Raw genomic sequence first — 72,089 nt, 5'->3', positions numbered from 1 at the left:
ATTACTATGAAGCATGATCCATCAATTAGGTCCTAGTACCCCAACGAATGCCAGCTAGATGTCTAATTGATATGCTAAGCCTTACCCATATCGGCCTTGTGTTTGAACGATATTTCTTGGGTTGTTGCTCCACGAATTGGTCCTGAATCAAGTTCACATGTTTAACCAATTTTATACTTGGGCAAAAACTATCCAACAAGGTAATAACCCTGAAATATTAAAGGACATCTAGAACCTAGACAAATGTTAAGAACATCCATAACCTATCATTATGCTTGGAACGTATCCACAAGCCCACCACAAGTACCAATATTATCAAAGCCATCTCTTTGCCCAAGCCCTAAGTTCCATGTTGCTACGTTTATCATTATAGTTGCATATGTCCATTAATCAATTATATGACACTTCCCAACATCCTGACAGCATGGCTAAGCAATTATACCCAAAAGACTTATATTAACTACCACTTATGCTTCAAGGAATATAAAGGAACAACTAGGTAAACCCTAACATAAGTGATTATCCATCAAGTTGACAGGCATTGCATGCAGTTTTGTAAAACAAAAGCATTTAAAAACATAGGTTCAAGATGATTAAGAACACTTGCCTTCTCCTTGCTGTTGCTCAGTGAACTCTAGCTCTTGATCTTGATGCTCCTCAAACCGATCCGGGGCCTTGACGTCTAATCGCACGATTACCGGCAAAGCACACAAACCAAACAAACTAAGAACAAAGCTCAAAACAAAGGAACAACAAGATAAAACCTATCTAGAAAGATAGAGTTCGGAGAAATGAATCTAACGGCATGAGAATTGCTTAAAACGGAGCACGATACAAAAGTTATGCTAAAACAAGTTTAAGGTTTATTTTATAAAAGAAAAGGACTAATTCGAGATTAACAAAAAGTTTTAGGGACTTATTTGTAAAATAGAGGGACCTAAATGTAATTATGGAAAAGTTCAGGGGCTAAAGTGTAAAAATATAGGGGATTTTTGCTAAAATAGAGAAGTTTAGGGGCCTAACTACAAAATTACCTTAATTCTAGAATTAATCAAATTATTTTTGTATTGGAAAATATGGATTTGCTGACTGGGCTTCACTAGGCATGACACGTAGGCAAATAGGGTGATGTGGCAGGGTTACGTGGCGGCTGATGTGGCATGGGGCACTGACTGGGTTAAGTGGCAACACGTGGTGGCTTGCGATTGACTACCGAAGGGGTATATGTATGATCTAATCTGGGTGGTTGGTTTCGGATCTGACAGCTTGGGAGAGATTAGGCAGCCGGAGGGAGGGGCGCACGGCAGAGCCGAGGCGGTACACGGCAGCAGACGGTCGAAGGGGTCGCCGAACCTCATCGCCGGCCACGGGGCATGACGGCGAGTGGTGGAACTTGAAGAGGAGAGCAAGGGGGTTCCATTTGGGCCTTACCGAGGGTAGAGGGGCACCGGAGGGGCGTCGGCAACAGTGGAGTCAGCAGAGAGGCTCGGGAAGCGCGGGAGCTCATCAAGACAGCGACTCCGGCAGTCGAGAGGTCCAACCGACAGTGGCAGGGGCTCTGGGAAGCAGCGGCGAAGCTTCTAGGCAGCTCGAATAGGGCGAGGTGGCACGAAAGCGATGGGGTGGCGATCTTAGACGGCGGTGGTGGCTATGGCGGCGGAGAGCTCGGGTTCCGGCAGCTAGGGCTCAAGATCTCGATCGCTTGGGTTGGAGATTGATCAAGGAGGGGGGGCATATATATAGGCAGGTCTGGGGCTCTCAGGAGTGCACGGGATCCCTAAGCGGTGGGGCTCGAGTTCGTCTCGGACACGGCGAGCGGAGGCAGCGTCCGAGAGGAGGAAGATGGGTGTGGGCATGGGGGTGAAGGTGGGAACCGGGCGGTGTGCGTCCAGGCGCTGCTGGCGCGGGAGCCGGCCAGGGGAAAGCGGGCTCGCGGTTGGTTTGGGATGAGGTGCGACCTATGCGGAGGAGGGAAGGGAGGAGAGGGGCATCGGGCTGGATATACGGGCCGGCTCGAGGTGGTTGGGCCGAAAGGAGGGAGGGGCAGCCTGAGAGAAGGGTTTAGGTTTTTTTTTTCTATTTCTATTTCTAACCTGTGGTTCAAACCTAAGCAAATCCAATTCAAACAAAAGCCAACAAGAATCAAATAAAACCCTAAAATGCCTATTCCAGCATGAATGCATTGAAACAAAATATATCCTAAGTCAAATTGGGATTTAATTTTAGAAAATAGGTTTTATCCTATTCTATTTGTTGAATCCTTATTTAATTCTAAGAATATTTTAAGAAATTGAGAAATTGAAAATCAAGGTGTTACACCTCCTCTCACTGTCATGTAGGGCCTAGGCTATTGTGGCCCATCTCCTACCTCCCGACATCCTCTCTCTCTCTCTCTCTCTCTCAATCTTGATCTCCTATCGAGCACCCAAGTAAGCATCTCGGGAACCCGCAGGACATGCCACAAAGCTTCTCCTTTGTTTCACCGTCGCCAGCGAAGCTTTCCAGCAAGGACCCTTCACAGAGCTGCTCCTACGCACTTTTGCTGTGCCCCCTCTTCTGGTCGCCTAAGTGGCAGCCATATACTCTGCCTTATCCGACATGGCACTACCGCCCGCCCAAGCTCAGCCATGTCAGCGAGGGTCCATGGTGGCCGGTTCACCATGGACTACTCACTGAAGGCCCTCTTCAGTCCATAATCCCATGAACATAGTCCATGAGCCATTATCGACTCCGGTGCACAACCCTGTGAACCCAATCCATAGAACAATCACCCTACTGACCATTGATAGGTCAAAGCTATATTTCCTCTGTTTCAACTCCAATTCCAATTATTCTAAAATCATTTAAAATCATCATCTATTCATATGTCCTAATTTGGTAATTTTTGGAGTTCATTTGTTGTTTCATTTGAATTAGTTTTGTTTAGTAGGTTTTGTCGTAAGTCATAATTAAACCCTAGGGATTTTTCTAATAACCTTTAGGATAATTAATTTGTTTAATCTTGTTTAGGATTTAGATGTTATCCTAGTAGATTTAATAATAATTTGTTTAGTATTTAATTGCATAGTAATTAAGCTTAACTACTAGATAATTAAGGTTGATAACTCAAATTAGGAAGTTTAACCCTAGTTTCTTAATAATATACTAACACATAGTGAACCCTAGTATGCCCTGCAACCCTGTTTACCTAGTAGGATCAAATCTAGTTAGTTATAATGATTTGATCAGGTTTTCTTTTAAGGTTCACATTGTAGTGTAAAAAAATAATTTGATCTGGTTTTCGCCAGATAACCAACACCTAGTTTTATACTTAAGATTCACATAGTAGTAGATAGTAGTAGAGTCTACCCTGTAGAATTGGATGCCTAAACTGTTTAGTTAGTCTCGGTGTTCCTTCTTTGTTTTGGTGTTTATTTGGTTTCTTTTGGCTTTGTGTTTGTTTGTTCCTTAGTTGTTCCTTTGTTTGACAGCGATAGATTGTGTAATCTAGAAGAAGCTCGAAGAAGCCATTGGAGTAAAAGGAACTAAAGGGCGAAACCTGTTCGAGGAAGGATTTGGACTATTGAAAAGGTCGACAAGAAGGATACCTTGATGAAGACTTTGGACAAGGCAAGTCCTAACTCATTGATCATGTTGAACCAATGATTTTGAAGAAATAATATGACAACCTTAAAAATGGATTATAATGCTTGCCTGCTATATTCTTTACTTTAAATACTTGCAGTAGTTAATTCCTAATTGTTAATGCATACCTTGATTATTGAAATGCCACATGCCATGCTAAACATAGGATAATCCAACATTAACTATAATAATGCTTGGATGTCACCTTGATACTAATATGCTTGGGATGGTTCGGAGACAACCCAATTACTTTTTTATTATCAATCTTGCTTTTACAAATGTGTGAAGTGTGGTGTGGAGTTTGATGGCGTGTGGTTAAAAATGATGGGTTTGGTGTTAATGAAAACTTGGTAAGAAAAACTTGTTTTGGTATGAGGTCGGGTGAGCGTGGTAGTCCTTTGGGGAGGGTGGGAACATTTCTCTGGGAGGATTGTTGTTTTGGAGATGCTTGCCCTGGTCACTTAAGAACCAAATAATTGTGCCATCATGCTAAGCCACCCTCGTACTACCACATGTCCCCGAAAATGATAAGGGGCTTGGACCTTCCTCTCTTCCAACCAAGTTGGGATTATTGCTCAGAGGGTTAAGAGCAATGGGAACTAGGAGAAGATCAAGTGCTCTGGGTGAGGCTTGAGTCCGGCTGGAGACTATAATCTTTGATAAAGGCCAAAATCTTGTGAAGGTCAAGAGCCCCTGGCGTGTCCCATGAGTAGACCCAACGAGGAAGGAGGAGTTGAGGAGCCTCGTTATGTCTCGCTCCTCCAAGTGCAATGGGTGGAGATCGAGCCTTGTGGGTAAAGTTGTACACCTTTGTAGAAAGTCAATTTATTTGAATATCTGTATCCATAGTCATGGACATGCGAAGTGTTGGCGATGCAATGATTAGCTTTGGGCGTGCGCGCACATGTATCCCTTGATATGTGAGTGAGCTATGTGAACTTGTGTTTTGAAAGCACATCGGTGTCGAGACATTGAACTAGTTGGGACTGGGAGTCCACTAGGTTAAACACATAGAAATTGTGGGGAAAGGATAGATTCCCCCAATGCCAACAACCCTTTTTAATATGATCAACTAGTTCCATTCAGCTGTTTTGAACTGCAGTTACACCTAAATTCACCTTGCATATAAACTTGCTTTCTGTTGAAACTATAGCCCTATGGCTTGACTCCTTGTTTACTCCCCTTATGCATATATCAAAACCTTAAATAGTGTTAGGGCTTGCTGAATATCTTCCGTACTCATTCTTACTACTTGCTGATAAAGAGTCGGAGCATGACTCCACCTAGGATGAAGATCAGTAGACAAGGTGGAGTCACCTCAAAGGGGATCCAAGGGCTACGTCAAGGGTCCCTCTGTCCCCCATGCTGTTTATCCTTATCATGGATGTGCTAAATGCACTAATCATCAAGGCAAGCGCAAAGGGGTTGTTACAGCCTCTGACCACTCACTCCACGGGAGACCGAGTGTCATTATATGTGGATGATGTCATCCTCTTCCTACGTCTTGTCCCTTGTGAACTGAGCTTAAACAAAGAAATACTTGCTCTTTTTGGGGATGCATCTGGTCTTAGAACCAATTTGTAGAAGTGCTCGACGACCCCTATCCATTGCCAAGAAATTGATCGGCAGGTCATCCAAGCAGCATTACCGTGTGCAGTAACGGATTTCCCATGCAATTATCTAGGACTTCCGCTCTCAATTAAGAAGCTAACTAAGGCTGACCTGACGCCATTGATTGACAAAGTGGTAGACAAGCTGCCTGGTTGGAAGGCTGCTCTTATGGATAACTTCAGAAGGTTGATACTGATTAATGTTGTCCTCACCACCATCCTCATATACCAATTGATTGCCATGTACCTCCCCAAGTGGGTAATTGAAGCAATTGACAAGAGGCGTAGGGCTTTTCTTTGGAAAGGGCAAGAGCAAGTCAATGGTGGGAACTGTCTCATGGCTTGGAGCAAGGTATGCATACCACTTGAGCTTGGTGGACTTGACATTCGTAATATGGAAATTCTTGGATGGGCGCTTCACATACGATGGTTATGGTTGAAGAAGACCAAGCCGGACCGTCCTTGGGCAGGACTTCAATTGCCAGTGCATGCCAATACTGCAGCTTTGTTTGCAATCTCAATGACCACTCAAGTTGGTAACGGCTATACGATGCTGTTTTGGACAGACCAGTGGCTCCATGGCCATTCCATTGCAAAAAATGTGCCATCCCTAATCACTATAGTTCTGAGACGTGTCTTGAAGCAACAGATAGTAGCACATGCCTTACAAACCCAACAGTGGGTGCGGGACATAAGGGGATGCCTATTTGTTGATGTTTTGGTAGAGTACTTGTAGCTGTGGGACACCATTGGAGGGATCACACCGCAACTGGAAATACAAGATTTACACAGATGGACATTGACAGCGGGAATTTCTCTTCCAAATCAGCCTACATAGCCTTATTCACTGGTGCTATTGGTTTCAAGCCATGGAAACATGTATGGAGAACCTGGGTGCCTCTATGGTGTAAATTTTTTATTTGGCTAGCGATTCGTAACCATTGCTGGATAGCTAACCGGTCGGTGAGGCGTGGCTTGTCGCATCCGACATTTTGTCCCTTGTGTGATCAAGATCACGAGACAGTGCAACATCTCCTCACCAATTGTGTCTTTGCTCACGAGGTGTGGTTTCAGCTGTTAGGGCATGTTGAACTGCAGAACTTCGCTCCTGAACCCCATCATCTAGTGTTTGAGGATTGGTGGCATCAAGCTCATCAAAGGATCGTTAAACAGTGAAGAAAATGATTCAACTCTCTCGTGATCCTTGGAGCTTAGTGGATATGGAAACATTGTAACGCTTGTGTTTTCAATGGAGCCTCACCACGAGTTCAAGGCGTTCTCCATGACATAGCTGATGAGGCTCGGTTATGGTGTTTAGCTAGGGCAAAAGAGCTGAGTACCTTGTGGCCGGGTTAGATCCTAGCTAGAGTGGTCGTTGTAATCTCAAAATGGGCGCATATGTTAATCTAGTACCAGGGGTATGTGAGTGTGTTGGTGCTCTATCTTTCGATAGACTTTGTGTATTGGGACTTATACTTTCTTTCTTTAATACAAAGATACATATCTCTATTAGGTGGTTAAGAAAAAAAGTAGACAAAGGCTGCCTCCACACCCAATTTGCCTATATGCGATGGACTATAATGTTCCTTCCGCTATTTAGTTTTCTCTTATGGCCTGTCGGTCACTATTGTAATATATTAATGTAAATCCTTTGTAAGACTTAATCTCTACGGAGATAATGTAATCGAATGCATGACTTTGGTATTATTCTGTTGTAATCTATGTGTACCAACTACCAATTCAGAGATTTATACAAGAGGCATAGGAAACCTAAAATCGGGGCCGACAACACTAATCACAAAAAATTAATAAACACAAAAATGATTTAGACATATAATTCGCAATTTTCAAACACATGTTGCCATGGGTTATCTTATTGATACTTTAATAATTACGGTAACATGTTGCTAATCTAGCCTTCTGATACTTTAATAATTACGGTTCCACCATCCACTTGCCTTTTAACCTATTGGAGAGGAGAACATCGCTTAGCCGACACTATCTCCGAATTTGCCGCACAAAACCCAAAAACAATCATTCCTAAGTCCCAAAAACCATGCCATACATTACATGCATCACTCCTATGTGCATCACCGAGGTTAAAACCCAACTTTACCGAGAAAAATCCTCTTGCTGGCCTAACAGTTAAACCACGACAAAACTTATTAGAAGAATCTGAACACAACCAACAATTGGTTCTCTGAAATCAACATAAATTTCCTCACACTAGCCTAGTTGTCACTATTTTACCAATATGACATTTAGCTTCCTGTTTCAACACTCTCTTAAAACTAGGCAGCATGTTCCATCTTTTTATGTCTTTATTTATGATTTATTCAACATAGAACAAAGAGAAATAATACCAGTTCTGCAACACACAGAAAAATATATAAAACTTTCTAGTTATGATAATTTCATTCGGCTATTAGAAACCCTAATTTGCACATGAATACGGATGTTTTGGGTGGATTTGAAATTCTTTTTTTTAAACAAGATCGGCAAGAGACCTGCCAGATTTGTATTAATTAGAGGGTTGCTCAGCGGGGGAAACAAAAGGACAAGGCCAAGCACAAACACAAGGAAAACAAAAGAAGGCGAGGAAAAAATAGCCGCACCCTAAAGAACCGGGGGACGAAAACGAAACAAAAAACTAATCTCGCCGCATGAAGCATCCTAAATGGTGCACCCCACGAAGGACCAAGTCTCCGCTGCATCAAAAATCTGATCCACAACAAAAGCCACCGGATTTTTTGTCTTCTCGAAAATGTGTCTATTCCTCTCTTTTTAGATTTCCCACGTAGCAAGGATGACAAGTGATTTGAGAGCTTTCTTGGAAGAGGTAATGGCGAAAGCTAGCGACGTCCACCATTCGTGAACCGAGTAGTATTGCGGCCATGCCACATATCGAAAGGCCAGCTGTTTGAGCTTGGAGCCAAGGATACGCCATACACGCCTGGAAAAGGATCACTCCGCGACAAGGTGGAAGCATGATTCGTTGATCTGCTCACAAAGGGGGCAAATGGGGTTGCAAGGCCACTTCCTGCAAGTAAGATGATCCGCAGTCCATAGCCTGTTCTGGACCGCTAGCCAGGTGAAGAATTTGTATTTCAACGGCACCCACGCCTTCCAGATTAACTGAATGTAGTTTGTTGGGATGGAGCCATTGAAGGTGAAGGAACCGAGGAAGCCGTATAAGGTCCCTACCTAGAACCATTCCAAGTGATGGCGTCCGGCTCCCCATAGCCAAATGAATTGGGTAATGTGATCTCGGGTAGCGTGTTGGAGATTGGCTATGTCAGCAACCCAAGGACGCATGAGCAGTGCGTCCTTCAGAGAACAGTGCTTCGCTCAATGGAAAAGAACAGTCCTTGAGAGAACAGTGCTTTGAAATTCTGGACAGCACAACTAAAACATGCATACCTCACAAATGACCCAACCAAAATTAACTTTCTAACACTCTACGGAAAGATTAGATAGTGACCTATTTTTTTGTGACAAGGATCAAAACCGGCCATTTACCCCATTTAATCTAACAGGTACCACGACAGTATTTAAACCGCAACTATTCTCACGAGAAGAGTCTCGCAAAGGTCACAACTTTCAATCTATCCAACCAAAATTCGTGTTTACGTACTCCATTGAAGCATAACAATGTAATCTACAAAGTTTTTTCTAGCACCTGAGTCACGAAAAGCTCATTAACACCCCTGAATTCCAGACTCAAGAATAAGCTTCAAATTAATTGAAACCCGGCCTCCAATTTCTAGTGAAGGCTATCCCTGATCATCAGATCCTTGCTCAAATCTAACAATTGCACAACAGGGTTCGATTTTGGTCATTACCTAGTGCATTCGATATCAACAACCCTTCTTTCTATCTTTGCTCTTCCCCTCCTTCCTCCTCATTCCTCAATTGCCAAGTAGCAGCAAATAGCAACAGGCCCTCCGTGTTGCCCCTCCTAGCAGGTGTTACTGCGCTCTTTAGCAGCGGTGACCTAAGGCAGCCAACGGCCTTCAGCAGCAGCAACCTGAGGTGGTGCAGGAGAATAGCGACGGCTCCATACTCTAGCGACCTTGTGGACAATGGCTGCGGAGGATGGCAGCTGCAACAGAAGAAAAGAGGGAGGGGAGATATTTTCTTTTTGATACACTTAGTAAGGTGCTCGTGCGTTGCAACGGCATTCTTATTTGAACGTATTTATACTGTTACAATAGCATGCTAAAAGAATTATCCTTTCGAAAAGCTCAATATACAAGGTGAGCACATAGGCTGATGATCAGTCACCCTACCTCATTGATCCCTTTTGAGATTTGTGCAGCTTTCATACAAGTATCCGTACCCCTTGTATTTCCCACACGACGGTGAATACATTGCCTGGACAACGTCATCTTCATCAACCTCAGGGATGCCTAGACGCCCGCGAGCGCTCCTGGAAGAGGTGCCTATCATGGAGTCCACCACCATGTCCTAAGTCTAGCGCCCGCAAGTGGAGTACGGCCCCATTACCGCCCGCAACTGGGCATCCCGCCGTCACCGTCATAGATGTGCAAAATCTCCATTTGATTTCCTAGACAGATGCAAGATCCAACGGACAAATTAAGTAAAAGATGGGCATAACATGAAAATATTACTATGTAATAATACTCCACTGATTCTCCTCGTTTAGCTGAATCCATGTAACAGTGACATTTACAACTATGTATAGAAACTGAAAAAAAATAAAGGATCATTAACACCTCATATTTCAAGGCTGGATATCTCACGACATCCATATTTCAGTTCATCCACTGTCTGATTACACATGCTACAATTTATCATTTACTAAAAGCTTCACTACAAATGAAACAAAATGCAAGCTTCATAACATAAATCAGTAAGGCCACTAATCAGAACATGACATGCAGCAACTCAACTGAAGGAAAATACTATTCAATTTTTCAATGCCAAGAAACTGCAGCAGCTAGCAAGCATACCAAAGGAACCATAAGTCCTCATCATCTCGACAACAAACAACATAACCGCCAAATGACAAAGACACATACATAATCCACAGTCAATTTCAAACAGCTTCACCCCACAAATCAAGGAATTGATCAGTAAAATTGTAACCGAAGCTCAATTCATGTTGTCTTCTCAGAATCTGAGTTCAATAATAACAACTGCTCGTACACTAATTGTATCGAGCGTGTAAGTAACAAATACGATTACACTAAGAACAATTCCTCGATAAACTAAAACCGGCCAAAGGTAAACAGATGATCATATCTGACAATGTTCAAAGGGTATCTAAACTATAAAAGAGCACTCGTTTAGCTCCAAGGCAGACTCTATTTGGGGAATTGAATTCCGCACCGTTAAACTCCGCGCAACCTGGTATCCTCCTCAACATCAAAAAAAGCCTGGGAAGGAAAGAGCCTATTTACTGTGATGGTGGAGGGTTGTTGCTGCCACCTCCCAACCCCATCTTCTCCCCCAAGATGCAAATATCAACTCACATTATGAGGATTGACCACCTAGAATCCACCATGTATCTTAGTGTTAGTGTGACAAACTAATATACAGGCAAGTGAGAAGTGATGAAGACAGATGACCCCTTCCTATGAAAAGGATGCGCTGCATAAAAGATACATTTCTTCACTATCACTATTTTGTTTGGGTATTTCTAAACACATAAACCTCGGACTTATCAGGACATTCTGGGATACACACCTAGGTCTAATAAACATCTGTTCCAGACACAACTACAGATGATGCACGTCCATTGTAACCTATTGGAAGATGAAACGTGAGTGAACCAAATGTGCATTGCAGGTTAGTTACACGAGGTCTCATCGTGCGTAGTGCTGAAAACTGAAATGCAGTAAGCAGCACCATGCAGCAAAGCATTGAGTATACTAACAACCCATGTTATGGATGTTAAGATTTTAGTCTTATCACAGCACATTCACAACACAGGACTTGCTTAGCTGGATCATATTTCACCCAAGCTAATTGCTTACACTACATTATAAAAGAACACGTCTCCTGCGATCTATACCCAAGCTCAACTGATTAACACATTTGTTTGCAAGCCAACACACTGTCAAAGAAAACAAATTACCAATTTGGATTAACTGGAGTCTGTGGCCCACGGAAGATAAACCCACAATTCCTTGCATGGTGCACAGAACACAAGAAGTCTGTGTAGGCTCCTACTGTCATCGGTAGAAGCATCTCTATATCTTATTGCAATCAGTGATGCAAAATGCTAAATAAGTAAAACTTTTTCTTGCTAGTGCACCCAACACTAACAATTATGACTACTGATTCATAATTTGAACATGTTGGTTGCTAGTTCTATTTGCTCTATTCGCCAATATCAATTGAACTTGATGACGAATCTACCTCGACACCTGCTGCCTGTTAATCAAAATTTCATGTAGATCTGCAATGACATATTTACAGGAAAAATTAGAGAATCACACATTATGGATCAAGTCCTGTGAATGACATGATTCCTCACCCTTTAGCTCCATCGCTTGGGCAATAGTAGGCTGGAAAACAAGATAGCTCTCATAGGTGGTCGTCATACCACCTGAGGATGGATTAAATTATATAAAATCGAAATGAATATTGATATAGATGAAAAATTTCAATTTAATATGAACTAGAATTCTATTTTATAGGTATTCCTGTTTTTCTTTAGAAATGTGGCAGCCAAGCAATGGAGCTCAGCCTCGGCCCTTCTTAAACCTGTAATCAATGATCCTTATGATATTTGTACCTGTAAAGACATGGTAAACAAGATGAGCCTTTAGAATCATCTCGGAAGATTGTTTCTTGCATGCTGGCAACGATTTAGATGGGCCACACGAATAAGAGATAACAATATGACAATCTGTTGTGTAGTGCAAAATTATTGACTGCAGTATTATCACGTTTCCACTTAATTCACGTGATCATTTTGCTACTAAACTTACAACACATGCTATCTGCAAATGTATAAAAGAATGAAATAGCACCAGTACTGGCACATTTCAACAGACACCATAGTGAAATCCTTATTCCTCGATTTGCAATTCTTACAACCAAGCAGCTCTTAACAGAATCCTTATTCCTTCGGGACAAGAAAAATTCAGGCAGGCTGTATAAAAAGCAATTACCAATTATAGGAGCCATTTTGCACCATTGCATAGCTGAAATATAGCTAGGGAGAATCTACCTGAACATGCCGTAAGATATCTTTCAGTTCAAAACGCAGATAACCAAGACGAGCACTGGGCAGTTCAAAACATAGGGAAATGTGCACGAAAATTGTAAGAACGAGAACGGCGAGAGGAGGTGAATAGATGCCTCAATAAATTTCTTTCGATATAGATGATATTTTCCTATTTCTCACCCAACGCACCTCAAAACTCTCAAACGGAAGCAAAAGAATTAGAGAGACAAAGTAATAAGATTAGTTACATGGCAACATGACTCCACAGATGGAATATGGATCATAAGTTTCATTCAAGACCATTCCATGTGTCTTTGTGCATAAAAACTCGCAACTTCCAAAGAAACTAAAGAAGATGTACACCGGACAAGGTTATCCTCCAAGATGGTAGTCTAGTGGAAAGAGAACTCAAGACCCACTCAAATACATGAGTATGTGAGTGTTTAAGCCACTAGTATCAAGAAAAATAACCCTACAAAAGTGAAAAACTGCAGCTTAAAGATATGAGCATATACTCGTATATGAGTTTTTATGCCTCTAGCAACAAGAAGAATGATCTCATAAGGTGTTGAAATTTCAGCCAAAAATCAAAACGAAAATCAAAACTGAAAACCGAAAAACTTGCAAACTTGCAAAGGAACCAATAGAGGGAAACTAGAGGAGGGGAATTCAAGCATATACAAAAATATAAACTTAATTACTTAAAGAGGTCAGCCCTATTTTAAACGGATTACAAAGATTTATCTCTCAAAACTCTCACCTATTACGTAAGCTAAGCACTCATCCTTCCCTCCTCTAAAATCCTAGCTCTAAGGCTCTCAAAGAGGTAGCACAAGGGGGCTCAAGTGGCTGGTTCAAAGCTCTCTCTAGCCCTGCCCCTCTATTTATAGGCATAGGAAACTTGGTCCTTAAGTTTCCTAGTTTTTTCCCAAAATACCCCTCTCTTGTAGTGCACTACTACCTACCACCGAGGGTATTTTGGTCTATGTTCTTCTCCATTCATCGGACGGTCGCGGCGCCTTCACGACTTAGCTTCGTCTCGACATAAGCTTCGCAATGGTGCCACTTACTCCTCCAGTCCTCTTACGGTTTTGAGGCCAAACCGCAAAACCTCCTGCACGCTTCTCAAAACGTGACTCACCGCCTTGCTTACACCTTAAGTAAGCGCTTCGATGTCGACGCGTGTACTCTGTCATGCGATCCTGACTACCGACAAGTCTCTCCCGCTCCTGATCCCTCGAGCCGTCTTGTCACTTTCACCGGCATCCCCTTCGCTTGATTTTGGCAACACACCGTCCCCGTCCGCCTTGAATGCTTTGCTTGACCTCTACGTGTTCATCTAGGATCACTCTTGACTCCGTTCGGCCTCCTTGATCGTCTGGCACCAAGTACTCCGCTTGGCCCCGATCATCCCGTCGTCGACCGCCAAGTTGCATCCATCACCTGCACACTATGAGACAAGCAAACACATATCTCCAACTCCAATTCCAATTAGTCCATAATCATTATGCTCAAATGAAATCTCAAATCAATTCAATTAACATCAAAGCTTATACAAAACTGAAGATCATCAAACCAAATAAATGACAATGTCAATCACTCATTACAAGAAAATCAAAGCACATTTCAACTTGATTTCTCATAAATGCACATATATATTCCTTCACATTTTGTGTACAGAAAGGGATTAGCCATGTTTCCTAAGAAACAGTATTTGAAGCTTTACAGTGTTAAGCAGCACTAAGTACAACAAACAAATTCAACCAAAGTGAGCTTCAGATGATATTGCTGAGCTCCCGTGCCTCCCTCAGTATGGCATTCATACTCTGAAGAAGCTGTGGTTGAAGAATTCTTGGAAGGACAGTCTTCTCACTAAAAGCATGTGTTAGATTGTTAACATAACCAGTGACAGACCTGGATTGGTGCATATATCAACAGAATCAGGATGCAAGCTGGACACCAAGGATTTCGAGAATGGAAGAGATGTGCTTCTGTTTATGCATTGAAGCAACTGAATAAAGAGAGTTGCCAATGAGGATTGCTGCTAATTCAGATAAAACAAACAAATTTGACAAGTGAAAAGTAGCCACCTGTACATTGCTTCTACCACGAAATGGTGGATAGCCATTCAAGAGCACAAACAGGATGGTGCCGATACTCCACATATCTACCTGTGCACAACAGATGCTCAGATTTCTCCTATTTGCAGTAGAAAAGAAAGTTAGTCATGTGAGAGCATTTGTCATCATACCTTTTCATTGTACTTCTGAAATAGCATGACTTCTGGGGCCATGTACAAACAAAAACCATAAGCTGTGTCTGCATACTCCCCAGGACGAAGAACCCTGTTAAAACAGCAAGTAACAACATATCTCATATTTGAATCTCTCCTTGTTGAAAACCCTAATTGCCTTATACTTTTACGACTATCACAATGTATCCACACCAGAAGTTCCACATTGTTGTCAATTTTTGCTATCATTGTTGATACACTTGATTTGATTAACATGTGTCAATTAGTAGATGCCTAATGTGGTTAGAATTGCACCTTGCGAGGCAAAAATCAGATATCTTGAGGATCGCATTGCTATTTGGAGAAGAGAGTAGGATGTTCTGCAACATTGGATAGCCACAACTATGTCCAGAAAAATAGGAGAAGTGGATCCGTGGAGGTGGAGGACGGCGGACGGCCCTCATAGCTGGACGGGGACGGGAGATTGGCATTGGGCGTTGGCGACGCACTGACCCCGCGTCACGCAGGACAGCGGACGGGGATGGACCGACGCGGAGACGCCCCATGAGGGCATGCGGCCACGCTTGACACTGACGGAGAGCTTCGTCCTCGGTGCCAGCGATAAACCTACCTCCTAGATCTAGATCCATTTTATGAGGCGACCTGGTGACGGCGGGTTGGCCCCTCGGCGGACGGCGGAGGGCCGACGACAGAGATGCTCAGATGCAGGTGCTACATGGTGCGTGCTGGGGGCCGAGGGAACATGCAGGGGCTAGGGTGTTGGCTGCTGGGGAGATGGTCAGATGTGTTTGGTTGCTCGGAGAAGGGGGGAGCAGAGGGATAGCCAGGGTGGTGTCGCTGGCATAGCTCGGGAAGGAGGAGGACGAGGTGGCAGCTCGGGAGTCTGGAGGGCAGAGGCGTGGGTGGGGTCGGGGAAGGGGAGTCGGAGGGAGAGCGGGGGAGGAGACGTGATTGCACAAGGGACTCACCTGTGGCCATCTCCAACGGTTTCCCTTCAGGGTCCAGAATCCCTTCACGATGGGATTTTCGTTTCCTTCAGCGCTCCAACGGTTTCCCTTCACGGTTCCCGTCACGAAGGGATTCCCAAGGTCATTCCCTCCAGGACGGGATTATCTCTCCTTTCGCGATTCCCCTTAAAGGGAAGCTGTTGGAGATGAGAGGAAATAAAGGGAATGAGAACGAGGAAGGGAATCAGGAAGGGAACGAAATGAAGAGAATATGGTTGGAGATGGTCTTAGACTATGCCCAAGGTTTCCCGTCGGGGCAAAAATCCCGTCGTGAAGGAATTTTCGTTCCCTTCAGTGCCCCAACGGTTTCCCTTCACGGTTTTTTTCATGAAGGAATTTCCAAAGTCATTCTCTTCAGGACAGAATTCTCTCTCCATTCCTGTCACAATTCCCCTCAAAGGGAAGCTGTTAGAGATGAGAGAAAATAAAGGAAATAGAAATGTGGAAGAGAATCGGGAAGAAAACAAAATAAAGGGAATATAGTTAAAGATGATCTTATGTGAGAGAGGATGAGGTGGACGAGAGACTCCGGAACTCAGGGTGGAACGGAATTTGTTAAAGATTTTTAAATAGTAGAAATAGAGATTTCGATCATCAAAATTCTCCTCCATGCTCGCCGAAAATCTCTCGCAGTCGTAGCAAAAAGTTTCCAGGCCACGCTGACTTGACTTGTTAGTGGGGCTCATAGTGGTAAAGACTTGTCATAGCGACGGATTGCGCGATTTATCTTATACCAATATAATAATGCATCCAACACGATAAAAATAGTTTTAACGAGTAATAAATGTTTACAACAAATAAACCACTATACTAGAAATCTTTCCATTATCTAAAAACTATACGAGAAATAATCAACGTTTTTTTAATTCCTGTACATTTTTCATCTCAATAAGGACGAAGCCTCCGTCGCGATGCTTGACCGTGTGGTGTCCGCTGCTGCCGGTCACGCCCCCAGATCCAGATAGGAAGCGATCGACCGGTGGCGTGAACGTCGCGATAAGCATCCTCGCAGGGAGGCTCGGCAATGGCGCCTCGAGCCGCAGCACGTTGACCGCCTGCCTGATGGAGGGCCTCATGGCACGAGAGCGCGGTGACCATCACGCGCTCCATCTCTTCACTGTCGAATTCGCCGTTCAACCTCGCGTCCGCAGCGTCAAGGATCAACCCACGGCCGTAAAATTCCCAGACCCATTGCATCAGGTGCATGGTGGCGTATTCTTCGGTGTCTTGTACCACCACGATTGGCCGCCGGCCGCACGCAATCTCGAGGACGACGACGCCGAAGCTGTAGACGTGGTGTGTGACTCCCCTTCGTGGTCGACGAGCCTCGCGAGCCCGAAGTCGCCGAGCTTGGCGTTGAAGGAGGCGTCAAGCATAACGTTGCTTGATATCGCGGTGCAGAACGCACTGCTCCCAGTCCTGATGTAGGTACAGAAGTGCACAACCGATTCCGAGCACGATCTCATGCCTAAACACTGTACTTATCACTGTAAATTGAAGCAAGGGACGATGGCAGATCAGGTAGAAAACAGAGCACGGGAGTAGTGTAGTACCTGAGCGGCCATGACAGTATGTTGTTCTTTTTGTGGATACGAGTGTCAAGGCTCCCGTTGGGCATGAACTCGTAGACAAGCAAGAGCTCGCCGCCACCATAGCACCAGCCGATGAGCTGCACGAGATTCCGATTCCTCAGACGGCTTATGATCTTCACCTCGGAAACGTACTCCTTCCTCCCCCTGCTTGGAGCTCTTGGACACCTTTTTTATGGCGACGTGAAGGTTCATATCAAGTACCCCTGGTAGACCGACCCGAAGCCTCCTTCGCCGAGCTTCTCCCCGTCGGAGAAGAAGCTGGTGGCGACTGCCAGTGCCAGGTCGTTACAGCGGAATCTCCTGGGCCCTATCCCATTCTTGAACTCTTCTTCCAACGGCTCGTCCTCAAACACATCTAGTTCATGCTCTCTTGCCTTCTGCCTGCGGCGGCGAAGCAGGAACCATACTGAGAGGCCGACGCAGATGACGAAGGTCACGGAACGGATAGAGACGCCGGCCACCAGCGCCACCGGCCGGGCTGGGGAAGGCGGTGGGGTAGACGGTGGCTGCAGATTCGTAGCGGGCGGCGGCAGCGGCGGCGCTGCTATTGCAGGCGGAATGGTGATGCCGAGGTCTTCCCCGATCTTGTACGCCACATAGCACTGTAGCCCTTGACGGTGCCGTAGGTGTTGTTCGGGCGCGAGCTCGACAGCTCCGCGACGAACTTCGTGAGGCACTTGGTGCACTCGCTGGCGTTCAGGTCCCTCGTGCACTGCGCCAGCCCGTACATCACCTGCGAGCTTCCCTGAGATTCTGTGTACGTCTCGCTCCCGTTCGCCAGCCGCAGCGGGGCGCTGGCGGCCTGCCCCGCGAGCCGGGTCATCAGCCTCCACCGCGTGGCGTTCATGATGGCCATGTCGTTAACGAAGGCGTCCCCACGGTGAGGTCGGCAACGGAGACGAAGGACTCGTTGGAGTATTGGAGGACGCAGGCGTTGTAGCAGGCACTACTATAAAACATCACATATATACCGATTCATCAGTGTCTATTCAATAGTAACCGATACTGTTGACGTATCAGTACTGATTCTTAAACTCTTACTCGTGAACAGCCACTGAGAAGTTGAGAACCAATACTGATAGACACTATCAGTACCGGTTCCATATACTTACCGATATTAATATGGCCCTACAGCATAAAGCTCACCTTCTCCCCTAAGCGCGATCAGAGCCACCGTAAATCTATCAGAACAATGTCGTTCATCATTTTTGCCATCTCTGCTATTGAAGGAATCAAGATTTGGACGAGTCAAGTACTCTAAGTTTAATATAATGTTTTATATTTCTTTTTTTAGATAAATTTACTTGGTAGATTACTCTAGGGTTGATGCCTGGTGCTTGTTCTATAGTTTTAGATTTAGAGATGCAATTGAGATCTAATTTATGAAAAGTTTGCGGATTTAGTTGATCATTGTTAGATATATATAGATGATCTACATTTAATTCTTAGTTAGATTTAGTTGCTATATTTCTCTAGATTTGAATTTAGATGGTCGTTCTTTGGTGTTAAACTTTGGAATTAGCAAGAGTTCCATTATGATATAAATTAAAAAAAGATCAATATTTTATCATTATAGATGATTTAAGGAGTAGATTAATAGTCACATGTAAATATATGTGGGTGCATATATTAAAATCTATGAATAATTGCAAATTTATCACTACTAGAACCGTTATTGCCATTAAAAAATTATAAAAAAACACTAGAACTATCATTCGATTGCCATCCTTGCAAAGAATAAAAAATCAGGGAGGTATTTGCAAAATGCCCCTAAAATCTAGCTCCAATTTTTTATATGTGGCTTGCGTATATTTTCAAAGTCTTGAATTTAAATAATAATCCAGTGGATTTTCTCTGTTTATTAATTAACGTAGTCAATTTAACACAATTGATATAATACTGTGTTGTAGGGATGCATGTCCACCCACGGGTCGCAATCGAATGCAGCAGCCTTTGGAAGGCGGGTCCCCCGGACCCGGCCCAAGTACCGGAAGGAGATGGGCTTTCAAATAGGGACCAATCAAGATGCGAGGTAATTCAATGAATTTGTTCTAGATTTTCAAATGTTTAATGATTATAAGTTAAATGTGTTTAATTATAATGATTTACCGATGAACCGGTCATGGATGTATAAGTATCGAGGGCCAGAGTTCTTTATTGGTGTTGAGGATTTTCTGAGGGCTGCGGCAGTGTATAATAAGTCAAAAAGGAAGCGTGAAGATTACTACATATGTTGTCCGTGTGTCGATTGCAAGAACGAGAAGCAATTTTCAAATATAGAGCAGATCCATGCACACTTGATTCAAATGGGTTTCAAGGCTGACTATATCCGTTGTACTAAGCATGGTGAACTTGAAGACGTTGGACGTGAAGGGCAACCAACAGTCGAAGAAGACATAAGCAATGATATGAAAGCTAACGAAGACTTCAATATATCAGTATTTGAAGATACTTTTGTCGAGAATGATGGAGGGGACACTTTTGTTGGTAATAATGAAGATGGATAAGAGCAAATGTTGCGCGATGGGGAGGGGGACTTCACCAATGAAAGAACATCAAAAGTTCCAGCGCATGGTAGAGGACTCTAAAACACCAGTTTACCCGGACTGTAAAGATGAGCACAGCAAGTTGCATGTAGTGCTGACACTGATGCAAATGAAGGCTAGCAATAGTTGGGCTGATAATGGCTTCAATGAATTGTTAGAATTCTTGAGGGAATTGCTTCCAAGGGGGAACGTATTGCCCGAAAATACGTACCATGCCAAGCAAGTTATCTACCTGTTGGGATTGGAAGTAGAGAAAATACATGCATGTGGAAACGACTGCATGTTGTTTCGCGGTGAGGATGCAGACTTGGAAACATGTCGCGTTTGCAATGTACCACGGTACAAGCGCAACGTTGATGATATCGAGAGCGATGGTGTGGGGGTGAAGAGAAAGCAGAAAAGACCCCCCGTTAAGGTTGTTTGGCATTTACCTATAATCCCCTATTTGAAGTTATTGTTTGCTAACAGGGCAAATGCTGAGTTGATGCGATGGCACGCTGAACAGCGCAAGAAAGATAGAATGCTTAGACACCCTGCTGATGGCATGCAATTGAGGAGATTCGATTCAAAATACAAGAATTCGGAGATGAAGTGAGGAATATAAGGTTTGGATTGAGTACGAATGGGATGAATCCTTTCGGTGACACGAGAAGTACTCATAGAACTTGGCCCATGATTCTCTATATCTACAACCTTCCACCTTGGATGTGCTTGAAGCGGAAGTACCTTATGATGCCTTTTCTAATTAGTGGGCTGAATCAACCAGGAAACGATATTGATGTGTACCTCAAACTATTGGTTGAAGATCTTCTTGTATTGTGGAAAGATGGCGTACGGGTATGGAATGAGTACATGCGTGAGAATTTCACCCTGCGCGTAATGCTGTTCGTAACGATCTCAGATTGGCCCGCTCTTGTTAACCTATCAGGGCAGAGTGTAAAAGGGTACAATGGATGTGTTCAGTGCTTGGAGGAAACAGGGGGGGTAGTGGTGGACGAACAATCGGAAAATGATCTTCATGGGTCACCGTAGGTTACTTCGTCCAAATCACCCATACCGCAAGAATAAAAGAGCTTTTGACGGGATAGTGGAGCATCGTCAAGTTCCGAAGATTCGCACTGAAGAACAGATATTTAAGATGTTAAAGACACTTAGAGTTGTACTTGGAAAGAGGCCAGGCAGTACAAAAATCCTAGCTGGACAACATGCTCCTATGTTGGAAAAAGTTATCAATGTTTTGGTTGCTGCCTTATTAGAAGTATCTTATGGTCCGACACGCAATCGACATCATGCACGTGGAGAAGAATGTGTTTGATAACTTGATTGGTACCTTATTAGACATATCCGGCAAAACAAAAGATACACTAAATGCACAGTTGGACCTGGAAGAAATGAACCTCAGGAAGAACCTATATTACATACAATTAGAGAACGGTAAAAACAAACTTCTCACAGCTTGCTACACTATGAGCAAGGAAGAGAAGATCCGCCTGTGTGGTTGCCAGCGTGATGTCAATGTTTCGACTGATTACTCCTCCAACATCAGGAGCTTAGTAAACATGAAAGATAAGAAGTTAGTTGGCATGATGTCTCATGATTGTAACGTGATGATGATACAGATACTTCCAGTTACAATTAGAGGCATTCTGTAGGATAAGGTCCTATGCTCGCGAACAACGGAACGCGCCGTCATCCGACTTCTACCGAATGACCTAAGTCGAACTCGTGTCTAGACATTGACAACACCTCAAGGCTACAAGGAATGTAAATACACAAGTATTCAAAGTAAAAGAATGCAATCGGCATAGGTTCTACCCATTGGTACCCGACACTGAGTCACCAAACATGCATACATACATAAGCTCATTTCATCAATTTTAGACTTATCCAATTACACAAGAGGGATCAATATGCTTAGTTGCTTGCCTTGCTGTTCAGGTGGCTGCCCAAAATCTCCTTCGCTCTCCTGAAACATCGGCTCAACATTCTCTAAAAAGAATAACACGTGCAATGCCACGAGTATGGATGAAATGCAACAATGCATGCTATAGGATGTGCAAAACATGTTAAAAGTGCAAACATGCGAGCTAGAACAAAATTGGGACTCAAACCAATTTGAAAAGTGGCTAAAAGTGCAAAACCTCCAGAGAAATCTCCAGAACCTCCGGACATATGCGGACTATCCCCAAAATTATGCGGAACAAATTTGGTTTAATGAAGCATTAATCGTTTAATGAAAGTAGCTTTTATGTATTTAGCGACCGTAATAAGGAGTAACTTTTTGAAAGTTCAGATCTGAGTGTCAGACCAGGCGATCATGCTTAAGTGACACCACATTTTTTTCTTGTTGGAAATCTAAACTATTAAGTTTGTGTATGTTTGATTTGGTTAAAATTCAAATTTAATGCACATTTCATACATGCAAGTACTCATTACTTTTTGTATGTACTTTGACACTACAAGTATTGTGCATCAATTTCACACAAAACCCGATTTCCGTTATATTGTGCACATTTCATGCAGGCAAGTATTCATTAATATTACAAATTTAAAATATACAAAATCAACTATGACACTAATATTGCAAATGTGAATTGGTTAGAATTCAAATTGGATTAAAAGGAGAAAATCAAATGAAGAGCTAAAAATCACAAAGGTAACCAAGAATAAGTGGTTAACGTTAATTTTCATCTAAAGAGAAAGAAAAACTAAGTTTAACATAATTGGTTTCACATGTTCTTTTATATGGATATTTCATAATTTCATTACGGAATTAACAAATTAATTCAATGAACATTTCATGTATGAAAGTATTTTTATCATGTAAGCGACAGTAATACAAACTCAACATATTTAGTTTCATATTTTTCTCAACCCTAATCATTTTTCTATGAATTTTTCAAGTTTTTAGTCGAATTTAACCATAGAAGAATATTTCAAGGGAAAAAATATTTATCAATGCCAGTTCTAAATAGTAACCGGCACTGATACTCAACATATTAGTGTTGAGAACCAACACTGATACGTGCATCAGTGCCGGTTTGAACTGTAACAACATGTATATCAATAAGTAACAAGTGCCCACATCACCATCTCCCACATCCCGAACCACAAATCATACTCAAAACTCTACGACCGGGTGCAAATGAAATAATAGCATGCTCATAACCGAGAGCGCGGCAGTTCAAACTGTTTATACACCCTGCAGTGGATACTCCTGCACCCACATGACTCGGGGACCAAACAGCTTGTGCCACCTGCTAAAGTGCACACAAGGGGTACCTGTGTCAACCTTTCCCAACCAGCTCCAACCGTGTGCGGCATACATCGCTCGGCGTGGCGGTACTAGAACTACTCCCAGAGTAAACTAGTACCACTTATAAGCCTACCCGCTCACACCGTCGATGTTCAGGCCCCATAATGCCACAGCTGTGAAGGTATTCGGCTCGCCTTACCATTAGATCGGCATGTGGTGAGTAAGGTAAGTGCTAAATCCAACTACCCATACGATCGACCTTAAACGATGCAAGCAGTCTACGGTATCCGGTCTTCCTCTACCGACCTACTCAGAGGAACTCCACATCCGGGCAGGACAAAACACCATCCTAGCATCGCCCACATCTCGTCTCATACTCACCACTTATACAACCATCTCAACCTCAACAAGTGTGTGTAACCATAAGAAGGTCCTATGCTCGCAAACAATGGAACGCGCCGTCGTTCGACTTCTACCGAATGACCTAAGCATCGCTAAGCATATAAGTCGAACTCGTGTCTAGACATTGACAACACCTCAAGGCTACAAGGAATGTAAATACACAAGTATTCAAAGTAGAAGAATGCAATCGGCATAGGTTCTACCCATTGGTACGCGACACTGAGTCACTAAACATGCATCCATACATAAGCATATTTCATCAATTTTAGACTTATCCAATTACACAAGAGGGATCAATATGCTTAGTGGTTTGCCTTGCTGTTCAGGTGGCTACCCAAAATCTCCTTCGCTCTCCTGGAACACTGGCTCGACGTTCTCTAAAAAGAATAATACGTGCAATGCCATGAGTATGGATGAAATGCAACAATGCATGACATAGGATGCCCAAAACATGTTAAAAGTGCAAATGTGCGAGCAAGAACAAAATTGGGACTCAAACCAATTTGAAAAGTGGTTGAAAGTGCAGAACCTCAGGAGAAATCTCCAGAACCTCCGGACATATGCGGACTATCCACAAAATTATGCGGAACATCTGGACATTTGCGCAACTCAGGCAAACTCCGGACTATCCGGACTTTTCTCCGGTTACTCCGGACTTGTGCGGACCCTATCTGGACACTCCGGACCAGGCTAAAAATGTGTTTTTCGATGATTCGCCGATCGATTCAACTCCAAACTTGAATCTATGCTACATACACCTGTGCATATACCATACCAAAGGTTTTAGACTGACTTTGCAGCTTAACCCTAAGAAAATCTTGAATACAATTCAAAATACTATTTTTCCAGAAAGTGCAAACCCTCCACACTTTGGTGCGGAACCTCCGCACATGTGCAGACTATCCGCACTTTTATGCGGAAACTCCGCACTTCCCAGAACTCTCCTGATTTGGGGAAAAACTTGCCAAATCAAAATGTGATATTTTCCAAACTAAAGAGGAACATATTTGGGATGGTTTATGGAGTCTAGAATTCATTCATCAACCTAGTAACTCGATTCCTAGCTCAAAACTCATCTAAATCTTCATTTTGGTCCAAAACCTCAAAAACTCATGAAATTTGCTAAAACTTGAAATCGATCAACCAAACCACGAATTCTTGCCATGGGGAGCCTAAGAGACATACTCAAGATGCTTGTGGAGTTGGGTGACCGTTGAGGAGTGGAGGAAATGGAGGGAAATCGAAGAACTCCGGTGTTCTTTGTGCTTCAACCAAGAACACCAAAAGACATCAAATTTGACTCGAATGTTTCGAGAAAATGAAAATGAATTGGATGGATGAGTAGCTTATGAGCTCTAGAATGCAATGGTACCACATGCATACCTTCAGTCCTTCTCTAGAGCTCGGATTTTGGAAGAAAATGGAGAGATGGAGTGAGAGCTTGAGTGGGAGGGGGAGCTGCAGCTGCTGCTGCACGTGTGGGAGTGAGGGAGCAGGTGGGAGAGAGAGAGAGAGAGGGTAGGTGGGCTACCCATTTGAGTAGTTGGAGGGTGGGGCCACATGTGGGGCCCACAGGTAAGTGAAAAGGGTCAATTTTTGCTGCGAATTTAATCCTTTTCTCTTCCGGATTTCTTTCCCTCATCCAAATGATTTCAACAAATTGCATTAGTATTCCGAATTATAATTATGCAAAATTAAACATAATACTTAAAAAGCATTATTATGCTTAATTGTGTGATTAAGAATTTGGGACGTGACAAACCTCCCCCCCCCCTCGTAAAAGGAATCTCGCCCCGAGATCCGGCACGAGTCGGGGAAGAGTGCGATGTATCCAATGCACATTTCCATTCAACAAGGCAATGAACACATACATGCGAAATGTTCCAACTGTGCAAAATTTACAACAGCTTTTCCAAGCCTTCAAAGAGCTCGAGATACTTGGAGCGGATCTTATCCTCACACTCCCAAGTTGCCTCGTCTTCCGAGTGGTTGCTCCATTGGACTTTGATGAATTTGATGGAACTTCGCCGCGTCTTGTGCTCGGCTTCACCCAAAAATCCTTATCGGTCTCTCACAATATAACAAATTCGGCTGCAACTCCTGAGGTGCAACATTAATGACCTCGGTTGGAACTCGGGAGGCATTTCTTCAGTTGCGACACGTGAAAGACGTTATGCACGACAGAGAGGGACGGAGGCAAGTCCAGTTGATATGCCACCTCTCCACGTCGAGCAACAATCTAGAATGGTCCCACGTATCGAGGCGCTAACTTGCCTCGGACTTGGAATCGACGAACACGCTTGAGCGGTGAAACCTTGAGATACACATGATCTCCAATTGCGAACTCGAGGTCTCGGCGGCGACGATCCGCATAGCTCTTTTGCCGGGATTGAGCTGTGAGAATACTCTTACGGATATTCAGAACATGATCTACCGCTTCCTTAACCAATCCGCACCTAGAAAAGACCATTCACCGGATTTGGACCACTTCAACGGCGTTCGGCATCTTCGGTCATAGAGAGCTTCAAACGGTGACATCTCGATGCTCGCTTGAAAGCTATTATTGTAGGAGAATTCCGCAAATGGCAAGCATAGGTCCCACCTCTTCCCATAAGTGAGAACACACACACAGAGCATATCTTCAAGAATCTGATTCACCCACCCAGTTTGATCGTCTATCTGAGGATGATATGTTGTGCTGTGAAAAAGCTCGGTTTCCAAAGCCTCTTGGAAGCTCCTCTAGAAATGAGAAGTGAACTGCGTGCCTCGATCGGAGAAAATCTTCTTCGGAATACCATGAAGGCAAACTATCCTAGTGAGGTACAACTCCGCATATTGCTTGGCCAAAAATGTGGTCTTGATGGGCAAGAAATGAGCGGACTTCGTCAATCGGTCCACAATCACCCATATAGAGTCATGCCCATTCAAGGTCTTTGGCAAGTCGGTAATAAAATCCATTCCAATTTCCTCCCACTTCTAGGAAGGAATGGGCAAAGGCTGAAGCGTACCGACTAGCTTGAGGTGCTCGGCCTTTACCCTTCGGCAGACATCACACTCGGAGACATACCGAGCGATTTCTCGCTTCATGCAAGTCCACCAAAATCTCGACTTGAGGTCTTGATACATTTTTGTGATTCCTGGATGAATAGAGAGCAATGAATCATGAGCCTCATCAAGAATCTTCTTCCTCAAAGCCTCAACCTTCGGAACCATGAGACGGTTCCCAAACCACAGAATGCCCTACTCATCTTCAGAAAAGCATAAGGCCTGACCGATCTTCATCTTATCTCTGATTCGGGCCATGCCTTTGTCATCCTTCTGAGCTGCCTTGATCTCATCCAAAAGAGTGGACTTGATCTCTAGGTTGGCAATGAATCCATCCGTGACCATCTTGAGCCCAAGCTAGTGGAACTCATCATAAAGTGTGGAATTTTCGGGCTCGACCCTAAGACAATGGCAATGAGCTTTCCGGCTCAAGGCATCGGCAACCACATTCGCCTTGCCGGGGTGGTAGTGCACCTCTAGCTCATAATCCTTGATCAGTTTGAGCCACCTTCGCTGCCTCATATTCAGATCCACCTGTGTGAAGATGTACTTGAGGTTTTTATGATCCGTGTAGATATGGCACAAGTTTCCCAGCAAGTAATGACGTCAAATCTTCAGAGCGTGCACGACAGTAGCAAGCTCTAAGTCATCCATCGGATAATTCTCCTCATGGCGCTTCAACTGATGTGAGGCATAAGCTACAACCCGGCCTTCTTGCATAAGAACGCAGCCGAGGCCCATGTGAGAAGCATCACAATAGACATCAAAGCCCTTGTCCACATCAGGCTGAGCGAGAATGGGAGCAGTCGTGAGCAGCTTCTTCAAGGTCTAAAAGGCAGACTCGCCCTCACTTGACCACTTGAACTGGTTGCCCTGCTTCAACAATTCGGCCATTGGCTTGGCAAATTTTGGAGAAGTTCTCGATGAACCGGTGGTAATAGCCCGCAATTCCGAGAAAACTCCGGATGTCAGTGACATTCTTGGGCTGCACCCAATTGAGCACATCCTGCACTTTGCTCGGGTCAACTGCAACACCATTCTCTGACAAAACATGACCTAGAAAAGCCACCTCCCTGAGCCAAAACTCGCATTTGCTGAACTTGGCATAAAGTTGATGGCCTCTGAATCGGCCAAGAACAATACGGAGGTGCTCTACATGCTCTGCATCAGTCTTGGAGTATATAAGAATGTCGTCAATGAAAACCATGACAAACTTATCCAATTCCTCCATGAACACCGTGTTCATCAAGTACACGAAGAATGCCTGCGCATTCGTCAATCCAAAGGACATGACGGTGAATTCATACAGGCCATAGCGAGTCGAGAAAGTCATCTTCGAAATATCCTCTAGTCGGACTTTGATCTGATGATAGCCTAGTCTTAAGTCAATCTTCGAGAAAACCCGGGCTCCAGTCAATTGATCAAATAGAATATCAATCCTAGAGAGAGGATATTTGTTCTTGATAGTGACCTCATTCAACGGACGGTAATCAACACACATCCGTAGGGTACCATCCTTCTTCTTCACAAAGAGTGCCCCAAGCATCCCCAAGGCGAGAAGCTCGGACGAATGAACCCCTTCTCCAGCAACTCCTTCAACTACTTCTTCAGTTCTGCTAATTCATTAGGTGGCATCCGATACGACCTTTTCGAGACTGGCGCCGTTCTGGGCATGAGATCAATAGAGAACTCGACTACTCGGTCAGGTGGCATTCCTGGTAACTCATCTGGAAAGACATCCGGGAATTTCCACACCACAGAAATACTCATCATGTCTACGGTAGGGACAGCCTTCAAGGCAAAGAGACAAGATTTGACACGCTCAAGCTTCAATTGAATTCGGGTGCCGGACGGACCACTTAGAGTAACTTTCCGCTGAGCACAATCCATAATAGCTTCATTTTTGGTGAGCCAGTTCATTCCCAAAATGACATCTATCCCCTTTGAGTCCATCACCAGTAAGTTTGCACCAAAATACGTCTCATTGATAATGACCGATGCTCTGGGCACACACTGACTCACTAGAATCTTGGCCCCAGGTGCATCGATGACATACGGTGAAGTGGTGGCACTGACTTTCAGTCCGTGCCGACAGGTATATCTCGTAGCTATGAAGGAGTGAGAGGCCCCAGAATCAAACAGAACCAATGCAGGATGACGACAGAATTGAAACTCATACTCAACGTACCCATGAGGACGGTATCACCCTCCTGAACCTCGTTGACGTTGGTGTGGCGTGCTCGGCCACGCATGGGGACGTGGGTCTCTTGAGAGGACTGTGGCGCAGACTAAGCCGATGGTGGCCTTGGGGCTGTCACCGTGGCTCCTGGCCTCGGGCAGGGGCAATCCCTAGCGTAGTGGCCAACACGATCGCAATTGTAGCACGGGCCACCGGGACCACCTGTCACGCTCACTTGGGAGCGGACAGGTTTTGTAGGTTATCCTTATGGAGCGGAGAAGGACGGACCCTGCACTAACCACATTGGTTGTAGATCAGTCGGTGCTAACATGTGAGATGGTGGAGGCTGACTCTCAGTGCGGGCACATTGAGAGCTCCCACCCATGGAAGGCGAGGGACCCCTCTTGTGCTTCTTCTCCTCCTGGTACTTCTTGAGCTTGAACTCTAGCGTGAGCGAGGTGCTCACAAGTTTGTTGAAATTGGCGAACTCATGCGCCAACAACCGGTCTTGCATCTTCGAATTGAGACCGTTAACGAAGCTGTATTATTTTGCTCATCGATGCTCACTTCATCTTGAGCATATTGTGCAAGGTGGTTGAACACCTGCACATATTCCATCACCGATCGGCCTCCCTGCTTGAGGTCCATGAACTCCCATCGCTTGATCTCCATAAGACCCTTGGGAATGTGGAAATCCTGGAATGCCTGGCGGAACTCCGCCCAAGACACCCGATGATTGGCGGGGTGCATGGCAAAGTAGTTGGACCACCACGCGCTCGCCGGACCTTGAAGCTGATGAGCGGCGAAGGGTGCCCTCTCATGGTCTTCGCATATAAGGAGGGCGAGCTTCTACTCGATCGTCTGGAGCCAGTGGTCGGCGTCTAGAGGATCCTCAGCCTGCGAGAAAATCGACCGCTAAGTCCTCAGGAAATCTGAGAAATCATCTCGGCACCCGGCTCCACATCCTCCATGAGGGGCCGTGTTGCGCACGAGAGCCCCAAGGATCGTCTGATTCATCTGGCGGTTCTGCTCAATTCGCATGAGCACTTCCGCCATGCTCGGTGGTGGAGGTGGCGGAAGCTTGTTCTCATTAGAACCCTCGGAAAGATCTCCCAAACTGTCACAAGTTCTCATCCTGTTATGACGATGAGAAGAAAGAGAGGCGAAGGTTAATTCCCGACATAGGTGAAAAATCGAACTCCATCTAATACTATTTTGCTATGCCGGATCTCGCTTACTTGGATCCGTATATTATATATTGATGAAAATGCATGTCCAAAGGCATGATGCAAAATAAGCAATGAAACATTAAAGGGTGTTCGCTTCTGAACTACACGTATCTTTCTCAAATGCATCTCACCCCATCAAGCATCATAACCACATATGTTATACTTAGGGGTATAATATAGCAGATTCATACATATTGACAGGAAAATTCATAAGCCCGCCCGCTCACAACGTCGATGTTCAGGCCCCACAAAGCCATAGCTGCGAAGGTATTCGGCTCACCTTACCATTAGATTGGCATGTGGTGAGTAAGGTAAGTGCTAAAGCCAACTACCCCGACGATCGGCCTTAAATGATGCAAGTGGTCTACGGTGTCTGGTCTTCCTCTACCGGCCTACCCAGGGGAACTTCACATCCGGGCAGGACAAAACACCATCCTAGCACCGCCCACATCTCGTCCCATACTCACCACTTATACAACCATCTCAACCTCAACAAGTGTATGTGACCATAAGAAGGTCCTATGCTCGCGAACAACGGAACACGCCGTCGTTCGACTTCTACCGAATGACCTAAGCATGGCTAACCATATAAGTCAAACTCGTGTCTAGACATTGACAACACCTCAAGGCTACAAGGAATGTAAATACACAAGTATTCAAAATAGAAGAATTCAATCGGCATAGGTTCTACCCATTGGTACCCGACACTGAGTCACTAAACATGCATACATACATAAGCACATTTCATCAATTTTAGACTTATCCAATTATACAAGAGGGATCAATATGCTTAGTTGCTGGCCTTGCTGTTCAGGTGGCTGCCCAAAATCTCCTTCGCTCTCCTAGAGCACCGGCTCAACGTTCTCTAAAAAGAATAACACGTGCAATGCCATGAGTATGGATGAAATGAAACAATGCATGTCATTGGATGCGCAAAACATGTTAAAAGTGCAAACATGCGAGCTAGAACAAAATTGGGACTCAAACCAATTTGAAAATGGCTGAAAGTGCGGAACCTCCGAAGAAATCTCCGGAACCTCCGGACATATGCGGACTATCCGCAAAATTATGCGGATCATCCGGATATTTGCGCAACTCAAGCAAATTCTGGACTATCCGAACTTTTCTCCGGATACTCCGGACATGTGCGACCCTCCGGACTTTTGTCCGAACACTCCGGACCTGGCTGAAAATGTGTTTTTCGATGATTCATCGATTGATTCAACTCCAAACTTGAATCTATGCTACATACACCTACACATATACCGTACCAAAGGTTCTAGACTAACTTTGCAGCTTAACTCTAAGAAAATCTTGAATACTATTCAAAATACCATTTTTCCAGAAAGTGCAGACCCTCCACACTTTGGTGCGGAACCTCCGCACATGTGCGTACTATCTGCACTTTTATGCGAATACTCCGCACTTCCTAGAACTCTCCTGATTTGGGGAAAAACTTGCCAAATCGAAATGTGATCTTTTCCAAACTAAAGTGAAACATGTTTGGGATGGTTTATGGAGTCTAGAATTCATTCATCAACCTAGTAACTCGATTCCTAGCTCAAAACTCATCTAAATCTTCATTTTGGTCCAAAACCTCAAAAACTCATGAACATTGCTAAAACTTAAAATCGATCAACCAAACCATGAATTCTTACCACAGGGAGCCTAAGAGACTTACTAAAGATGCTGGTGGAGTTGGGTGACTGTTGAGGAGTGGAGAAAATCGAGGGAAATCGAAGAACTCCGGTGTTCCTTGGGCTTCAACCAAGAACACCAAAAGACATCAAATCCGGCTCGAATCTTTCGAGAAAATAAAAATGAATTGGATGGATGAGTAGCTTATGAGCTCTAGAATGCAATGGTACTACATACATACCTTCAATCCTTCGGATTTTGGAAGAAAATGGAGAGAGGGAGTGAGAGCTTGAGTGGGAGAGGGAGCTGCAGCTGCTGCTGCACGTGTGGGAGTGAGGGAGCAGGTGGGAGAGAGAGAGAGAGAGAGGGTAGGTGGGCTACCCATTTGAGTAGTTGGAGGGTGGGGCCACATGTGGGGCCCATAGGTAAGTGAAAAGGGTCCATTTTCGCTGCGAATTCAGTCCTTTTTCTCTTCTAGATTTCTTTCCCTCATCCAAATGATTTCAACGAATTGCATTAGTATTCTGAATTATAATTACGTAAAATTAAACATAATACTTAAAAAATATGATTATGCTTAATTGCGTGATTAAGAATTTGGGACATGACAATCATCATGGAGGTCAATTCGGTCGGGGACGAGACCTAAAGTTGTTCTGGGGCCGTTCAAAACAGCAATCGGTTGTCTAGTGAGGAACCATGTTGCAATCACATATAGAAGCTGGAGAGGCAGACGAGATGACATGTGGGTGGTTCCCGATAATATCAAGGATCTTATGTGGGGCAAGTTGGTGGCAAAGTTTGAATACCCTGAAGGATGCAACATGGTCAAAGCGAAAAGTCGTGCCCTATCAACAATGGCTATCGCATTCAAGAATTTCAAGGGTAAGCCGTGGAGAAATTATTACTTGGTGGGCCGGACACCGAAATGGGATGATTATCCGATGGTGGAACTATTTTGGAACAATTTCGTAAAGCACAGGGGGACAGAGGAAGCTCAATGACTAAGTGAGGTAAACAAGGCCAACTCCCACAAGAACGTGTACCCCCACAGAACTGGCTCGCGTGGGTACGTGAGGAAATACAACGAGTGGGCAGAGATGGAAGAACAAGTAACCCATAGTGGTGCCATACCTCAGACAGCCGACTGGATTGAACGAGCGAAGCACTATCTGTACGCGAGAGGGGTGACTTTGTCAGCAGATGGCAGCCTAAACTTCAAAAGCAACAGAGAACAGGAAGTGACACAAAGAATTGCAGATGCCCACGCCCAGTCATCGCAAGGCTCTTTCAGGCCAGAAAGGGAGAAAGACCAACTAACCTTGGCTTTGGGAACCAAAGGGCACCCAGGATGCACCAGAGGCAAGGGTGTGGTGCCTTGGATAGGGGGATTCCTAGAAGTCGCCGAAAGTTGCAGGAGTCAGAAGAGAAGGAGAGAAGAACTGGAAGAACTGCTGGCTGTAGTATGATAAGAACTTGTACAAGAGCGTCAAATGACAGACGCAAAAATCAAAGAAGCACTTCAGCAAGTAAACAGGCAGCAGCAAGGTGAAGAAAATGTTGTGCGGCACGTTTGCGGGGTTTGCAGAAAAAGAATTGGCCCATTACCCCATGGATGACATCACAAAAAGCAAAGTGTGCAAGCTTGTCGTGTCCACCTTGAACATTACTACTACGGTGGCTATGGGGTAGGTCAACCAATGTGTGGAAGGAGCTCTCTTCAACGATCTTTCGATACCGTGGGGATATGCTAAGATCCACATGGACTCCGTGCTAAGGCCGTACCGTAAGATTGACATGGATTACCCTAGAGAGATGGGTTCCAAGAGGCTCGGATCAAATGTGGGTGGCTTCGTTCTGTGGCCCAAGCGCTACATAGTGGTTGAAGATGAGACCGATGAGTTGTCTGATGTGGAGTCGAACCCACGACACAGAATTTCTCTGACTCCTCCACGGTCACCGCCACCGTCACCTAGAATAGAGACAACTCCTCCCACTCCGAAGTTGCCACCAAGGGAGCCAACTCCTCCCTCTCAGAAGTCAGCACCAGTGCCACCAAGAGAGGCAACTCCTCCCCCTCCGAAGTTGACAATAGCTGCACAGTCTAAGAATTTGAGTTCATCTTAGAAGTCGGCTTCATTCCAGAAGCAAAGGGCACCTAAGAAGGCAGCACCTGAGAAGTTGCCTTATGAACAAACACCAGAAGAAATCAGAGTGATAGTGGATGCCAGTGTCAAGAAATTCTTTCAGAAGCCAGAGCCTGAGAAGAAAAAACTAATTTGTGCAGAAACACAGAAGTTTTTCTTGAAGATGGCCAAACCTGTTGAGCATAAGAGTAAATCAGACTATGCGTGCATCAAAAGCAAGAAATACTTGAAAGAGTCTTCTATCGAACAGATACGACAAGAACAGAATTTAGAAAGATTTCTTGAAGATGCTAAAATGACAAAAAAGTAATTTCTAGGCGAGTCCCTGGCACCAAAATCAGCCGAGAGATGGCAATTTAAGTTGGGCGAACTCTTGGTCGCGCCAAACGTGTGGGACAAATTGACCTTTAAACTTCGAAAATTACATACGTTGTACATGAAGGAGTCACGGGATGGTAGAGAAATGTTCGAGGCCAGATACAAGGATCGAGATTTCCTCCACGGGGACGGCTCTATTTATATATTATTTGAGAAAATGTATTGACTGTACCAGCAAGATGCCCTCGACATGTCTATCTTGAGTTGTTGGACTCTGTAAATGTCGTATACATATAATTTACAGTATATATTCATATATCATTGGATTGAATGTCTTAACTTATTCCTTATGTAGAACGGAGATATAAAGATGTAGGACAGAGGGCATCGACCATGTGGAATTCATCGACCCACATCATGTAAACCCGACAATGATGCAATCTGATCCAAAAGGAACCAAGCACTATGCATTGAAGCGTATTCTAGAACTACAATTGAAGAAATACATACTTTTGCCCTACCACTTTAGGTATGTGTTCCCTTCATGAATATTCTACTCTTTTTGAGCAATACATAGTTAGAAATTAAGATCAACTAACCTATGGTGACCTATGTGCATTTATCACTGGATCCTTCTTGTCATCCAGCCAGACATCAGCAAGATCGTTGTTTTCGACTCACAGAATAATCCAAAAGAAACCTACCAACTCGTCATTGACTTGCTATAAAGATAAAACCCGACCATTTCGTTATTGCTCTTATAATATTTGATTAGATTGAATCTAAATCTACTTACGGTAATAATCACACGCATGCAGAGTGTCCAACATTGGCCATTCGCGAAAGAATGGATTATTCGACATGACTTTCCTTGTAGGAAGCAGAGCCCAGGTAATAATTTATGTGATTTTTATATAATGTAATTCATGCATGGATTCAACGGAGACGCGTCGTACCACATGGTCAATGTTGAGGTATATGACATACATCTTGCTGACTAATTTTCATGTCCGACACTGTTCATAAGGATTGATTTCTTCAATTGTTGAAATTGCAGCTTCTCGCGCTGTCCAAAGATCGACTCATGGCTATTAAAATCGTCGCAGTTCAAGAACAATTTGTCGGGTTCATTAATGATCAAGTCATCAGTCCAACCGGCGAGTTCCATGAATTTGGCTCCTCTCTCGTTACCTTCATCCAACTAGAAAAAACAGAGTTCAAAACCTTCGATTAGCAAGAAACCTTAAACTCTTTTTCATTTTCTAATAAAATCTCACATGTATGCGATGTATATATACTGTAACGAGACTTGATGTTTTAGAAATGAAATTTATATGTGCTTATGTATATGCTACGATAAAACTCGACGTCTCGTAAATTAAATTTATATGTGAGTGTCCATAAATATACCGTATACTATTGCCAGCAACCGTCAAAATTTGAAAATGCCACGAAATTAGTGGCAATCACCACATTTTAAAAATAGCGGGAAATACCTATCAGTGCTGGTTGGTAAAACAAACTGGCAGTGATATGTGTACTGTTAATTCTGATTCGATCCACAAACCGGCATTGATAGTTATTTTCAGTGCCGATTTCATATCCTGTATTGGTAGTCATAAACTATCATTACTGAATAATCAGTATCAGATTAAAATCGATACCAATAAGATTTTAAAACTGATACTGTTTGTCTATTTTGCAGTAGCTAGGTCTCACCTCCCGGCTGAACGGGCAGATCGGATGCACTCCTGCGGCCAGTTACGGTCGGCGTAGCACACGGTGAGGCCAAATACTTTGTCGGGCAACTCGCCAGACGTGCCGTTGTCAAAGCCACGGTTGGCGATGGCTCCCGACGGGAGGTCGCCCGTGAGCTTTACTAGGTTCACCTGGTACGTAGTGGCTCGCGGTGGTGAAGTTGCCCGTGGTCGAGCAGTAGGGCCCTAATGGCACGTAGGGCTGGCCAATCACAAGTACTGCGGCCCCGGCGAACCACAAGACGACGGTGAGGAGGAGGAAGCGCTGTGGAGCCATAGCTAACGATGAAGGAACTGTGGCTTAGCTGGGTACATAGGTAGGCAGGTAGTACACTTCAATACCTGCGTTCCAACAGGTTTGAGCTGTTCAACACGGTGTCCAAGTCAACTTGAACGACGGGACGACAGTGACGGGAGTTCACTGTCATTTGCTTTATTTATGATAATTAGTTATAGATAGCATCTAGTTTTTATTGTTGTGATATATATATAGAGAAAAGAAGTTAGTGGGAGTAGAGATAAAGTTAATGTGGAGGGAAATCTTGTTTATATAGAGAGAAATCTTAAAAAGCTAGTTTTTAAATGAGAGAAAATAAAAAATAGCTCTAAGTATTATGAGTATAAAGAATTAAGAATAGAATTATTTGAAGAGTGTGTTTAGAGAAATAAAAAATAGCAATTAAAGAGAACTATTGGAGCTGCCTAAAGGAGCATGCAGGACTGCTTCTATGGTCGCATTGGCGCAGGAAAAAAAGCGATTCGCAAGTGCAAGGAAATTTCAAATTATTGAAAAAAACAGCAATGCCATCTTCTCTGAAAATTGGACGACAGCTACAGCACCAACTACCAAAGAGATGGGCATCCATGCCAACTGACCCCCTTTACCCTTTGCTTCTCCCCAAACCATATCATGAGCCCCCTTGTTGTCTTGCAATGCAATCCCAAGACAAGGTCAATGCCATCGTCCACACCAAGTGGTCTTCGATTTTAGTTCTCCGTTACCCTCTCGCTACCCGTTAGTATTAGCGCGGAGGAAGGAGGTCGTGGTTATGGACTCATGGCAACAGTGGTGACACATGTCCTCGCCATTGGCAGCCTCATGATGATTTCCTAGGTTATTTTCATGAACAGTAGGCGTGCTACAGTGTTCTGCTACGCTTAATGTACACCCTCTCATAGAATACTGTTCCTTTGACTGTTTATTCATGCCTTTTCTCCCTGCCGTCGGAGGAACCGGTTCCGAGATTTCCATGATCTTTGCTGTTATCTAGAAGTATAAGTTAGTTCTTATAATTTTTTACTTATTTGACAGCAATAAAGAAGTTTTGAAAAGAATTTTCTAATATGTGAAAAAGTTAGTCGAGTACGTTTCTGGGCGAAGCGGCCATATCACAAAAGAAAATGCTTGAAAAGGACTTCACAGAAAAAGGATCTAGAAAGTTGTACCAAAGGGTGTACGTTATAATGCTTAACGCGTAAGTCATAAACACATATTTCATATCTTGCATGAATTTGTTGGTTCCTAATTCCAGATTTCCAGTTCTAAATCTCCTCAATTCCAAAATCAATAAAGGGAAATGGGTTGTTCGGTCTGATAGAGGTTAAAATAGCATGCTCAGTGTGATGCGAAGTGTCTCCGCATCCGGTTTGTATCCTGCTTGATGATATGATCCTCTCACACCAATTTCATCAGTTCCTGAAGACATTGACATGTGATTAAACACTGTTGGTCCCTGAAGACTTAATTCATTAACGAATTTGCATTGGTGAGCGGTTTCTGCATGGCGTCAGTATTCAACTCGTCTTTCAATATTGTTATACGAGTAAAATACACCAGCTATCTTTAAACTTGTCGTACACAATCCATAAGCATTTAAAATGCAGTTTTAAGTCCCTAAACTTATTAGGTGTGCCATTTGAGGTCCAAATCTCCCTCATTAGCATGATTAGGCACCAAGATCAGAACGTTTAAGTGTGCCACATGGCATAGACACTACGTGAAATAAGGGTTTAAGTGACCCGTGATAACCGACATTAGTAATAGGTTACGCACCCATTATTCCAAACGTGTTATTGATGAATCATCATAAGTAATAGGACATGATCCGTCACTTATAAGATTATAGATGATGAATTATAACTGTAATTCGTCACTTATAATGTCATATATTACATGTCGTAATAGTGACTCGTCACTTATAATTTATGAATATTTTTCGTATTTTTGGATTAAAAAAAGCCAAAAAAATATTTTTCATCTGAGCCATCCTAATACAGGGTACCTCGCATATGCCCCATAAACCATGCCACTTTTCAAACTGTTTTTCAATCAAAGTTCCGTGGGCCTTGAACCCATAACCTCCTCTCGCACGTGTAGTAATAAGAGGGCGGTAAGACCTGGCCATACCACTATGCTATGCTTACCACCTTCTGAGAGAGCAGTTCTTTCAGAGGGCAGTAGACGTTTATTATTGTAAATTTTTTCATCTGAAGTATATTTATTTAATTATTTAAGTTAGAAAATATAAAAAAAAAAAAACTCTTCCTTTTGCGGAGGCAGGAGGAGGGGATGAAGGCCGGCCACCGGCGCTCGGAGACATGGCGAAAGCCCAATAAGCTCAGCCCGCTTGTTTTAACTCCCGCCAAAACCATGACCCGGTGTCCCAGAGTTGACCTTTCTTCCTGAGAAATTATGCTGAGCCTCCTCCGGGTTAGGTAGCAAAAATAGTAGTCCTGAACACGTTTTGTGTACGGTCATCAAAATTGTCCTTCAAGCAACACGAAAAAAATCTCCCGCAGCAAAAGTAGCCAGGTCACGCTTACTTTTTTTTTTTGCGAAAGGGGATTATATTAAATTATCAGCCCAGAACATCCAAAAACATAAAAGACCCTGGAGAAAAGTAAAATTACAGAAAAACCCCTGTGAATCCTTTTCATCTTCTCCGTTGACTCAGATTCCTTCCGTCGCACAGAAGCAAACCGAGCCCAATCCTCTTGCTCCATCGAAGGGAGCTCCAAACCTGGGTAAAGCCGCAACATCCAACGCCCTAGAACTTCCAAGACATATCTAAATCGATGAAAGCCAATCGGCTATCTCCCAGATGAAAGAAACAAAGGAAGCAACCACAGCACTGCCATATCCAATGCCATCGAAGATGGAGGCCCAGATCCCAACCTAGGCGTCGCCGAATCGGAACCCAGCGACCCCAGACGCACACACAAAAAAGGGGATCAACAAAATCCCCCTTCCTCCTTTCACAAACAATAAACTATCACACACATACCTCCCGAAACAGCTACCGGAGACACTAACAACCTCGCTGGACACACCACGGAGGACCGAAAGCCAGCAGGGAGCCTCCATTGACTACTCCATACAGGAAACTAGAACTACTAACCTACGGAGACCTAAAGCATCTAAAACTAAACCTAAGAATCACAACCTACCCTACCAACTATGTCAAACGCCGATCTAGCCGATCCCCTCCTCCTCCGGGGCTAGAGAAGCCATCGGAGGATAGGAGACGACGAGATCGGTGCTGATTCCAGAAATCACTTCTCGGGCACCACTCTCTACAAGTCACGCTTACTTGTCTAGCATGTGAGGCCCATAGTCGTGATGACTCATGTTAAGTCACAACTGGAATCCACAAATTTTCTTATGCAAAGAATTCTTCCAAGATAGAAATAATTTTAACACTACTGTAAAAAGACACAAGAGTGCCGGTTGAAAAGCGGCTTCAGTACCGGTTTTTCAACCGACACTCTTTACTAACTGAGTATCAATACCGGTTGAGGAACTGACACAAAACTCACTATCACTACTGGTTCGAGCTACGAACCAGCAGTGATAGGTGGATCACGAGCCAAAAAAAGAGCCGAGCCGGCTCGGCTGCCGGTATGCTAATGTGCTCCGCCACCGCATCACACGACTGCCACCAGAAGCAGCAGCAGCTCGGCCACGCACCGTCCATCCTCAATGAGCACCTGCTCTCCTCTCTCCTTTGCTCTGCTGCTCCTCCATCAACCTCTCCCGTACGAACATAAATCGACTAACCTCATCCATACGAATACAAGCATAAATCAACTCATCTCATCTATATACTCATCTCAAACACGAAAACACAATCAAAACAACTATCTCAACCATACACTAACAAAGAACAAATTAACTCAAATATAGATTACGGGATAGCACATAAACAAATGGCATGAGACTACGGGGCTGACGGTCTAAATTCATGGCTTCAATATTGAGACGCACTCGATGGCATAAACAAATGGCATAAACAAGCTGAGTATTGCAGCACTCGATTGCATAAAAACAAATGGCATAAACAACATCGCACTCGATGGCATAAACAAGCTGAGTATTGCAGCACTCGATTGCATAAACAAATGGCATAAACAACATCGCACTCGATGGCATAAAGAAATGCTTCAATATTGCAGCACCCAGGCTTGGAGCCCCCGGCTCCCGGCGCGCTCTGGCTCCGTCCGGGCTCCATGGCTGTGGAGGTAGGATGGGAAGTGAGAGGAAGAGAGAGGGAGAGAGGAAGAGAGAGGCTGAGAGATAAATGAGTGGTTGTGGTTGAATAGAGCCGACAGAGAGAGCGAAGAGATAAGGGAGAGAGCCGGCGGACGCGATCAAAGCCAAAACTGCAATAAAATAAATGAAATAAAATCTCGGGTCTAGAGTAATAACAGTGCCAGTTTTTATCTGAATGAATGGGTGGTAGTTTCGCTACGAACCGGCACTAATACCCTATCAGTGTCGATTCTGTAGTAGTGTAACAAGCAATAGAATGTTCAAAAGAAACAAACTGCTTTACAGAGTGCAAATATTCGCATAGAAAAAGTGTTATACACACCAGAAATCAACATTATTGGATCACGATCTGTACAAATGTCATCTCAACAAAGAAGAAGCCTCCGTACCAATGGTTGAATGAGTGGTGCCTGCGCTGCCGCTGCTGCCGGTCACACCCCCAGATTCAGACAGGAGGCGATTGACCGGTGGCAGGAACGTCGCGACGGGCATCTTCGCAGGGAGACTTGGCAATGGCGCCTCGAGCCGCAGCACGTTGACCGCCTGCCTGATGGAGGGCCTCATGGCACGATCAGGGTGCGCGCACCACAGCGCGGTGACCATCACTCGCTCCATCTCTTCACTGTCGAATTCGCCGTTCAGCCGCGAATCGGCTGCGTCAAGGATCCTTCCACGGCCGTAAAATTCCCAGACCCATTGCACCAGGTGCTTGATGGTGGGTTCTTCGGTTTCTCGAACATCCACGATTGGCCGCCTGCCACAAGCAATCTCGAGGACGACAACTCCGAAGCTGTACACGTCGGACGTGGTGCTGGCCGTCCCGGTGACCATGCATTCAGGATCCATGTACCCCATCGTGCCGGCGAGCGCCGTCGTGTGCGACTCTCGGTTGTGGTCGACAAGCCTCGCGAGTCCGAAGTCACCGAGCTTGGCGTTGAAGAAGGCGTCCAGCATAACGTTGCTCGGCTTGATGTCACGGTGCAGAACGCACTGCTCCCACTCCTGATGAAGGTACAGAAGTGCGGAGCCGATTCCGAGCACGATCTCATTCCTATGTACAGTCCATAACACTGTAAGTTGAAGCATTTATAATTCTAAAAATGTATCGCATATCAGCTAGAAAAATGAGGAGCACAAATAGAAGAAGAGCTAAAAAAAAGCATGTATATAGTAGTTTAGTACCTTAGCGGCCATGACAACATATTGTTCTGGTTGTGGATATGAGTGTCAAGGCTCCCGTTGGGCATGAGCTCGTAGACAAGCAAGAGCTCGCTGCCGCCATGGCACCAGCCGATGAGCTGCACGAGGTTTCGATGCCTCAGCCGGCTTATAATATTCACCTCAGAAATGTACTCCTTCCTCCCCTGGTGGGAGCTCTTGGACACTCTTTTTATGGCAACATGAAGGTTCAAATCCTTCAAGTACCCGTGGTACACCGACCCGAAGCCTCCTTCACCAAGTTTCTCCTCAGTAGAGAAGGAGCTGGTTGCGACGGCTAGCTCGCTGAAGAGGAATCGCCTCGGTCCTATCCCATCCGCGAACTCGTCTTCCAATGGCTCGTCTTGGAACACAGCTAGTTCGTGCTCTCTTGCCTTTCGCCTGCGGTGACGCAACAGGAACCAAACCATGATACCAGTGCAGATGATGAACGCCACGGAACCAACAGTCACGCCGGCCACCAGCGTCGCCGATGGGCCAGGGGGAGGCGATGGATCTATAACACATAAATTGTACATACCACCAGGGTTCAGGCTTTCAGATTTTTTAAAAAAAATCGGAGAACACCGGTAAGACCGATATTTCTGAAAATCGGAAATTTTCAGTCTGATTTCGGATCAAATTTGGGTCAAATTTGAATATTTTGGCCGGTAAACCAAATATTGGGGGTGGCCGATAGAACCGAAAATCGCCGATGTACGGTGTGGACATCTTATGATGTGCAAATTAGTGACCATAAAAAACTAGTTCAATGGATACTAACTTGGTGGCAGCAGAGTCGTCGACGGAGGCGGCAGTGGCGGCGCTGCTATTTCAGGCGGAATGGTTATGCCAAGGTCTTTCCCGATCTGGTACGCCAAATAGCAGCTGTAGCCCTTGACTGTGCCGTAGGTGTAGTTAGGTAGCAAGCGCGACAGCTCCGGGATGAAGTACGTGAGGCACCTGGTGCACTCGCTGGCATTCAGGTCCCTCGTGCACTGCGTCAGCCCGTAAATCACCTGCGAGTCGCCTCGCGAGTCCGTGTACCCCTTGCTATCATTGGCGAACCGCAGCGAGGAGCTGGCGGCCTCGGCCACGAGCCCGGTCATCAGACTCCACCGTGTGGCGTTCATGCTGGCCATATCGGTGACGAAGGAGTTGGGCGACAACACGTACCACGCCATGTCGAGGTCGGCGACGGACAGGAAGGACTCGTTGGAGTAGCGGAGGACGCAGGCGTCGTAGCAGGCCTTAACCTGCCGGCTTAACGGGCACACATGCTGCACCCCTGCGGCCGCGACTTGGAGGCAGCTCTGGCACTCGGCCCAGTTACGGTCGGCGTAACACATGGTGAGGCCGAATATAGTGTCAGGTGCGCTGCCGATCGTGCTGTCGAAGAAGCCGCGGTTGGCGATGGCCCGAGGCGGGAGGTCGCCCATGAGGTCCCCGAGGTTCACCTGGTACTGGCCGTAGATGGTGAAGTTGCCCGTGGTCGAGCATACTTTCGCCCCCGGAAGGTAGCGCTCGCCAACTACCACTACTGCTGTTCCGCAGAATAACAAGACGACAGCGAGGAGGAGGATGCGCCGCGGTGCCATGGTTAATGGCGACGGAGCAGTAGGATAGCTAGGTACTTATGTAGCACGTACGTACGTGTCTTAGCCTTTCATCGTTCCGTCATGGACTCAAGCTTAACTTCAACCTGGTGTCCTTCACTTCTTCTCTCCACTTAAACAACAACAGTGATAGGACTACGCTATCATTAGTTTTATATCATTCCTAATCATATTCTCTTCGTTCCGTTTCTTTCCTGATTCTCCTTTTCATCCTCGTTCATTTTATTTTTTTCATCTTTAATAATTTTCTTTCGAAAGAATTCGTGAAGGGAAAGAAGATAAATCCCGTATTGAAGGGAATAGTCCTGAAAATTCTTTCATGATAAGAACCGTAAAAAGAAACAAAACCCCTTTCTCATCTGAAAAAGACTCCCTTGGAATGGCCTTACCACTGCTTCGAAAGCCGCATTGGGGAAGGAAAAGTATAGATTTGCTAGTGCGAGGAAACTTACAAATGTTGAAAATAGCAGCGACGGCATCTTCTCTGAAAATTGACCGAGAGCTACGGCATTAATACGAAAGAGATGAACGTCTATGCCAATCTGGAACCAGGAACGGAGAAAGGACGTGCCAACTCCGGGGATAGATATCTCTTTTCAAGGCCTGGATTATTGTGAAAATTCAACTGAGGTGCCACAGGTTTGTTCTTCTTTCCCCACGACAAAAACAATTCAATACTGATTAAAACAGCTTTGCTGATTTTCAATCTAGCTAAAAGCTAATGTTAGAAGTTGATTGAGAAATAACAAATATATTCATGAACAGGGGACCCTGATTTTACATTGAAAATCCTTACGAAAAAAACCCATGGTGAAAGCCAATCCCCAATGGGCCAGTGACAAACTCCCTTCGACCCCACTCTATGTGCCTTTGCGATTCACCGAGGACACCCGTGCCTCACTCGTGGAGCGATGTTGGCTTTGTCAGCTCGAAGAGACCCACCACGAATGATGATGAAATTGTGGTCTTCGTCGAATTCTTCACGGCGGGGATGGAGCGTTACAAACTGAAAATCCAGTCATTGACCCCGAACACCTTTGTCCACCTTGCCGCCTTCGTCTGGGCCTGGAGAGCCGAAGGAGTAATCCCCTCCACGATCACTTTTTCTTCGTTGCACTATGCCCACTGCCAACCGAAGGGGGTGACGGTCAACGGCGTCAACCATGTGGTTTCCGTCGATAATTTTTCTTTTGTCCCATATGGAACTTCAAAGACCCCTGTGAAGGTTTATCTCAACCGGTGGAGCACCGATTGGACGGAGTACTAGTTCCACCACAAGATTTCGGAGGAGTGCCCCATTCAATCGGTCGCCGAAGAGATTCTTTATCTTCGGAGGCCACATGATTTATTGATGTCGACCATGGTCGAGAAGGTTAAGGTCCTGGCGATAGTTTCTCCTAAGATGGGGATACGTGACCTTGTTTAGGAGTTCTTGCACTGCCGAAGTCTAGCCCCCCAGCAACGAATGGATGCTCAGTGACATGCTAGCTCCTTTAGCCAAAGATGTCCTTCGTCACCCTGTTCTCAACTGCGGGGAATACGCCCGGTGATAATAGTTATTTAACAGTCTTTGATACATCGCCACATTTATGTACTTTTGTTTAACTTTTCGGGCAGCAGCCAACGTTGAAGTGGTGAAGGCGGCTATCATGGCCTTGATTGTTTTAGGAAACCTGGAGTTTCACAACTGAATGTGGGTCCGCCTCGATCTCTTGAAAGATTCGATTCTATCTCTTAGAGGTTTTTGGTACTATATATACGGAGCAGCACCCCTTATTGTAAACACAGATGAATAAAGAATAGATAACTTTTCTCCTACGCTTGTGTCTCTTTTTGCAATTGTTCCAGAGAGATCGCTAGACTACAACCGGTAGCAGCGGTTTCTCAACACGTTATCAGTATGAAGCTCTGCCGGAGATCAAGCTAGCAGAACAAATCTACCTACGACCGATCTGCACTGCATCAGTATCAACATCAAGCGGACAGGTCTTTGGCCTAGCCTATATGCCTACACGGCACGAATCATTCGCAAGGATTGAAAAGTACGATCTACTCGGTACGTATACTCGTTGCTGCTGTTTACTTGCGTCAAAATAGATCTGAATCGCATGAACAGTAGTAAATTTGCATGAATAGTAGCGAGTACCATATGAATCGTCGCTGTGTAGAATCGAATTATGAACCGTAACTAGCATGATGAACAGCAACAAAGCGAGTTGAATCTGTACAGCATCCCGGTGTGAATAGTAACATTACATGAACAAATCTGCACGGCAAAATCGTGGGGCCCGTAGCTGCCGACCACCACGCCGCTGGCCGGCAAACCAGCAGCTTTTCCCCTGCAAGAAACCGCGGTGGCTCGAAGGCCACCGCCACACATCATGAAGGAAAGAAAAGAAAACGGTGCCGCGCCGGCTGACTGCAACCAGTCTCTCGCCGTACGCCCGAAGGCGTCGGGTCGCCGCAGCCCGTGTAGAGACGTCGGGCTTCCCGCCTCCGTCGCTTGGCTGCGCCGGAAGCGCATCCACACCGGAGCATCGTCCGCGGCCGGCCCCGCCGCTCCCGCACGAGCGCCGCGCCGTCCGCCGTCGGCTCTGCCGTGCCGTGCTTCGACGCCGGCCCGTCTGACCTCCGCCCGAAGTGGCGCGCCGCTGCAGCCCGTCGGTCAACCACGCCGTCGGCTCCGCCACTCCCGCACGAGCGCTGCCGCACGCCGCGCCGCCGCCGGCTCCGCTGCTCCTACACGAGCGCCGCCCGAACCACGCCGCCGCCGCTAGCTTCCGCCGCTCCCGCCCCTGCATGTGTGCCGCTCGGACGTGCTGCCACCAGACTGAGAGGCGGCTAGGGTTTGGAAACCCTAGCCGCCCCCATATATAGAGCAGGTGGGTGGGCAATTGGGCCGGGCCGGCCCAAAGGATAAGCAGGCCGACCCAATAAGGTGAAAAACTAGAAAAAAAAGGGAGGGCGGAAAAATCAGAATTTTTGCGTTTAGGCCCCTGGTCATTCTGAAAATTATCCAGAGGCTTTGATTTTGCAAATTAGACCCTGTGGTTTCTGAAAAAATACGTAAATTCTAGAGCAGTCAGCACATGTAATTGATGCATACCGCACGCTCAGCAGACCATTATCAAGGGCATTATACTTGGTGAGTTCCTCCATTCGTGCTTCAAAAGTTTTAGTAGTGTGGAAGCGTGCAACCATACATCCTTAGATTGCACCTTTTTTTAATCTATTTGAAGTGATGATATGTGCCTGACCCTTCCCCACATCTACTTGGAAAGGAGGAAAAGAACTAAAAAACAGCGTTATACTGTCTGATCCTATAAGCATTTAACTCATCTCTTAAATAGCTTCTCAACTCTACTATTTGGCAGCTTCTACTCGAGGGCATACATGTTGATGAAGAAAAGACAATCAGTGATCCTGAACTTCTTATGGAGGTAATTTTTGCATGTTGGCTTACATGTTTTTCAGTAGGCCATAACAATCATTCTTTGTTTTCATATATCTTGTTCCGAATAATTGCAAACATATTCTAAATAAATCTGAATATATCATCCAAAAGAAAACTTGATCACGGGAAGAGAGACATCCCCCTGGCTTTGTTCTAAAGCTAGGGAGTACACCTAGCTAGCCAGGAAACTCGCTAAAACTAGTTCCAACCCGACCTGTGAGCACCCAGGTTTGATCTTGGGTGGGTGGCCCCTTAACTGGAGGCTTTACCAACCGAGCTATCGCTCGGTTCTCTATAGCATCCAACATAATCAAATTTTTATAAATCTGATTCCAATAACTGCAAGCAATATGTAGAATTGCAATGTTCTTTATAAATCAATAAAAAATCAATCTGGCTAAAGTGCTGCACATAATTTGCAGATGATGGAGATACCTGAAGCTGTTAATGATGCCAGTGACTCTCAAACCCTGGAGAAGATCCAGTCTCAGGTTCTTCTGATTTCTGAACATAATTACACGTCATAACCAGGGAGAATAATTATGTTACAATGATTTCTGGGCTTACACCTTGTTCGATACCTTTTTCAGATCAAGAGAAAGCTCGAAACCTGGTCCAATTCCTTCCAGGAAGCGTTCGACAAGAGGGATTTTGACCGTGCAGTGGAAGCTACACAACGAATGAAGTACTATGAACGTGCGATGGAAGAAACAGTGAAGAAACTCTGATCTTGATTTGGCCAAAGGTGGGGAGGCTTGAAAAATTTTCGTGCATTCCTGGCAGGTCCCTTGTCGTCCACAGAAGAGCATATATTGTGAAACGGTTTCATGTGAAGACTGGGACAGTGGGTCTTCTCACTCACACCTCGCACAACTCCAAATGCACCCACGTCTGCCACAAAGCTAAAAGAGTAGGTAGAGTTATCGTCAGTCTTTCATGCCTGCAATTTATATAGTGGCAGTAAAAAAAAGGAAATATAGCTATTTAAGTTACTGAGTCGAAGTGCATATGGATGCTGTTCTACTTATGTTTGTTGTGATAATTGGATAAATTGTACTAGATTGGTGAACTTTGATAAATGCTCCGATCAGCAAAAGCGGAGGTTGTACGGCTGCAAGTTGCAAAACACGACGAAGATGCCATCTGTAGGCATAATTCACATCCGCACATCTCACTGAAACATTTTGGTAGAAGTACCAAAAATGGTCTGAGTCTTGGGTGTTTTCAATGAGTTTTGTCTTTTGAATTACAAATGCACCACAGCTATTTGAACTAGATGCATTTACTCCCCTATTACACTAGTAAGTCCTGCAGCTGTTTATCTTGCTGTTGACATTTTGTTTTCCCCGAAGACTTCATAGTTGCTGTAATCATTGTTAGCCAACAGAAAATGCTCTTGTAACACCTTGAGATCACCATAAGCCCGGAGCGTTACTAACTTACCTAAAGGTCCACTGAGCAAAAACATTTCGACAGTATCTTCCACAAAAACGGATATAACGAAAGCAGACAAACACATTTAGTTATAAATAGATATTATCATCACACTAACATAATCTAACATCTTAGCAAATGACAAACATTCCTCGAATGAACTTTCACATTGGTGTGTTTTCCTCGGATGGTCCTGGCGATAGTTTCTCCTGAGATGGGGATACGTGACCTTGTTTAGGAGTTCTTGCACTGCCGAAGTCTAGCCCCCCAGCAACGAATGGATGCTCAGCGACATGCTAGCTCCTTTAGCCAAAGATGTCCTTCGTCACCCTGTTCTCGACTGCGGGGAATGCGCGCGGTGATAATAGTTATTTAACAGTCTTTGATACATCGCCACCTTTATGTACTTTTGTTTAACTTTTCGGGCAGCAGCCAACGTTGAAGTGGTGAAGGCGGCTACCATGGCCTTGATTGGCCCTTACACAAAGGCCAAGAACAATGAGATGGTGGAGAAGGTGAAGTTTCCATGGTTAAACCGCATGATGGACCTTTGTGGTATCAAGTACAGGCCCCGGTGGCCGCCTCCGGAGGTTGTGCAGCAAAAAAAGACAAAAGGCCTGGGGCCGGTGACTCCTCTTCCTTGGCCCAGAAGACCAAGCATGGCAGTGTTGGACCTTCGCCAAACCTAGCCCAGAAAGGTCGAGATGTGCCCAAGGTTTTGCTTACCGATCGGAGCTCAGTTACCAAGCTCCGGCGGTAATTGAAAAGAAACGGTTACCACGGTAACTGGGCGAAATTTTAAAAAAATTCGGATAAAATTTATTTGAAAAAAATTTGAAATTTGAAAAAAAATCGTAATTTTACCCACTCGGTAACCGTTCGAATTGGACCGGTTACGGAGCGGTTTGCTCAGTAAATCGAGCGGTTTGCTCAGTAATCGAGCACACGAACGATTTTGAGTGATTACCGAGTGGTATGGACGCGTTATCAATAATTGTGTAGGAGAATCATAAAAAAAACAAAAAATTCAGTAATAAATCATGGAAAAAATAGTATAGTACCATGATATGTTTTGTAACATCATATAAAATTTTGGCATGACTTTTGCTCTATTTTGGAAGTTTTGAAGGGAACAAAAAGATAGTAGTAGCAATTCGAGCACGAACATATAATTGTTGCTTTCAATATATATGTACATTACATATGCAGCACCTGAAATTAATAAATATATATCGAATTGTTCGTAGTAAAGCTAAAAACGCAATTACATCCTATCCTTCAGTACTTACCATGGTATCCACACCACGTGCGACCTACGAGATGGAAAAAATTAGTGCAATAACATGATATGGAAATAAAGTAGTTGCAAATTTGCATCACCTTTAGAACCACCAGCTTGGGAGGCGATTACATTCGGCCATATTGTACTCATCGGTGGATATTAGCATTAGCCGTCGTGTCGATAGCAACTCTGCCTTAAACTCAGCCCATATTTGCCCTATCCATGCAGAAGTGGTTGACCATTGTTCTTGCAAAATGGCATAAAACTTAAGGTCTTGCCACTCATAGACCCACTGAATAGGAGGCTCTAACTGAGCATCGGGGACAGGATAGTGGTACGGATATGATCCAGAACTACTCTCCATGCCATAGCTGCTGGAATAGCTTACACTATCTTGTGGTCCATCGTGGCCACCATGTATTATATGCATTGGTGAGGATGGGGGCACTGTGGTTCTGATCCTGTGTGGCATGTGAAACGGGAGGAACAACAGAGGATTGGCATGGAGGAACATCACCACCTTGACTATCATCATCACCACTGTCAGTCTTTGAGCTGCTGTCATTCGATTCTTGGTAAGTTAGGCTCTTTAGGTCACTATCCATGCTCTCATCGCTTTGCACTTGTCTTGTGCCCTTACCCTTAGTCTTCTTGCTCTTCTTTGTATGTGTCATTGCTTCTTTCTCTTTCCCGTGTGTGTCACCAACCACTGTAGCAGCACATTGTTGTAAGTTAGCAGCACAGGTGTGTTCGCTGTGTCTATCACCAGGTGAGTAGGCAGGGGTATGTCGTTATCTGTGTCCTCCTCATCAAGCTCAGGGGTTGCATTTGATCTCCCGATCTCCATCCAGTCCCAGAGAAGATTGTTATCCTCGTTCAATGTGAGCTCCATAAGCCGCTGAAATGGATCATCATAAACAGTTGACCTGATACCTGCATCCAAGTTGTTCTATATTCTCAGGTTGTAGTTGATATATACCAACTTATGAAGCTTCTTGTAGCTTAATCAGTTGCGAACTTTGGTGTGGATGAAAGCAAATGTACTCCAGTTCCTCTCACACCCACTAGATGAAGCGCACTGTGACACTATACGTCTGACAAGCATTGATAGTGTAGGTATAGACGAACCAAACATAGACCATCATTACGCTGCAAGTAGGTAAAGTGATATGAGGCTCGGAAAAGTAGCACCATACTCTGGCCATTCTAGCTTCCACTTGTCAAATATTTTCTTCAATGCATTTTCGTTCTCATCCAAATACTTACCATCTATATCCCGGCCAGTTGAAGATGGTACACCCTCGCCTGTTACAGAACCAATGATCAGACGTCAAAAAGAAAGAAGTATGACAACAATAAATTCATTACAAACTTAATCACTCACCCCATTTCTGTGTTTCTTTCACTGCAGCGACAAAGAATGCATCGTCCGCCCTTCTACCAGGAATGCCTGAAGTGTGGAAAAATTTGGACCATGCCACACCAATAGCTTCCTTCGCTTTCTTTCCCTTAGAACTCCATGATCCGGTGTCAATCCTCGGCTGCACAAGGGCTTTTGCTAAAGCAACATTGTAATCTCTGACACTTTGTGGTGGCTCTTTTGTTGAAGATGCTCTCCTAAGCATCCTCTTTAACACAGAGCCCCCTCTGTTACTATCACTACCACCTCCATACTCGTAGGACTCGCCTGCCCTCCTCCTGAACTCTTCCTCATCCCTCGATTGAGCCATGCCACGTTGCACCTGTTCCTCTTCCGTGTCCTCATTGTCGCTTGTCAAGTTTACCTGAACTCTAGCTGATTCTTGCCTCCGAACCCTCTCCTCAGCCTTTCCCTTCCTCTTATCTCTTGCCATATCCAACTCACGTCTGAAATAATCACGTACATCTGGAGGCACCCTATCACAATGTATAACATTCGATCCGCGCTCAGCCAAATATTCTTTCAACCTTGTGGCACCACCGCCTCTCTTTTCCTTATTGCAATAATTGCACCTAAAACCTGAGGCCAAATTGTCCCCATGCTGCTACACCACATCTTTATCTGTCATCGCTTAGTTTGCAATTTCTCTATTGAAAGAAGAAAACTCGATGGTTAGCCTACTAATAAATATCTCCATACATATTCAAATCGCTAGTCAACTCAATTGAATGAAAAATATCAATAATTAGCCAACTAATAAATCGATTTAAATTTTTACTTTAAATTCGATTACCGCTCGACTTTTAAAACCCGGTCGAAAAGGTCAATAACCGCTATTTTTGTCGGTAATCATCACATTTTTTTAACCGTGTTGCCGATACCGACCCCCACCCCAGGGCCCAGCCACAACATCACAAAAGCAGAACACTCACCATCCAAGGACCATGTGGCGCCGAGCTGGAGCCGGACCAATTCGCCTCCACCTCAACGCTGCCGCCTCCATTGGCCGTTGTGTACGGCGACCCTCGCTACCTCCTATCCCCACAGCCCCATCCTCCTCTGCCTCTTGCTCCTCCCCTTCCCGCTACAATCTTGGAACCATCCGGGATTCCATCAGGGCTCGCTCGCGGAGCCTGTCGAACCAGGCAAGCAGAGGAGGTGAGGGAGGCAGCGTGTGCCAAGGAGCTGCGGCGCGAGGGGCGCGTTCCTCTCGTGCGGGTCCTGCGGGAGCGTGCAGCCCATCTACACCGCCGTCGACTACTTCCAAATCTTTGGCCTGTGAGTAGCACCGCAAATCGCACGCGTTTAATTGCGTTGAGTGTGTGCAATTCGCTTCGAATTGTCTAGGCTCCTTTAATTGGGTCGAATGTGCGCAATTCCGCTCGAATTGTCTAATTGGCTATGTGTTTTGATTACGACTCTGAACTGCTAGCTAGGTTTCAAGATGAAATTGGTAAAAGTAGACATGGATTTTCAAAGTATAATTCCACGTCTCCAACATTCTTTCTTTTCTGAAGTTACAAGATGTTGAATAAACTAAAACAAAATGATCAGTTCCTATCAATATTGATCACGAAAAAGCGTCTCAATTGGCTGGTGTTTTTTATTGTTCCATTGGCAAGCTCCCTTTTACATACTTGTCTTGCCTCTCGGGACCACTCGTATGAAAATTAAGGACCATTCTCCTCTTATGAACAATGAGGAAAGAAGGTTATCGGCTGTTTCTAACTTTCTTACGATGGTGGGCAGATTGGAAATGGTGAATTCGGTCTTATCAGCCCTCCCAACCTATTCTTACCTTCTGGAGTCATTCAAAGTATAGTCAGAGCTAGAAGACAATGTCTTTGGCGTTGTTCTGATATTAACACTTCTAAGAAACCCCTGGTGGCCTGGGAAAATGTGTGTAGGCCAAAAAGAAATGGAGGATTTGGAGTGGTCAATCTACAGTTGCAGAACACGGCTCTGCTCTTGAAGCATCTGCACAAATTCTACAGTAACCTTTACCTCCCTTGGGTTTAGCTAATCCAGAATACATATTATGCCAATCACTCAATGCCCCATGTTACCAATGACAGGGGCTCATTTTTGTGGAGGTACATTGTTAAATTTACTGACCACTTTTGGGGTATTTCTCGATGCAGCCATGGCAAAGGATGATATGTGCTTCTTTGGTTGGATCTCTGATGATGACTTCTTAAGGATTAGTTGCCTAGGCTATTTTCCTTTGTCAAAAATGAACATGTCTCTGTGGCGGCTTTCAGAGAAGACATGTCAATTCACAGGCACTTTCATATTCCTCTTTCAGAACAGGCCTTCCAGGAGCTCACAGTGCTACACACAAAGCTAAACTAATTCTAGACTCACTTAGACCAAAACGATGAATGGCACTATATCTGGGGCAATAGAGCATACACAACAAAGAAATTCTACAACTTCCCTTTCAGAAACATCCAACCTCCACCCCCTTTCAGATGGCTCTAGAAGGCTTAATGTAGCAGGAAACTCAAGGTGTTTACATGGCTACTCTTAATGGACAGGCTAAACATAAGGAACATTATAAGAAAAGAAGCGACATAAGATTGAGGGCAACAACTACAATTGTGTCCTATGCTCTAGCAACATTGAAGAAACTGCCTTCAATCTCTTCTTCGCTTGCCTCTTTACGGTGAACTGCTGGTCCTCTATCCAATTGTATTGGGATCTCAATCTTCAATTCTTCATGATAATACAAAAGGCTGCAAATGACTCATAGAAGCCTTTCTTTATGGAGATCTTCATTATTGCTACCTAGAGCATTTGGAAGCAGAGAAACAATCTTATACTACTACAAAAACTATTTTTAAAGACATCCAGAGTGCCTTTCCACAGGCAGTTTATATGAAAAATCGCCTGAGTAGTCGGCGGCAGCCCTCTGCGGTTTCGGATCGCTTGTGAAAACAAATTTTCACAGACGGTTGTTTATGACAAGTGCCTCTGAAAATAGGATGATTACCACAAGCAGTTCCTTATGTGAACTATTTGTGTAAAAGGTCATTTCCAGAGACGATTTCTTATGTGAACCGCCTCTGAAAATAAGATGGTTACCACAGGCGGTTCACATAAGAAACTATATTTGATAATAGATCATTTTCAGAGGCGGTTCCTTATGTGATCCACCTCTGGAATCGGGATGATTAACACAGATGGTTTACATAAGGAACCATCTGTGATAATGGTCATTTTCAGAGGCGGTTCTTTATGTGAACCGCCTTTGAAAATGATCATCCATTTCTAGAGGATGAGGACAAACTTTATACAAAAATTATAGCTCTTGACGAGATCTACAACTTTGTAGTTGATTTTTTTTTTATTTGAAGTCATTATGTGTCCAAATAATTAGTTGAAGTTTCAGACATAAGAGATCAAAATAAGTGCATATGTTATTATTACTACAAGTCCTATTGATACAAGCAACTCGAGAACAAGGATAAGAAAAACAATACTACCAATTCCAACATCTCCAACAAGATCAACAAAAAGAAGATCAAAGACCCCCACTATCTTCTCAAGAAGAAGAAAGATTGATGATAAGGTAGTGACCTACAAGGTTAGCATGCAAGATAGGGGAGGGACCAACCATTTGGATGCTCAAGGATTTCATTGATAATATAAAGGACTCCAAGAAGATTTGGATTCCTAAAACGAATTTGAGTCCAAGGGATTCAGGAGGATTTGGAGACTTAGCTCACAGGAGTATTAGTGATAACAATAGCATATGCACTCCTTTTGATCTCTTATATTTAAAACTTCAAACAATTATTTGGACATCTAAATAACTTCAAATGAAAAAAATCAACTACATAGTTGTAGATCTAGTCGAGCGCTGTAATTTTCATATAAAGTTTGTCCACATCCGAGTTCGTATAAAAAAGTTATGAATTTTTTAAGATAATCTATCATTCATTATGTGAATCGTCTCTAGTAATGTATGATCATACCACAGACGATTCTTTATGTGAACCATCTATGAAAATAGATGATAGCTTATCTTAAAAATTCATTACTTTTTTATACAAAGTCAAATGAGGGCAAACTTTATTTGAAATTGTAGCCTGAGATCTACAACTTTGTAGTTAATTTTTTTTCATTTAAGTCATTTAGATGCCTAAATAATTGTTTAAAATTTAAGATAGATGATATTAAAAGAAATGCATATGCTACTAGTATCACTAGTAGTTCTCTGGTGGGGTGGTGAGAGGGTTCACACGAGCTCAGAGGTTTCGAGTTCGAGTTCCAAGAATTGCACACGCATGTATTTCATGCGAAAAATCATGAGACTTGCAACATCACGGCTGCGAGGGATGCCTGATCAGTCTAAATAATTTTTTTCTCTTTTTCAGGAAAAAAAATCAATTCGAGGACCGATTATCACATATGGTTTGCTTAAGGAATCGCCTGTGAAATAGATTTCTACAGGCGATCTCTTTTTACCACGGGTGGTTCACCTAAGGGACCGTCTATGGAAACCTATTTCTACAAGCTATTCCTTAAGTGAACCACCTTTGATAATAGGTTTCTACAGGCGGTCTCTTTTGCATATGTGGACATTTCCACAGGTCTCAACCAGAGACAGGTGGCTAAACGCCTCTAAAGATAGATTACCACTTGTCTCTGAAAATAGTTTTTATATTAATGTTATGTTATGAAATGTTAGCTCTTCTCTCCCTAGATAGAAGGATTATTTTAATTCTGAATTTTTTTTACATTTAAATAAGATTCAAGAGCCTATAAAATCATTGATGTCCCTTTGGGTCTCCTCTCTTGTATAGTTTTCTCTCCTCTTCTCTTTTGTTTTCTCCTCCTGTATAGTTTTCTTTGTGTTTTTCAATATATATATACACACACCACAGTGGGTTTTCCCCGCTGTTTTCCTTTCAACGATCACATCTGAATCATTCTGAAGATTCATGATAAGTGCTGCTGCATGGTCAGTATTGACTTCTTGTTGCACCTTGTAACACGGTTGTCCAGAAGTACCACCCGATGCCTCTCAATCCTATGTTTCTAGCTACATGGTGAAACAAGGGAACAAGGTTTATACACAAGAGGCACATTTATAATTGTTTTTCTCACTGTAATGCTTCTTGCACACCAAGCATGGAGTGAAGCAAGTGTTAATGCAATAGTGACATATATAGTGAAACATGGAGAGATGCAAGCGCTGATGTAATAGTGGCATATATATAATGCGATGTTTTCTTGATCATGCTATCGGATATTCTGAAGCACTCACTTTTATTTACTTTTCTTACCTACCATGTAGCTCGAAGGATGTGGACCAAGGCCTATAATAGTTCAAATATGAGATAGAAAGCGATACGTTGAACGTTTGGGGATATCTAGGGGATCTTAGTGTCTCCTTGTTTGGTGTCTGTTTCTGGTTTCTGGTTTCAGTAGCAGAGAAGTTCGAAATATAAACAAACAGAATTACTGAAAAGTGACTTCTGAAGAAATCAGAAGTTTACTTCTGAGAAAATGAACTAGAAACTGAAAACTAGTTAAGGGTAGCTTTTATAAGAAATGGTGTACTACGAAATAAAAAATTTATTGTAAAAACCAACAGCTAAAATTCAAAAATAACTTTTAAAAAAACCAAAAGCAGAAACCTAAACTAACTACCTCTATTTATTTTTGGAGAGCCTATTGAGATGAGATGGAGGATAGAGCATATTTAGACATGTGCAGGAAATGTCCTAATGAGACAGAACAGGAAAAATTAAAGCCGTTCACAAAATTATTATCATACATCTTGTTTCTGATAACTGCAAACAAATTGAACAATTGCAGTAAATCTGAAAAATCGATTTGGATAAATCTCATACACATAATTTGCAGATGACGAAGATACATGAACCTGTTCATGAGGCCAGTGATTCTCAAACCCTGGAAGAGATCGAGTCTCAGTTTCTTTTGAATATAGTCGCACACATGTCATCCAGGAAGCATGAGTATGCTTCAATGATTTATGGGCTCATGTTGTGTTTGATACCCATTTTTTCGCACTAAGACAGTTTCAAACCTGGTCTAATTCCTTCCAGGAAGAGTTTGACAAGAGGGATTATGAATGTGCAATGGAAGAAACCGTGAAGAAGGCTTGAATTGGTGCATTCCTAGCGACTCCAAGTCATTCGGTCGGCTTCACACGACATCCGACACGACTAAGGACAAAAAACTCATAGGAACGAGTGGTTGGCTCGCTGATGCGAGCGTACGCGTCGGGAGTTCGACGCCTGGCTGCCGTACTCATCTCAGCGTCCGACCGTTCAGAGTTTATCCCTGATTTCCTACCGAAAAAAATGGGACTAAATTCTAGTGTTTGGATAGACCTTTAGTCTCATGGTCACATGTGGTAGGAGAATTATCTCTCCCTACCTTTTAAAAAAGAGCAAATATTGTCAAACATTTTCATGGGAAGACTGCGACAGTGGGTCTTCTCACTTACATCTTCCACAACTCCAAATGAACCCAGGGCTGCCGACGGAGCTGAACAAGTTGGGGGAAGACTTACTCCCAGTCATACGCAGTGCCTTTTATGGATGTGTGCATCCGTAGTTGGTGTAGAGGCTTGGAGTAGTACCTCCATTTTCTTAAATATGCAGTTCCTTCTCAGCTAACTATAGAGTCAACGGGCAGCGGCCAGATTGAGAAGGATATACATGTTTTTTAATTACTGACCGGATAAATTATGCATTTGGATGCTGTGACACATTGGTTTGTCGAGAAAATTGGATGAATAAGACTACAATACCCCCAATACTTAGAAAGATGCCGCTCTAATAAGAAAATGATCTAAGGTGTCCCTGCTTCTGCATGTTGCCAGCACTTGCTGATGATGTAATTCGATATTACATCTCAAGAAAACATTCTGGTAGACCTCAAGTACCAGGGGATGAACATACGGTGTTGGTTGTGGATGGATTGTGGTGTTTCGATTACGAATGCACCGCAGCTGGTCATGTGAACCAGATGCATTGACTTCCCTATTACACTCTCAGTTCTGCTGCTTTTTGCCTCTTTGATCTTTCGTTTTGCACAAAGGTGTAATGGATGCTACAATCGTCGCCAGACTGCAGAAAATTCTAAGCTTTGGAAAACCCAATAAACAAGCAGAACTACACAAGATTCGTTATCGTGTATACTGTTCTTTCTACAAACTAAGCATTGACCTTGGAGAAATACGTATCTCATATACTCCACATTGGTTTATTACACTAAACAAGTTAGTCCAGCAATATCTAATTGAGATGAGGCGGCCGTGGTGGCAAAAGTGAGGGGATGGGGAGGTGTTCACTGGGACTCTGCTGCGACATTTTGTTTTCAATGGGAGGTGCAGAGAACATGAACTACAAGGATCCAACGTAGCGTATCAATGCTAGAAACACTTGGAAATAGTTGGTCATGAAATAGTTTTTAACTGCTAGCTACAATAGATATACTTGACGTATATTAAGATATCAGTGAAATACTTTCTCACCGTGAAAGGCTAAAAGCAGAGACTAGAACCAAAGTGCCTTCCAAATGTCTCCCAGTTCTACAGACTAACAAATAAGGAATGCCTACCTTGCACAATGGTATAGGACAGAGGACACATAGCTTTGATTTCTAATAAGATCAGCGTGCGCAATGTCACTAATAAGATCAGCGTGCGCAATGTCACGCTAGAGTTGGAGAAGAAAGGCACGGGAGCGGCGACTTCGGGTTATGAGAGACGACGAGAGCAGCGGCACCTTCGATGGAGAAAAAAACGAATCGTTTTTTTTTATAATGATATGGTTGGTAAATATATGTTATAATCTGTTAGAAGTAGCTTTTTCTTGGATTGTAGATTATGGTACAATCTGATCTCAGATTGTGAATTATGGATTATAGAATCGTTATATTTATTTTAGATTCCGATTTTAGAAACTAAAATTTATAATCAGAATAAAAACAAACATGTTCTTTTTAAAGATGTCACTTTTTTTACTGGTTAGGTGGTTAGACTTGTCAGTCGTAACACTCAAATCGTCCTGCAGCTTTTCTACATAAAAGAACGAGTGTCGTGAGTGTTGGCTGACTTGCATGTGGCGAGATATTGCACTGAATCAGAAACCATGGCATTCTCATTGATCTACTTCGGCTGGCTTTGGAAATAAATGGGTGGGAATAATGAACTCATATATTGAGGGCATGAGTGACTTGAAACGGCATCCATATTTTTTTAAAAAAAAAAGTTGAGATGTTTTACGACCCATGATAATAACAAAGCCGTCAGTTCATTGCAAAATCAAACGGACCACGGTTAAACATATCTATGAAGAGGCACATAAATTGTAGCGATAAAGGAGTCATTTTGGTGGAGAGATAATCTCAAATTGTTTGATTTACACAAAGTGTTTGCACAATAATGTTCAACTGGGAACAGAAATAATTACTTTCTTTAATTTTAAAGGATATTTGGGACGGAAATCTCTTGTAGCTGCACAAACTGGAGCTTTTCACTGTTCAAGCTTATGAGCAACATCTTAAGCTAATGAACTGGTCAATGAGTGCTCCTTGTCATATTAAGAGGATTATATTTGGTGCTATATCTGGAACAAGCACGCACCTTTTTTCTGTTGGCTTTGGAAGAGTTGTTGGTAGAAAAAGCAAGCAGTTTCCTTCTGACTTCTTCTGTAGGAGAGACTAAATACATCGTGGACGAAAGGTTTTGGTTTTAAGGAGAGAGTGAGGGATCCAGTCGAGCTAGGTCTCCATTGAAGCACCACACATCGTGAAGCACCACAAATCCTCGACACATGTGAATTAATATTCCAAAATATCCCTCTATTACCATATGTTTGCAATGGAAAACCCCCTCTATTAAAAAAAAACTTTTGAACATTCAAAAGTTTTCCAGAACACACGTTTGTCACGAATGTGTTGTTTGAGATTATAGTGAAGTGGCTTGAATGGCAAATGGGCCTTGAGCTCAAAGTGCAGTGGCGAGCTTCAAGTTGTCACGAGGTATATGATGTCGCTTTGTTATCTATACTCATATAAAATAAATAAGTTATGATAGATCCGAACGACCTTTATCATATATATTATGATCAAATAGTCTATGATCAAAGTTGGTTCTCGTCTTCTTCCCTCTCAATTGAATAGAAATTTCAAATCAATTGGAAACTTGTAATTAATAGACGCTATCAATATTAAAAAGTATTAATACACCATTATTTCCTTCTATCTGTATCTAATAACTAGAATCAATCTATATATTCTATAATAATTAGATATATGATGCAAAAGTTATGTATGAGTTTTTGATATCTACATCCACGAGTCTTGAACACACAGCTTAAATTCATACTTAGATACCACTAATTATAGAACGTAATCAAATTCCTTGATACCCTCCCCGATAGAACAACGATCACCTCCCATATCTTACACGATCGCATCCAACTTTAAGCCTGCTTTACCATGCCGCGTGTGAGAGGATAGCTTGACCTCAAGCACTTTCCTTTCTTTTCTACGCCATTTCTTTTTTCGTGTAAAAAATAGATATGTTTTCGCTATCTTAAGTCGAAAAATTTTAGAGATGCATCATTAGCCTTTTATTTTTTAATTCTTTTTCCTATGAAAATTTTTGACCCTCTTCGTAATATTATTGATTTTACATATGTGCACAAACGTGCGTGGTTGCTAATCTTTCAAAGTTGTCAAATATATTTTTTTCTATACGTATCTATTATTAAAATGTTGCATGGTCAATATTGTTTTCGAACTGCAGCTAAAACCACAGTTGTACAAAAGTTAGCCTCGGCAACTCCTCCTAAGACGTTCCAATGAAGCGAAATATCCCATGCCGCTTCAGTGGAACGTTCTGCTTTGCTCCACCAGTACACAGAGAGAGAGAGAGAGAGAACGAGCGCTATTTGTCTCTACGCCTCAACTTGTGATTCGTTCAAACAGAGAGGGCACACACACGAGCAGCTGTTGCCCCAGGAGCCTGTGTAGGAGGAGCGTTGAGAGGAGAGGATGTCCTGTTCGCTGAGCTGCTCAGATGCCGTGTGCTGCTGCTTGCTGGTTGTTGAGAAGGGGACTGGAGGAGGGCATGACTGCTCTGGTGCTGCGTGCTGTGTGTGTTGCTGCGCTAATGCAAAATTTTAACCAACAGCCATATAACGTATTGACTTGCATGAACACTACGAACGTGCAAACATATATGCATATTCAAACACCTTTCAACCACTTTTGAAAGATTGAGTGAATTAAATAGTTATTTTGGGCATCCATGTTATATCGGCAAATTTCTCTATAGCATGCTTAACTTTCTGATTTCCCTTTTTTTGTGGTCCTACCTTTTTGTGTGTATTAAATAAATAATAAGATATAGAATGTAATAGTTTTTTTGAAGTTAAAGAACACTATCTAGTGTTATGGACAACCATAGCAAACTCATGCTTAAAACTTTAGACCAAGAGTCAAAATAAGGGTCATTTCCTTGGAAAATCCTACAGAAGAAGTCAGAAGGAAACTGCTTGCTTTTTCTACCAACAACTCTTCCAAAGCCAACAGAAAAAAGGTGCGTGCTTGTTCCAGATATAACACCAAATATAATCCTCTTAATATGACAAGGAGCACTCATTGACCAGTTCATTAGCTTAAGATGTTGCTCATAAGCTTGAACAGTGAAAAGCTCCAGTTTGTGCAGCTACAAGAGATTTCCGTCCCAAATATCCTTTGAAATTAAAGAAAGTAATTATTTCTGTTCCCAGTTGAACATTATTGTGCAAACACTTTGTGTAAATCAAACAATTTGAGATTATCTCTCCACCAAAATGACTCCTTTATCGCTACAATTTATGTGCCTCTTCATAGATATGTTTAACCGTGGTCCGTTTGATTTTGCAATGAATATACATTTGATTATATTATAATTAGAAAAAAGAGGTAACATATTTGCTCTTGCCTCAATTTAAGGGCACGGACCATATCACGATGGGTTCAAAACGGATCAGACTAGGCTATCTACAAATTAGCCCTGCTGTTCTAGCAACTCACATACACGGTCGGTGATACATGGTCTGATGGTCCACTATTGGTTTCATACTGCAGCTAAAACCACAGTTGTACAAAAGTAGCTCCTGGTGCCTCTAAATCCTATGTTTCCTGCTATATGTTGAAAAAATGTACCTGGGGAACAAGGATACACAAGAGGCGCATATATCACTATATTCTTTTCTCAGTGTAATGCTTCTTGCACAAGAAACTTGGAATGAAGCAAGCCTTGATGCAACAGTGGTATATATAGCGCAAAGTTTTGTCGATCATGTGATCGGATATCCTAAAGAGAGCGGATTTTACGACCATAGGGCCAAATGTCCACCCTGTTATCTGCCGTTAGATCATCAGTGGAGGGCTGCGATCGCGGCAGTCTAATCAAGGTTGTCTAGTCCTTATGCATTGTGATTGGTGGTCAGCTTTTTCAGCTGAGAGAGAGAAACCACATGAGCACCATTCTTCAACCTGGGTCCTGTGCATTGTGCGGTTTGCTGGGACCCTGATAATACGACGCACTAAGAGCATTTTCAATTGAACTCCCTTTCCACCCTATTTTATATTTAAGGGAAAAATGATGAAAACCGATCTCTAATCGACCCCCTATACGATCTTTTTTTAAGCTCTTAAATCTCCTCCCTCACCCCCTATATCTAGGGGCTTCTCATCCAACCCCTCATCTGGCCCCTCACCCGCGCCGCCGCGCCCGCGCACGGCCCCTCCCGCGCCGCCGCACTGCCCCACACCTACCCGCCCACGCTTCCCCGCACCCGCTCGTCTGTCCACGCTGCGTCATCGCCCCCTCACCCGCCTGCTCGTGCCGTGGAGGCGTAGAGAGAGGGAGCTCGAGGAGAGGGAGGTCGGGGAGAGAGAAGGAGCGGGGAGAGAGGGAGCTCTGGTCGGCGTCGGGAGAGAGGCTCTAGAGAGAGGGAGAGAGGGGAGAGAGTTATCAGATATTAATAAAATAGTGTGATTCGAATATAGAGGGTCAAATATGAGGGGTCGGTTGGAACACGCTGAGAAGTAAGGGATAAAATCTGGATGAGGAGCTCCTAAATAAGAGGAATAGGAGGTCAAATATGAGTAGTCGGTTGGAGATGCTCTAAGTAACTCACGCCCCTTTTCAACGGTCACCTTTTTTTTTCTTCCACGTCTTTTACATAATTGTAAGAAACATTTTTCATAATTTTTTCCAAACCTTTTTTTTAACTTTTGCAAAAAAAAAATTTGGCATAAAATTCAAACGAAAAGATTTCCAAAAAAGTTTTGACACAAAACTTTTGGGTAGCAAGTGGTGTGCGAGGGAGGGCTGCAGCGCGGCCGCGTAACCGAAATTTCGGTTTGCTGCAGTCTTGCAGAGAGATAGAGCGCACATCCGCACATGAGCACCATTTTAACCTCCACCTCAGTTAAAAAATTCCATATTGATTTGAATGTTCACACCTCAATTTGAATAATGACCAAGTCCATTCAAATTTCACAGCTCGATTTGAATAATATAACAGTCCATTTAAAATTCAGATCTTCATTTGAATAATATCCAAGTCCATTCGAACACACCTCCATTTGAATACTGTCCAAGTCCATTAAAAACTCACACCTCGAATTGAGCAATGTGCCAAGTCCATTCAGAATGCACACCTTGATTTGAATAATGTCCACCTCAGTTTAAAAATTTCCAACTAAAATTGAAAAAATTCCAACTCCATTCTAAACTTCCATATTGGTTTTCATAATTTGCCTCTTGATTTCCCGTCCATGATATCGGACGCTGCTCATGCCACCTTGCTTGGCAGCTATTTACGGGGTGTCCCTTATGTGCGGCCCAAGTTGGTCTAACATGAAGCCATGACAAATTTCGCGACAAGAGGATGCTGCGTGAGGAAAAAAGGACGTTCAGTGTTGGCGCTGTAGTACTAGTTTGCTTGATCTCGTTTTCCTGATCACCTCGAGAAGAACAAGCACACATGGAGATGCCAAAAACACATGGAGGAAAAGGACCTGGCTTGATAAGAAGGGTAAGATGACGAAAAATAGACAAAGCAAAACCATATTAGAAGCAAATAAATCAGATGTATGTTGTTCTTCTACATTGTGTCTTCATGTTCGTCTGTCTTGCATCTCGCATCGGTGCGATCCACTACGTTGGGCTTTTAGTGGCATGGATGTCTGGTGCTCTACTTATTAGAGCTACGTTGATGGTTTGTGTTATCGCCTATATGTTTTAGAACTTGCCTATGTGTCAGCGGTTGGAAGACTCCCATGTTCTACGTTGTTTCAGCTCTACTAGCATTTTCTCTCTTGGCTTTGTTTGTGTGTCCAGTTATGTGGCACTATAGCTCCGACCTGCTTGTCAGTTGAAAGCCAATCTGAGTGCAATCATATGTGTTCCATGTCAAAACCGCAACTAGTATGTGTTGGAATGTACGGAGCCTAAACAAGAAAGCAAGAAGAGACACAGTGCACGAGTGTCTCGCATCAATGAACTGCCACATCGCCGGTCTCCGAGAGGCAAAATTGAATACCATAGACCAAGCTCTTGCCTATTACGTGGGTGATTTTTGTCTGAGAAATTTTGCGTTCTTACCGGTTAACGAGACGTGCGGGGGAATTTTGTTGTTATGGAATGAGGCATGCATTGATATTTCAGACCTTCAACAAAAAGCACACTCCATCTCACCCAAAGCGATAGTCAAAGAAACTGACACATCCTTCATCCTAACCACAATATATGACCCATGACGTGATCGAGATACTCTGCCTTCCTTGACGAGATTCGAGATACTCTGCCGCCAACCGGGGAAAAGTGGCTCATCTTGGGAGACTTCAACCTCATTTACAGGGAACGTGATAAGAACAACACGAACCTAAACCGTCGGCACATAAATCAGTTTCGTGACACGCTCAACTTCTGTAGTCTGAAGGAGATCCATCTCCAAAATCGAAAGTTTACTTGGAGCAACAAGAGGCTGAACCCAACTCTGGTCAGACTAGACAGAGTTTTCTGCAATGCGGCGTGGGAACTCGCGTTTAATTCGCATGTCCTCCATGCGCTTGCATCCTCACTGTCCGACCATTGCCCTCTACTCCTCTCGAATCAACGCAATCTGCCTCGATCAAAGCACTTCAGGTTCGAGAATGTCTTGGAGTGATCCAAACCCCCACACAGAACTGATGCATAGGTTGCATCATAGGCTCATCACTATTGTGAAGAATTTGCGAGTGTGGAGCAGGAAGTTGTTATGAGCTACCAAGATGCAGTTCCATTTGGCCCAAGAGATTATTCTTTAGCTCGACATTGACCAAGAGAATAGAACTCTCACTTCTGAGGAAAGGGAACTTAGAGCTAACTTGAAGAACATGGTCCTGGGCCTCGCCATTCTTGAGCGTGCACGATAATGGTAATCTTCACGCATAACAAACCTTAGGGTCTGGGACGCAAATACAAAATATTTTCACCTAAAAATCAACTCAAGGAGGAGAAAGAATTTCATCATGAAACTACAAAAAGAAAACGGTTAGGTGACCTCGCATGAAGACAAAATGGAACTTGTCCAAGATCACTTCAATGCAATAATGGGTGATCCATAGCTAAGAGACTTAGACTTCGACTGGGGAATGCTTGACTTGCCATCAATGAACCTAACACACCTTGCTGCAATGTTCACGTTGGGGGAGGTCCTCCATGCTCTCAAGCAGATGCCGAAGGACAAGGCCCCAGGACTGGATGTTTTCACAATGGCTTTCTTCATATCCTACTGGGACATTATCAAGCAAGATTTAATGGCAGTGATCCATGCTTCCCACAGCCAGCGAAACAATAATCTAAACTTGCTCAATTCCGTAAATATTGTCCTTGTCCCCAAGAAAGAAGGCGCTAACAGAGTTGCAGACTACAGGCCCATTGGTCTCATTCACAGGGTGGCGAAGCTTATCACCAAAATCCTTGCCTTACAGCTGAAACCTCTCATGAACAACCTAGTTTCCAACAGCTAAAGTGCATTCATAAAAAAGAGAGCCATCCATGACAACTACATGTACGTCCGGAATTTGGCACGACGGTTCCATAAATCTCGGACCCCTGTGCTACTACTCAAGCTTGACATCACAAAGGCCTTCAATTCTGTACGATGGGACTACTTACTGAATCTCCTTCAACGAAGAGGTTTTCCGCAGAGATGGAGAAATTGGCTGACTGCACTTCTCACAACCTCCTCAAAAGTTATGCTAAATGGAGAACCAAGTACAAGCATACATCACAGGAGAGGGTTACGCCAAGGAGACCCGCTCTTCTTTGTCCTGACCATCGACCCGCTAAAACGACTACTCAAGCAAGCTACTGATGATGGGATCCTAACAAAGTTGAAGGGCAACCATTCCAGACTGTGCCTATCACTCTATGCTGATGATGCTATAATCTTCCTAGCATCCACGGCACGGGACATCAATGCAACCGTGGAGCTCCTAAACCGGTTTAGCAGAGTAATGGGTTTAAATACCAATCTACAAAGGATCTTGGTGCCCCCATCAGATGCCGAGAAATTGATCTCGACTCCATCCTAGCGAACCTCCCGGCAGTCTCAACGCCTTTCCTGATTAAGTACATAGGTTTACCAATCAGCTTAACATGGATTAGAAAAGCAGACTTCCAACCATCATTGATAAAGCGAGTGACTGTTAGCGATTTGGCAAGGATGACACCTAAACCTGGTGGGGCACAAGGCCTTAGTCAAATTTGTGCTCACATCACAACCCATTTATTTCTTGACTGCGTTGAAGGCCCCGACAAAAGTCCTCGAAGAAATTGACTCCAAGAGATGTACTTTCTTGTGGTCTGGCACTGACAGGATCATAGGAGGAAAATGCAAAGTCAATTGGAGACAAGTTTGTCGCCCTACAAATCTTGGGGGACTCGACATTCTAAACCTGAGAAAATTCGCAAGAGCGCTCCATCTTCGTTTGCTTTGGTATGAATGGACAGCAGATAACAGACTATAGGTTGGGTTGCCTACACCCTGCACTGATATGAACCGGGCTCTCTTTGCGGCGGCTACCACGATTGTCTGAGGATGAACTCCACAAGCAGGGATCCGGAGGGACCCCTTTTGAGATTCGGCCGGGGGGATGATTCTGAATCTACCTCGTACGTGAAATAAATGGGAGTAAATGAGATGCAGGTGGATTGGATGATCGGATGCAGGAGGAAATAAATGCTCAGGTGATTTTAGATAGGTTCGGACCGCACGGAGCGTAATACCCTACTTCTGTGTGTATGCTATAAATGCTTAGTGAATGCCTTTCTGAGGATCTCTCGTGTTACAAGGATGCTTGTCTAAGTCTAGAGCTTCGTGCTTCTTGTTCGTCGTCGGCTTGTCTTCCGTGTGTTTGAGCTCGAGTGTTTGAGCTTGAGTCCCCTCTTCTTCTGTCGAGCCCGCCCCTCTTTTATACCTCGTCAAGGCAGGTAGCGTGCTCAGAAAGGATGACGCGAGTTCCAAGGCGTCATAAATAGAAAGCAAACATCATGGGCTGCAACTTGATGTAACGGGGAGGGTAGAAAACGCGCCCCGTCCGGTCTTTGTCGTCATCATCCCGCTTCTCAGCGGGTGCAGCGGGGAGGGCCCACCGGGCAGTCACCGAGCAACCCCGCGTGCCCGCCCTGTCAGAGCGAGCCAAGCACAATAGAGCGGCAGGCGATAAGCCTCGAGCCCTACGACGTTATCCCGAAGCGTGCTGGATGGCACGCGATGGGACCCGTCGCATTAAATGTCCCCATGCCTCTCTGCCAGAGAGTGGCAGGAACTGACAGCACGCGTGGGGGGAGTGGTTGGAAGTGACAGGCCACACACCCTCTTAAATGCAGCATCGGGCCTCTCACCAAGTGACACCTCACCGCTGAGCCCTTGTGGGGACCACCGGTGAAGGATTTCTCAGGTACTCGGGGAACTGTTAGTGCTCGGGGACTACTGTTCATGGCCCCGAGCACTCTCTCTCGGATATGCCCTTTCTTAGTCCTCGGGGAACTTGGGTGCTCGGGGATCACTGTTTATAGCCCCGAGCACCCTCTCCCGGACTTAATCTTCTCGGATCATCAGGGAACTCGGGTGCTCGAGGACGATTGTTCATGGCTCCGAGCGCCCTCTCCCGGAACTTAGTCTTCTCGGGTCATCGGAGAACTCGGGTGCTCGGGGACCACTGTTCATGGCCCTGAGCACCCTCTCCCGGAACTTGACTGCTTGGGTCCTCGGATGCTCGAGGATAACTGTTTATGGCCCCGAGCGTCCTCTCCCGGAACTTGGACTTCTCGGACCTCGGGGAGATAATCCCCGAGGGAGGGCGCCACGTAACACTCAGCTGTCCTAGCCTCGGGACTCGGGGACCCCTGGTTCCCATGTCACTGACAACGATCTTCATCAGAAATGGGGAAAAGGCAAGCTTCTGGCACTTGGCATGGATCCAAGGGAAATCTCTGAAGATGATAGCACCAAACATCTTCACGATTTCCAAAAGGACAAATCATAAGGTGAGGAAAATTATGCACAACAACTCTTGGGTGCAGCACATCAACCTCACTGTTATCTCTTCCGCCCAGACCCTAATCGAATTTGTTCTCCTATGGACACGCCTTCAAAAGATTTAGCTAAATGAAAATGCCCCCGATACGATCACCTAGAACCTCACCCATCATGGAGAGTATACTACTGCCTCAGCTTACCAAGCACAGTTTTTAGGATCGACATTCTTGGATATGGAACACCTGATTTGGGCTGTTTGGGCACCACCGAAGTGCAAGTTTTTCTCATGGCTTGCATTCTAGAATCAAATTTGGACTGCAGATATGCTCATAACGAGGGGATAGCTGACCTAGAAGACTTGTCCTTTATGCAAAATTGTAGATGAGTCGGCGATTTATATTTTTGAACACTACAGATTCTCCAGGAGCGTGTGGGAGACCATATACACTTGGTGTACTGGGAGGGCCAACTACACAATGGCATGGGATACCTTTGACACGGTAAAGAAATGATGGACTACAATAGAGTCTCCACAAGGTGTACCGTCTAAGGCCATTAGATCTCTCATCATCCTTATAATATGGGAGCTATAGAACTAGAGAAATGAGTGTATCTTCTAGCAACGTGGGAATACGACGATTGCCCTAGTGGTGAAATTAAAGGAGGAGGCTCGGGCATGGTGCCTTCCAGGAGCCAAGAGCCTAGGATATTTTATTTTGCATCTCTGGTTGGTTATCCTTTTGTCTTTTTAACCTCTTAAAGACTCTGTATTTTCTCCTCATTTATTAATATAGAATTCACAGAACTCCTGCCAATTTCTTTCAAAAAAAAAGTATGTTGTTAGAGATGAATTGCATTATGGTATTATATTGAGCACTGTGTTTCTCTGAATATTTTGATTTCCTTCTCTTGCCAGATACAAGAGGTTGGGAATTATGGTGTACAAGCACAACTTTTGTATTTGGCAATCCCATTCTGACGCTTGTGTTCTAGACTTTTGTATTGATAACACTATTCTGGGGATTGACTTTTGGAGGTTGTTACTTGAAAATTAATGTGTTTGTTTAGTTAATTTTTCAGAAGAAGTCGAGCTCATTATGCTTGAATTCTAGTTATTTTAGTCTCAGCAGTTCAGGTGTCAACTGTTTTCGTTGTGTCATACGCTCATGTAGAAAGCAAGCAAAGTTGGCTTATTGGGCTTCGGTAGAATTGGTTGGGCCTCAAATAATCGAAGTGAGCTTCGGTGTGATTGGAGAGTTTTTTTATTTTTATATATTTTTTATTAAATATTTAAATAAATAGACTTCTGATGACAAGATTTGCAGAAATAAACACTTACCATCCTCTAAAAGGGCTGTAAGGATGTTACGGTAGTACTGCCACCCCTTACCCCCCTTCTCAGAGGGCGGGTGGGGCTCTCATAGCCCTAACTGCCCTCTCAGAAGGTGGGTAGGGAGTAATCGCTCTCTTAGAGGGTAGGTAGGCTTACCGCCCTATGATAGAGCGGGTAGCCCCTGCTCAGCTTTGGTAAAATTTATTTTTTTAATTTAACATTTGTATAGCTCAATCTGAAAAATAGTGTATATTCGTTCGGTGAAAAATATTTGAAATTGATATGTTGGAAATTTCGGATCGAAACGGTCAAAAAGTGGCAAGTGGCAAATACGATATCATGGAGTAGTGATATTTTAAAAATTGTGGATCATTGTAAATTTGTCGATATTTGTTATGTATTTGATGTAAAATTGTACCAATAATTTTTTAGTAACATATTGTTAGGAAGATACAAAATCTAATTTTGTAAATAATTATTAATGTGAAGCACTCTTAGCATATTACTCGACACGAAGGTTACAAACGGCGACAAACATTATATGGGATATACGGTGGCAAATATTACATGAGATCCTACATGTTATAATATATTAATATAACTTTGTAGACGTGCATGTTATATATTGTTTACGTAACTATGTGTATATTTTTGTGTAACAGACTGTTTATATTATTCATGTATATGTAGTTGTAATGTATATTTGGTTTCACAATATATTATTCTTATCTACATGTTATAATATATTCATATATATTGAGTTTCAATACAGATATGACACACCCACCGACCCCTGAGCTTCTTGACCCATGTAATATTTGTCGCCGTTTGTAACATACGTGCCGGGTAATATGCTATTAGTGCTTCACATCTATAATTGTTCATAAAATTAGATTTTGTATCCTCCTAACAATACATCACTAAAAAATTATTGATACAATTTTACATCAAATATATAAATAAATATCGACAAATTTACAACAATTCACAATTTCCAAAATATCATTACTCTATGATGCCGTATTGATCACTTTTTAACATTTTCGATCCGAAATTTCTAACATATCAATTTTAAATATTTTTCATCGAACGAATGTGCACTATATTTCAGATTGAGCTATACAAACGTTAAATTAAAAAATAAATTTCACCAAACCTAGGCAGGAGCTACTCGCTCTGTCATAGGTGGTAAGCCTACCCGCCTTTTGAAAGGGCGGTTAGTCCATACCCACTCTCTAAGAGGGTGGTTAGGGTTGTGAGGGCCTCACCCGTCATCTGAGAGGGCGGTAAGGGGTGGCAGTATCACCGTGACATCTTTACCGCCCTGCAAACTTTTCAGAGGACGGTAGACAACTATTTCTATAAATCTTGCTATCAGAAGTCTATTTATTTAAATATTTAATAAAAAAAATAAAAAAACTCGTGATTGGATAGGTACAAAGCGAGAGACAGGAGCAACGTCCGATTTCACGAACGGTGGATCGCAACACTGACTGCATGACTTCACGCTATGCCCGACGTCAGAGTATCTGCGTCCTTTCAACCTGGGTCCTGCTAGCTTTGTCCAGTATTGAGCCTGCATGCATACACATAGTGCAGCAGATGGAAAGTTATGGAACAAGATTATCTTTGGACACGTGTCAAAAGGATAGGGGTTGTGCATTTGACCCTATGCTCATGAAGTATTTTCCATATCCTAAATGTACTCGTCTTTATTTACTTCTCTTACCTACCATCTTTTAGCTATATGTATATGGTCTTGCTTCTTCAAGCATTCGAAGTTTGAGATGCAATGCGGCAAGTGGTGGGGAGCTTAGTTTATCCTGGAGAGGGTACTCGAGATGAGAGGAAGATGCGACCAGGCATGAGGCATATTTAGACATGACGGGTCACTGTTCTAAAGAGACAGGGTGAATAGATCAGATATATATTAAAGCCTTAGGGCAACTTTAATGTATAGTTCATCAAGACGTGCTAGAGTCTATCATATCACAAAAGTGCTAAGTTTTATTTTCCTCTCCAATATGTAGTACCTCTTTTATATCAAGGTGGGTTCCATAACATACTATAAAAATTCTTCCAATAACTCTCCTCTCTCTCCTCCTAGCTCTCCTATCAATTATTTATTTAATGCTAGCACTTGTGCCTAAATAAACACCTCTTCTAAAGTATTGTTTGCTAGCAAACTATGTTGTAGTGTGAAGAACTCTGAGAATCTTTCCCTCTCTCCTCTAACACCCTCAAGAATTCAAACTGGAGCTGCTGTTAGATCATACTAGTGACAATAAAGATTGAGTTCTTTTACGGTGATCTATACTACCTAGAGGTAGAAGGTAGTATAAATCTAATCCGACGATCCACGTAATTAGATATTTTAGTAATTATAATAATTTTGTTAAAATTACCCACCATACTTTTGCTAATAG

General features: G+C 43.8%; 1 protein-coding gene, 1 long non-coding RNA gene and 1 pseudogene across 2 annotated transcripts; 1 reads left to right on the top strand and 2 right to left on the bottom strand.

The window, feature by feature from the left end:
- Positions 1-16,573: 16,573 nt before the first annotated feature.
- LOC133905999 (L-type lectin-domain containing receptor kinase IX.1-like) lies at positions 16,574-36,079 on the bottom strand (annotated as a pseudogene).
- A 4,529-nt stretch (positions 36,080-40,608) lies between these two features.
- Positions 40,609-43,276, bottom strand: LOC133906726 (L-type lectin-domain containing receptor kinase IX.1-like). The gene is made up of 3 exons (XM_062348704.1): positions 42,333-43,276; positions 41,534-42,065; positions 40,609-41,402 (listed from the first exon to the last, which is right to left on the bottom strand). Exons 1-3 carry the CDS (start codon positions 43,144-43,146, stop codon positions 40,712-40,714), a joined length of 2,037 nt encoding a protein of 678 aa, XP_062204688.1. The 5' UTR covers positions 43,147-43,276; the 3' UTR covers positions 40,609-40,711.
- Positions 43,277-46,240: 2,964 nt separating this feature from the next.
- Positions 46,241-47,412, top strand: LOC133906426 (uncharacterized). The gene is made up of 4 exons (XR_009907773.1): positions 46,241-46,309; positions 46,539-46,604; positions 47,041-47,109; positions 47,209-47,412. It is a non-coding gene; the product is annotated as an uncharacterized LOC133906426 (long non-coding RNA).
- Positions 47,413-72,089: the final 24,677 nt, after the last annotated feature.

The sequence above is a fragment of the Phragmites australis genome, chromosome 23 (genome assembly GCF_958298935.1).
Source record: "Phragmites australis chromosome 23, lpPhrAust1.1, whole genome shotgun sequence".
NCBI lineage: Eukaryota > Viridiplantae > Streptophyta > Magnoliopsida > Poales > Poaceae > Phragmites > Phragmites australis.
The sequence above is the reverse complement of the archived record's forward strand: the minus strand, read 5'-3'. Positions and strand labels throughout refer to the sequence as shown.

Bases quoted from the DNA above. Each gene is read 5' to 3' on its own strand.
- LOC133906726 (XM_062348704.1), bottom strand. From the start codon at position 43,146: ATGGCACCGCGGCGCATCCTCCTCCTCGCTGTCGTCTTGTTATTCTGC. The intron at 42,066-42,332 runs GTTAGTATCCAT...TATGTGTTATAG, and splicing joins GACGACTCTGCTGCCACCAA to ATCCATCGCCTCCCCCTGGC. The intron at 41,403-41,533 runs GTACTAAACTAC...GACTGTACATAG, and splicing joins ATGTTGTCATGGCCGCTAAG to GAATGAGATCGTGCTCGGAA.